Raw genomic sequence first — 72,089 nt, forward strand, 5'->3', positions numbered from 1 at the left:
AAGTGCCATGAGTTGCCTTACAATCTCTACTTGCCCATTGATTGAAGCTAAGTGCATAGGGGTATACCCCTCATGGTTTAGCTCCCTGGCGAATGAAGGCTTCAAATTTGCAATTTCTGCTACAAAAGAGGCATGACCACCTAGTACAGCCCAGTGCAATGGAGTATTTTGTAATTCCAATTTTTTTTTCTCATCAGGGTTAGATGGACATCTAGCGATTAATGCATACAAATCATCTATATCTCCATTTTGAGTCACTTCAATCAATTCCTGATCCATTATCTAGTGCAACATCAACAAAAAGGACAACGGAATCAATATATATATAAACAAAAGAAAATAGAACATTTGCTTGGCTCCCATGATCAGACACTAAGGCCCTTGAACTGCCTAGAAATGACCATTTTGGCTACACGCAAAGTTTGAAATCTCAGATAATCACGAAGCATTGTATGTCTAAGAAAGGTACTTTGAAGCATTGAAAGAAGAAGAATGGCAGATATTGCTCTATTGATTGTGGAAGACTACGAGAGTAGAATAACCAGAAGCATTAAAAAAGAAAGTGGGATTGGGAACAAGCAAGATGAAGATCTCAATTTCTTCTCTCTTCTTTCTCATCGGAGTCTGAGTGAGTCCTCTTGGATCAAGGAAGTCCAAGTGAAATTCTATTTTGCTGAAAGGACTCGTAGTCCTAAATCTGAAGTTAGTCTTGCTGCCATTGACGGTTTCTTCTTGGCTTTTCAGAATTTCATCGATGTTGATGATTTACCTTTCCTTAACTTGTTGTGCACATCTCCCTGCTGTGCACAACAATGCACTTTTCTTCCAAACGGAATGCAATCATTAAATGTTTAATTTTGAATAAAAAAAATCCTCAATACTTTTTAAATTTGTAAGTTTTCTTAGCCACTTGTTTGGCATATAAAGCAGAGAGATGTAGTGCAGAGAAGTGGATGTTTTTCCTATAATGACTTTAATGAAAATATGCTTATATGACCTGAGAAACAATGGTACGTAAAAATGTCATTTACTTTAAATTAGAAAAACATGTCCCTCCCCACCTATTTTTCTCCTAAGTTTCAGTTGACTTTTTTTTTTTAATTTCGTCTTTTAAGATCATCATCAGCACTTTAAATTAGAAAAACATTTCCCTCCCCACCTACTTTTCTCCTAAGTTTCAGTTGACTTTTTTTTAATTTCTTCTTTTAAGATCATCATCAGCTTGCATCGCATTTAAAAAGACATTATAAAACTATTTATATCTATTCATTTCTAAACATGTTTTTCATTCCATAATTTATTTTTAAATAAAAATTATCAAACTCTCTTTCATTTTTTGATAAAGAATGAATGATTGTTTTGATTTCTTTTAAACTAATATGCAAAAAGGAGAATGAAAACCGATAGAAGAAGGCCTTAAGATAGTTAAAATAGAGAAAAAGAAAATCAGCTATTATTCTAATATATTAGAACCTTAAAGATAGACTCATCATTTTATATGTTCAAACTGAAACTCTTTCATAAGCTATAAGGGAATTAAGAAGAGCTATGTAACAGTACTTACAGTATTTCAAGATTTCACCACTATGTGAGCGGACGATACCCAGTACTCCCAGCACTGTCTCTCTTCCCGCTTGTTCCCTGATTTATCTAATATAAATTTGTCCTCACACGTACCCGTAATACTGGGTTTTATAGATTAAAAATCTCTAGTATGAGTACACTTCCTCCCCTGTAGAAGAAAGGAAGAAATACTTACCTGCCAATGAAGGTAAAGAACAAGATTCCCTCAGCCATGGTGAAAACAATTCTTCGTTCTGTTAAACTTGTGAAGGAACTGATCAAAAAGTATATTCTGATCTTTTCCATTCTGAAGGAAAGGATTAAACTTTTTTTCCTTTTCTAGCTGCTAGCATGAGGGGGACAAAATTGGTTCACTCAGAGAAGGGGTTCTAGGAATCGACATATCCATACTAATTGATCAATTCACATCAATATTTAGGTGACATTAGGTTGATAATAATATACAGATAGATGATAAAATGGAGAAAGAAGTGTGCTTTTGATATCTAACATGGTTCACACACCAATTTGATGTACTACATCCCATATGGGTGAAGATGTAGAAGTTTCACTATGTATTGAAGAAGATTACAATTGATATCTCCAACACTCAATAAACAGTACATGTTTCAAAACCCTAAGCTAAAGCTTAAACTCGAAATTTCAAATCTCATAGTGACCTTATACAAGAGAACATAGGGGTATATAAATACTAATTCAAATAGTAAATTAATTGACGAGTAGGTCATGTTGTATGGTACTACTTCCATCACATATCTCAGAAAAACAGGTCATTGGATCATCACCAAAATATGTCAAAAAGATTCAATCTTCGAATCGGATATAAGAATTTGGTTTACACGTAGCAATACACACATCAGACCTCCAACTTGTGTTGGTCATCAAACCAGGTGCGCATTTCCATTCATAAGCTCCCCTTTGTTAGATCATTCAATCAAGGTTTATTTACTTGAGCCAAGAGTCCAAGAGTCCAAGAGTCCAAGAGTTCCTGGAGAATCAATAAGGAACTTAAATTATTAAAACATTGAAACTCTTCCCCACCAGTCTTCACATCAGCATGGAATACACATACACTTTAAAGATGTCGTTTGGCAATCTTCTTTGACGCACTTCTCTTTTCTTTAGTCTCACAAATGTGGTTCTACAATCTTCGTCTACAATTGATGCTTCAACACTGCATGCTTTAGGTCAAATGAGCTTGGTTTAAACTTTAAATCTTTCATTAAGATGCTTGGTTGATGATTCCTTCTTGTACTAGAGTTAATGTAACAAAAGTTCTTTTGATTGAGTTTTCAAGGGAGGAATCATGGGTGTTGGCACTGAAGAGGAATAATTAAGAGGATTGATCATTCAGATCTTGGAGGAACTAGATTCCTTATACAATTCAACACTGGATGATCATCAGGAGAGTTTTGTCTGCATTTTAATTGTTATGAATGACACAAATTTTTGTAACTGACTTCGAAGATGGACTTCCATCAACATATTTTGATTGGTGACCCAAATAACCTGATTTAGTGATTTACGATATGTAAATGGAAGAAGAAGACTTGGGTTGAGCTGTTTACGTGTTAAAATTCTATGAATATGTATCTTCTGCTCTCTTATGAAGTCATTGTGAGGTTTGAAAATTTTCCCTTGGGTTTTGGGTAAGAGTATTTGTAACACTATTTTGGCAATTAGTGGAAAGATCTCCATTGTAATCTTCTTCCGACATAGTGGATATTCTTCATTTCTGGTGGCTATAGTACACCATATTGATATGTGAACCACGGTAAATATTTGTGTTCCTTCATTATGTTTCTATTTTTGTATGTGATTTTGGTGTTTATTCTTACATCATCCTTCAAAATTAGGTCTGTGGTAGTTCCAAATATGAAGTTCGGATAATAAGATCTCAAAAAGTAATTGATCATGAGCTTTAAAATATGTTCCTAACATGTATTGGAGGCCAAGGCGAGAAAGCATAAAAATCTGCTCGATTCTATTCAATTGATAATGATACAAAGAAATTAAGCAGTAATGCATGCATGTATGAAACTCGATTAAGAGCCCTAAACCCTTCCACATCTGCCAAGTAACAAAAGCTGCCTGCAGATCCTTTTCATCCAATTTGCAGTCAAAGTCCAAAAGATGCGTATCAAAACAAATGGAAGCCATATCATGAGACCATTGAAGACTACTTCAAATTTACCTCTTGCTTCATTGAAAAAAAATCGGTGCTGACAATTTATAAGTAATCGCCAAAACATTTGAACTATTAGAAGAGGAGTAGATAGAGGACCACGAAAAAGAAATCCTGCTGTGAGATTAAAAACTAGGACAGAAGATACTATGAAGCCAGCATAATTTAAAGCCATAAATAAATAATACATAGTTAAAGGATAAGTTGCCCAAATCGCATTTCCTGCATAGTGTGATGATTTTGGATCACTGGGGCGTGACAATGAAGGCAACCACTACAGGTAGAACATTTCTTGCCAAGTGCAGTATTTGGATCAACGCTGAAACTCAAGTGTTTGAGCACTGGACTCGCACCAGAAACACAAACCCATTTTGAAAGAATCCTTGGTGATTCTCTCCAACTGTCATCATGGCCACCTTTGGCTCCAATCCCATGAAGCATCCTTTGTACTCATTTCCTGCTCTTCTCCCCGTGGAAACTCGACCAAGAAATCCAAGCTGTGTACCCATCTTTGTTCTTAATTTACAGTCACCTGCACTGCGTTTCTAACAAGAATTAAGGTTGCAGTGATATAGCAATAGCTCGATTGCCTGTTTTAATGGAAACTGACGGGAGTGTTAAAAAGCACACCCAGAAATCAAGAATTTAAACCGAACAAAAATGAAACACAGATTTAACGTTCTTATTAGGGCCCAAACCATTGAGAACATGCAGACAAATGTCATCATTTGAAATAGTCCTACCGGCAGCTATGAGGAGAGAGAGATGCGTGTGTGTGTGTGTGTGTGAGAGAGAGAGAGAGAGAGAGAATGCAAGAGACCAATATTTACGTGGTTCAGTTGAATTCAACTTATGTCTACCGAAGAGTTTCTGATATTTTCCACTATGTTGAGAGTTGTGTACATGGCTTCTTTATATAGAGATAGAGTCCTTGTTCATTAATGCTTTAGAACTCTTGTAGTTGTGATCTTCTAGATTCCCCGAGTTACATTTACATAAAATATTGATCAGGGTTTTGTAACAATTGTAACCTGTATCAAACTCTTCTTTGGGTTGGTTACAGTATTTGTGAGTACCAATTGTAGAAACCTTCTTGAGTGTAATGGCTGGTGTTTGATTCTCTCTCTCTCTCTAAATGGACATCTATTAACCATTCGACAGAACACCGTCACAAATTTTTTTTACCTATACGTGGTAAAGGGGTCGATCCGGTCCTACCATACCATATAAAGGAGGCTACTCCCTGGCCTACAGCCCCGCCATAAATCGAGAATAGTAATGGGCTTAGCTCTCTGCTTCTATTATATATCTTCAAAATTGGGTCATTTAGGTCGCCTATCAAAATTTGTTAGTGTAAGTCCATCTTCGAAGTTGGGTATAAGAATAAAATGAAGCATAATTAATTACAAGTGTCATAGGATACCTTGGAAAAAACCGATTATTTCTTGGTGCCTTTATGTACTATTTGTCTTCTATTATATTTGGAGAAGCATAAATGAAGTGTTATTGGCAGGTAAAAATTTGCAGAAAATTTCTATTGGTTAAAAGATCTCAAGGTTTCCCCACCCCACATTGAAAATCAATTTGATTGCTGTGACAGAACAGGAAAAATCCTTCCAATTGCCTCTCATTAATTGGGAATTGCTAAGGAAAGGAACTCTGGTCATTGCAGGATATACAAAGTAGAATGAGCTCAAGAATGGAAGTGTTTGACTTGCTACAGCGACCTCAAGCGGTAGGAATGGGATGTTTTGAGTCTCTCTTAAAAGCCGTTTTGAATGGTCTTTGTAGATGAACGGAAGTTTAGCAATATTTTAGGTTTTCAAATAGATGATGTTTGGACTAATTATCATGAATTGCTGTCCTTATTCCTAGACCTAATGGACTATCTAACTAGGAATACAATAGATATCAAGTATGGTAGTTGCCCTCAAAACTTATGTATTAATTTAACCAAACATTCTCTGTACTCAAGCATCCTGATTGAGGTCTCTCTTTTAATTCTAGTTTTCTTTGCATTAGAAAAGAAAAGAAAAAAGAAGTGTTATAGGATACAAAATGAACATCATTATTTTGGTGTTCTTTAAGAAGCAAGACAGTGTTACCTTCCTGGTCTTGGTAAATTTAAAGGGCATGCTGCCAGTGACTCTGAAGGCAGTTCACCAAAGCTTTGAAGGCTTCAACTTGATCATACTTCAAAGCGAGATGAAATGCAGTCTCCTTCTTAAGAGTCAGGTCTGTAATACAACTAGGGCAACTGGAGAGCAATTCTTTCACAACATCGATGTGTCCAGCCATAGTTGCACAATGAAGAGTTCTTTTTTTTTTCCTACCCTTGAGATTACAAATGTTATTGTCTATCTTCAACAGTTCCTTCACAGTGTCTAGATGCTGGCCCCATTTGCAGAAGCCAAGTGTAGAGGATTAAACCCATTTGGTTTAGCTTCATAGTTAATGAAGGCATCAGATTTGCAATTTCTATGGCGAAAGAGGTATGACCAGCTAATACAGACAAGTGTAATGGAGTATTAATGAAGCGAATACCATTAATTTCATCAAGAATAGATGGATATTTGTTAATTGATGCGTACAGAGGTTCTATATCTCCATTCTGAGCCACTTTCAATCAATTCCTGATCCATTAGATGACAATAAACACTCCCTTTTCTCCTTTCCTAGGTGTAGTTGAAAACCCAAGATGCTCAACCACCTATTTCTGCCCTAGATGGAACACACAAATTTTTTTATGCACATGAAAACTAGCAGATCGAACATCAACAATTAGAAATATGAAATTGATGCATAGAAGAGTGAAGCTTTCAAATTATAAACTACGAGCTAAGAGGAAGAGAAGTGTAGAAGGCTTACGCTACTTTCCATTTCCAGCACCGGGGGGGGGGCAAACTGAGAGAGGTCATGGTGATGGGTGTTATAGAGTTTAACTATAGCATGCATGAGGTCACTTTTACCAGGATCTATTTCCCTTTTTGGTGAAAGGATGAGCTCCTTTGGTTGCCAAGAAATATAAATATTTTGATAAAAATTGAAATTCATTTTTCGGGAAAAATAATTTAGATGTTTGATCGTTAGGGTATTAATCTTCCTAGATTAAATAATTTTCATATTTCAAATGAAAATGTAATTTTAATTTATTTATAATAAAAAAAAATCCCTAGAATCTCAATCCTGCATTCACCTTTGCCTTGCACTTTGAGTGCTTGCAATTAAGATTATTAAATGACAAGATCATCCATGTGTTCTTGGAGGATGAACAGATAGACATGAATGTACATGTTTTCAATGCAGTCATTGATATATATGTGAAGTGTCAGTCCATTGACAAGACTTGTAATCTTTGGATTTCACTTCTACTATAAAAGCTCTATACATTTGTGTTATTCCCAGATTGACACTGAGAGGGGGGGGTGAATCAGTGTCTTCAAAAATTCACCACAATGTGGCTGGGTCTACCAGACAATGTACCACCACTCTGCAATCAAGGCACTCCAATATGTGCAACAAAGAGAAATAAACAAAAACGCAATGCACCAGAGTTTACGTGGTTCAGCCAAATTGCCTACATCCACGGAATAATACCCAACCTAGGGTTTCGTATATTACTCAATACACTCTTAGATATTTTGACTGCTACAACAGTCCAGGAACACCAATCCCTGCTTTAGTCTAAAATGCAATTCAGACAAGGGCACCAACCCCAACCCCCTAGACAAGCTCCAACTTGCTAGGTCACATTATTTTGATGCTACAACAGGTCCAGGAACACCAATCCCTCATTATAGTCTAAAATGCAATTCAGACAAAGGCACCAACCCCAACCCCCTAGACAAGCTCCAACTTGCTAGGTCACAATGTAAACCAATAATTCAAGTTCCCCAAATTACATTCATGAGATAGATTCTTCATCACTAAACATAACCTCGAAAATAATAGACAATCACTTGTGAATACGGGTTACCTCAACTTGTGTAAGATGCATGGTAACAATACTTGTTTCTCTTTTTCTCCAACTCTTTTTTTTTCTCTTTTCAATCTTTTTCAGTTTTCTCTCTTTAAAAAAGCCATACAACCATGTTCCCTTCTTTTCTTCTGCTGCTTCTCTTTTCTTCTCTTTCACTTTCTTTCTTGTTCAAAGAAAACAAAAGACTTCTTATTCCCATGCTTCAGATCTCCATAGCCAACCAACGTCTTCTGGTTCGACCTCCACGCTATTCCCAAGCTCCTCAAAACGTCCTCTTTTCTGCTGGAGTTTGTTCTCCTTTTATAGATTAATTAAACTCAGAGTTTGAATCAAACTCAGAGTTCCTATCTGACTTAAACAATGAGTGTTTTGACGTACAAATCGGACTAACATAGAGATCTCCAATGAACAATCCCACCGTTGGATTTGAAGTTCAAGAAGTCTTGAAGCTCTCCTCCAAAAATCGGCTCAATCGGACACTGGATGACCATCCGATGAAGAGGTTGATCAAAACTGGACTCAGAGTTTGAATCAAACTCAGAGTTCCTATCTGACTTAAACAAGGAGTATTTTGACGTACAAATCGGACTAACTTAGAGATCTCCAATGAACAATCCCACCGTTGGATTTGAAGATCAAGAAGTCGTGAAGCTCTCCTCCAAAAATCGGTTCAATCGGACACTATATGACCATCCGATGAAAGGGTTGATCAACGCTGGACAGAGACCCTCAAAAACGGGATTCTTGAGTTTTCTTTATTTGAATTGGATTCTTTCTCTCAAATCTAATTTCCATATCAAAGCCCACTTAAGTTGCCAACAATGACAACACCTTCATTTTAGGCCAATGGAACAACAATCTCCCCCTTTGGGATTGTTGGCAACTCAACCTCCTTTTCTCTTTTCTCTCCCCCTTTGACAACAAGTACAAAGGGTGCTTTGTGCTCCCCCTACCATAGAGCTCCCCCTACATAGACTCTTCCATAGGAGTGCCCACCGCACCTTCCTATCCTATGGAGAAATGATGTTCTATGTATTTTCTCACTTACTCCCCCTTGGAGCCACAACCCCAAGCTTTACTCTTAATCTCAAAACTATGTTTGGACAGTGGTTTTGTGAAGATATCAGCCACTTGATTTTCTGTGAGAACAAACTCCAAACTCACTTCACCTTTTTGACATGGACCACATACATGATTTGAAGGCCTTTTAATCTTTGGAAGATCTCTCACAACTTCCCTTTTACTGAGCTTGGCAAGATTCTTGAGATTTATATGCCCCAATCTCCTATGCCATAACAAACTTTCATCCTCTTGACTCACCATGCACCTGTCTTCACTAGTGTTTGATAAGACATCTAAGTTTCCGGTTGTTCTGGTTCCTAAAGCCACTGCTTTGCCATTTTTTGGCTTCTTGATTTCACAACCTTCTTTAGTGAAAAGAACTTCATATCCACCATCACAGATTTGGCTCACACTAAGAAGATTGTGTTTGAGCCCACTCACATATAGAACATTATTGGATTTTAACTTTCCTTCATCCAGCTTAACTGAGCCTCTACCTTCAATCTTGGCCCCATCATTGTTGCCAAATCTCACTGAACCACCTTTCACTACATTAAGGCTTGAGAACCTATTCTTGTCACCTATCATATGTGTGGAACACCCACTATCAAGAATCCAAGGTGTCTCGCTACTATGAGCCTTGAAAGCTGTTTGAACTACCAAGGAATTTATCATTTTTCCTTTTTGTCCTTTCTCAACCCAAACTGCTTTATCTGATACATCAATAGGTTCCATCGGTTTTCTTTGAATTGTTTGTGCATGTCTTTGAGCTAGCTTTTGGGGAAGGTTTATCTCATTCTGTGAAGGAAGAGCAGTCCAACAATATTTTGCAATATGTCCCAACTTGAAACACCTGAAGCATTCTATTTTAACCTTATCCAATGGAGCAAATCTGTTTATGTTGTTGAATGCCACAACCTTGTTTTGTCTTCTACAGTTTGCCACTTTATGTCCAAAGTTGTTGCATCCATAACAATACCCATTAAAGCCTTGACCATTAAATGTTTTATGATAAGCTCCAGTATAGCTTTCTTTACTCATCTTTGGCTTGGTCTTCCCAATATATGGATTCTTTTGGTGCTCCTCATCAAGACTCATTGGATTTGTTGTATTTCTATTTCCATTGGTCTTATTTACATTTGAACATTCCCCCTTTGAGTATCCAAGACCAGTTTTAATATGAGGTGACCTCTGAACACTAAAGATCTCATCTAGTACCTTATCTCTTCCCCAAGTAGAAGTAAAATGAGTAGTCCCCGTCACTTGATTTTCAACTGTCTTGTCCTTTAAGTTCAATGTAACTGGAGTGGATGATGTGGTAGCTTCTAAATAACTCCTCTTTTGTTCTCCTTCAAGTTCCGATCTTAACCTTCCAACTTCTTTCTCAAGTTCTTCACACTCTATACACTTGAGAGAGAGGGCAAGATGATGAGTCATTTATAACATGCTCCAATTCACTAATTGTGACAATCAACTCCTTGATTTTTGTCTCAGAATTTTCAAGTTGATTCTTCATTTCTCTATTTTTCTTCCTTTCCTTTTTGAGATCAAGCAAGGCAGTAGTACAACTCACCAACATAATCAATTTCACCTTCAGTGTCTTCATTATCATCGAGACTTTTCTTTAGTTTGAGGTGATTCATCATCTTCAATAGCCATAAATAAAACCTCATCGGTTGAGTCATTGTTTTCATCTGATTCTTCTTCGGAGTAGCATTCATTTCTCTCTTCCTCTTCATCTTCCTCTTCATCTATGTTTCCTCTCTTAGGACATTTAGAGGCAAAGTGTCCTATTCCACCACAACCGAAGCACTTAAAAGGTGCTTTTCCCTTGTGTTTACCTGTTCCTTTCTTAAACTTTCTAGCTAAGTAAGCTATAAGTTCATCATCGAGTCTTCGATTCTTTTTCTTCTTTGACCCGTAGCTTCTTCATTGCTTTGAATGCTGCTTCCTTCTCTGTGAACTTTCCCTTTTCAGTTCTCATCTTATAGGTTTTAAGTGTTCCATGTACTTCATCAAGAGTGATTGTATCCAAGTCTTTGGCTTCTTCAATGGCTGAGACTTTGGAGTCATATTTGGGAAGCACAGATCGGAGAATTTTCTGACATATCACAGAATTTTCAATTTTTTCTCCAACTCCTCTGATGGAGTTTACAACCTCATTTACTTTGACCATGTAGCTGTCTATGTCTTCTTCTTCAGTCATCTTAAGACTTTCAAATTGTGCTTTGAAGATTTGCAGTTTGGCTTTCTTAACTTTGATGTCCCCTTCATAGATGCTTATCAACCTGTCCCAGACTTTTTTAGCTGTATCACAGTCCATTACTTTAGCCATGACTTCTTTATTCAGCCCAGACATGATAGCATTTAACGCCTTGAGATTGTGTGCATAAGCCATTTTTGCCTCATTGTCTATAAGCGGAGCTACTGGTTCCTCATAGCCATTAATCACAGACTGCCATACATCATACCCTAGAGATCCGATGTATATCTGCATTCTTCTTTTCCAAAAAACATATCATGTACCATCAAAAATAGGAACTTTCCCAAAGTCTTTGGAGCTGCCTTCACTTGTGGCCATTCTTACAAACTCTCTGATCAAATCCCGAAGTGGTTACATTTCTCTTCACGGGAACTTGGGCTCTGATACCAATTGTTATTCCCAGATTGACACTAAGAGGGGGGGGGTGAATCAGTGTCTTCAAAAATTCACCATAATGTGGCTGGGTCTACCAGACAATGTACCACCACTCTGCAATCAAGGCACTCCAATATGTGCAACAAAGAGAAATAAACAAAAACGCAATGCACCAGAGTTTACGTGGTTCAGCCAAATTGCCTACATCCACGGAATAATACCCAACCTAGGGTTTCGTATATTACTCAATACACTCTTAGATATTTTGACTGCTACAACAGTCCAGGAACACCAATCCCTGTTATAGTCTAAAATGCAATTCAGACAAGGGCACCAACCCCAACCCCCTAGACAAGCTCCAACTTGCTAGGTCACATTATTTTGATCACAGCACAACAGTCCAGGAACACCAATCCCTGTTATAGTCTAAAATGCAATTCAGACAAAGGCACCAACCCCAACCCCCTAGACAAGCTCCAACTTGCTAGGTCACAATGTAAACCAATAATTCAAGTTCCCCAAATTACATTCATGAGATAGATTCTTCATCACTAAACATAACCTCGAAAATAATAGACAATCACTTGTGAATACGAGTTACCTCAACTTGTGTAAGATGCATGGTAACAATACTTGTTTCTCTTTTTCTCCAACTCTTTTTTTTTCTCTTTTCAATCTTTTTCAGTTTTCTCTCTTTAAAAAAGCCATACAACCATGTTCCCTTCTTTTCTTCTGCTGCTTCTCTTTTCTTCTCTTTCACTTTCTTTCTTGTTCAGCAAAACAAAAGACTTCTTATTCCCATGCTTCAGATCTCCATAGCCAACCAACGTCTTCTGGTTCGACCTCCACGCTATTCCCAAGCTCCTCAAAACGTCCTCTTTTCTGCTGGAGTTTGTTCTCCTTTTATAGATTAATTAAACTCAGAGTTTGAATCAAACTCAGAGTTCCTATCTGACTTAAACAATGAGTGTTTTGACGTACAAATCGGACTAACATAGAGATCTCCAATGAACAATCCCACCGTTGGATTTGAAGTTCAAGAAGTCTTGAAGCTCTCCTCCAAAAATCGGCTCAATCGGACACTGGATGACCATCCGATGAAGAGGTTGATCAAAACTCGACTCAGAGTTTGAATCAAACTCAGAGTTCCTATCTGACTTAAACAAGGAGTATTTTGACGTACAAATCGGACTAACTTAGAGATCTCCAATGAACAATCCCACCGTTGGATTTGAAGATCAAGAAGTCGTGAAGCTTTCCTCCAAAAATCGGTTCAATCGGACACTATATGACCATCCGATGAAAGGGTTGATCAACGCTGGACAGAGACCCTCAAAAACGGGATTCTTGAGTTTTGTTTATTTGAATTGGATTCTTTCTCTCAAATCTAATTTCCATATCAAAGCCCACTTAAGTTGCCAACAATGACAACACCTTCATTTTAGGCCAATAAAAAATTAAAAAAACCACAAACAACCAAAAACTAACTATTTTTTTTGTTTCTAATTCACCAACCCCACCCCCCAACCAAAAAATAAATTTTTTTAATTTTAAAATAATTTTATTATTTTTTTTTATTTTTAAGAATCACCCACGCCACCCACCCCCCCCCCCCCCCCCCCTACAAAAACCAACACCCCCCCCCACCCAAAAAGGAAAAGATAAGTAGTGGTGTTCCCCCCACCTCTTTTTTTTTTTTCCCCTTCCCCCCACGGCCGCCGCCCCCCCCCCCCCCCCCCCCCCCCCCCCCCCCCCCCACCCCCGAACCCAAAACCGCCATACCAAGGCCAAACCAAAAAAGATGAGAGGGGCAAAACAAAACCCACCACCCCCACCAAATTTGTTTGAATATATATTCAAAAGGTGGATATAAACCTGACGAAGATAGAAATACGCCATGGATTTCACTGTTTGCTGATGGAGAGATTCTTTGGAAGATCAAAGCTCTGAACCTTTGATGAGGGCACAGATTATCGAAGGTTTTGGGCTAAAATTTGGTACTGCAGATGACATCGGAGCCCTTTATATATATATATATATATATATATATATATATATATATATATATATATATATATATATATAGTACATCAATACATGACATCTCTGTCTCCCTCGTACTCATATTCCTTTCGTCTGCGCGCTAATTTTCTTTTGTTTTCTTTTGTGTAGGAAATCTTGAATAACTGGTGATTGACTCAAAATCAAGCGACTCAGAAAGAGGCCCAAAATCAGAAACGAGAGTGACACATAAAGGCCACCCCACAACATGCAGGTAAGCACCATCCCCATCAGTGCTATTAAAAGTGAAAAACGATGAGGGAATGGTGCGAGTTGAAAAAGCAGGAGCGAAGATAAAACAAAACCAATCCCACTAGATATCATAACTATGTGGAACAAGATTGGAGAAGTAGTAGCCAGAATCGGATCTCCAGCATTGTGATTGTGATTTTGAGCAGCAACAACAGCAGCAACAGCAGCTGAAGCAGCAGCGTTAGTGTTCTTTGTGTTGTCATCTTGCCAAAAGCCACCGGGAGGGGTGATTACAGTTTGGTAAGTCGCTGTTACAACCAAAACCGCAACTACAAGTAGATCGCTTCGTGCCGGAATTGGATAGTCTGGGCCGTAAATCAAGTATCTACCCAACGCGGCCAAGAATGCTATCGTCGCATCAGTCCTTAGCATCTTTTGGGCTTCACGAAGGATGATCCTTTCTACTCTATCTCGATCTTCTTCCCTATCTGGAAAATGAGATGGTAAGAGATCCAGAGCTGTCAACCCTTCTTTGTTCTTCGCATTGACTTTGACAGCATTTCTGACTAAAATGTTCCCCTTCAGTAGCAATAGCTCAACCACCTGCAAAAATATCAGAGCTAGCTTGAGACTATATTAAAGAGATACATGCATGCATGCATGATGGAAAATTGAATAACATCTACGTTTACCTCACGATGTCCTCTTATAATTGCCAGGTGCAACACAGTGTTGCCTTCCTGATCTTCGCAGCTTAGAAGATATTTGAAGATGAAAAGGGAAAACGTACAAATCTTGTCTACCAGTGCCTCAAAGACGTCAATTCGATCATATTTTATGGCGAGATGAAATGCATTCTCCCCCTTAAAAGTTCGCACCTCGATATTCCTATGTTCAGAACTAAATAAGTACATCAAAACATCTTTATGACCATTAATTATCGCGCAATGGAAAGGGCTTCTTCCTTCTCTGCCTTTGATCATACAAAGAGTATTGTCAAGTGCCATGAGTTGCCTTACCATATGTAGATGCCCCTTGATTGAAGCCAAGTGCAAAGGGGTATACCCTTCATGGTTTAGCCTTTTGGTGAAGGAAGGCTTCAAATTTGCAATTTCTGATACAAAGGTGGCATGACCACCCAATACAGCCCAGTGTAATGGAGTATTTTGGAATTCCATAAATTTTTTCTCATCAAGAATAGATGGACATCTAACAAGTAATGCATACAGAGCATCTATATCTCCCTTTTGAGCCACTCCAATCAATTCCTGATCCATTATCTAATGCAACATCAACAAAAAGGCAAACAACGAAATCAATAGCTAAACTAGAGAAAATAGCTAGAAAATTTGCATGGCTCCCATGATCAGACACATAAGGCCCTTGACCTGCCTCGAAATGACCATTTTGGCTACATGTAAAGTTAGAAATCTCAGATAATCTCAAAGCATTGTATGTCTAAGAAAGAGAGCTACACAAGGTGCCGGCAACTAAGACTTTTTTCCCCCCTCTCTCTCTTCTGTTTTAAGATCATTACTAGCTAGTTTGCATTCGATTTAAAAAGACATGATAAAACTATTTATATCTATTTATTTATTAAAATTAATTTTCATTTCATAATTTACTTTGAATAAAAAATGACTAAACTACTTATTATTATTATTTTTATCCAAATTCTTGTCTTGAATTCTTTTAAATGCAAAAGATTAGAGAATGAAAACTGATACAAAATGGCCTTCAGATAGTGAAATAAAGAAAAAGAAAATCAGCTGATGTTCCAATATATTAGGACGTTAAAGATAGCCTCATTATTTTGATTGTTCAAACTGAAACTCTCTCATAAACTATAACGGAATTAAGAAGAGTTGTGTAAGACTTACACTATTTCAAGCTTTCTGGAAACTATGATTTACACGAGTCCTCCCAGCACTGTGTCTCTTCGAAATTCTTCCCTGATTTGTCTAATAAGATTATGTCCTCACAAGTAGCTGTAATACTGGGTTTTATAGGTTTTAATTCTCTAGTATGAGGACACTTCCTCCCAGGTAGAAGGAAGGAAGAAATACTTGTCTGCCAGTGAAGGTAAAGAACAAGATTCCCTCAGCCATGATGAAAACAATTCTTCCTTCTGTTATACATGTGAATGAGCTTTAAAAATTATATTCTCTTTTCTATTCTGAAGGAAAGGATCAAACTTGTCTTCCTTTTCTTTTACTGCTGATGGAAAGTACTCAGATTTCCCGCATGCTACTAGCATGAGGGAAAAAATTGGTTCACTCAGAGAAGGGGTTCTAGGAATCGACATATGTATACTTATTGACGAACATCAATATTTAGGTGATATTAGGTTACGATAGTATATGGATAGATAATAAAACGGAGAAAGAAGTGTGCTTACAATTAGAGTGGAACTAGGATTCAACATTAGAGGGGGGCGAAAAATGAAGTTCAGATCACCTCCCCGTTGGGGGAACACTAATGTTTTTTCACCGCACATATTGTATGAGTCCATGTAGGGCTCATTGGGTGTCTACCTCTGAATTATTTTATCATATTAATATGTAGACCCATATATATTGTTGGGCCTAGACATATTCAAAAAAAAGTAAATTATTAATAATGAAATTTTTTTCTTGACAAAATATAGTTAAATTAATGCAACAAGGAATATATATATAAAGACATATGATTGAGGAGTTACTTTCTAACTAGGAATGACATTTATATTCCTACAAAAAAAAAATTATATCAATTTTTTTATATTTAAAAATTATTCTCAATATGGGGGGGGGGGGATTAGTGATATTTCACATATGAGAAGAAAAAGAAAGAAAAATTAAAGGAACTGATCAAACTTTTTCAAAAAATGGGGAGGGGGCCATGGCTCCCTCTAGCCCCAACGTAGGTCCGCCTTTCCTTTCAATATCTAACATGGTTTACACATCAATTTGATGTACTATGTCCATATGGGTGAATAAGTAGAAGTTTCACTATGTACAAAAGAAGATTACAATCGAAACCTCCAATAGACAATGAATGGCACGTGTTACGCTTAGCTAAAACTCTTAAATCGAAATTTCAAAATCTCACAATGACTTTATACAAGAGAACATGGAGGTGTATAAATAATAACTTAAATAATAAATTGATCGACTGTAGATCATGTTGTATGGTACTACTTCCATCACATATCTGAGCAAATCATATACACATGAGACCTCCAACTTTTGTTGGTTCTCAAATCAGATGTTTATTTCTATCCATGAGCTCCCATTTGAAGGATCATTTAATCAAGGTTTGTTTACTTGAGCCTATATCCGTAGGGTCCAAGAGTTCCTGGAAAGTCAATAAAGAACTTAAATTATTAAAAGAGAATGAAAGCTGATGCAGATTGCCCTTAAGATAGTGAAACAAAGAAAAAGAAAATCAGTTGTTATTCCAATATATTAGGACCTTTAAAGATAGCCTCATTATTTTACATGTTCAAACAAAAACTCTCTCATAAGATATAAAGATTGAATTAAAAAGAGTTCTGTAAAGACTTACAGTATTTTAAGATTTCACCACTATGAGAGCTGATGATACCCAATACTCCCAGCACTTGTCTCTCTTCCCACTTCTTCCCTGATTTGTCTAATATAAATTGGTCCTCACAGGTACCTGTAATACTGGGTTTTATAGATTTTAGTTGTCTAGGATGAGGTCACAAGGAAGAAATGCTTACCTGCCAATGAAGGTAAAGAAACAAGATTTCCACTGCCATGGAGAAAAAAAGTTATTCTTTCGGCTCTACTTGTGAAGAAATGACCACAAATTCTATTCCTTCTCTTTTCTACTCTGAAGGAAAGAATCAAAGTTTTCATCTTTTTTCTACTGCTGATGTATGAAGCTGTAAAAGTTTTGCTGCGTATAGAAGAAGATTACAGTGTGAATTTCTCAACGCTCAATAAACGGTGTTACAGACTCTTAACAAAAACTCTAAACCGAAAATCTCAAATCTTATGGTGACTTTATACAAGAGAACATAAAGGCATATAAATAGTAATTCAAACGGGAGAATGGATCCAACAAATAATTCATGTTGTATGTTATTTTTTCCATCACATATTTCAGCAGAACAGGTCATCGGATCATCAACAAAATATGTTGAACAGATTCAATCTTTGAATTGGATACAAGAATTTGGTTCAGACATAACAATATACACACGAGACCTCCTACTTGTGTTGGTCATCAAACCAGGTGGGTATTTCCATCTATAAGCTCCAATTTGTAAGATCATTCAATCAAGGTTTATTTACTCGAGCCTAAACCCTTAGGGTCCAAGAGTTCCCGGAGAATCAATAAAGAACTTTAATTATTAAAACATTGAAACTATTCCCCACCAGTCTTCATATCAGCATTGAATACACTTTAAAGATGAACTTTGCCAATCTTCGATGAACTTTGCCAATCTTCTTTGACGCACTCCTCTTTTCTTTAGTCTCACTAAAGTGTTCTCCAATCTTGGTCCACAATTGATGCTTCAACACTCCATGCTTTAGGTCAAATGAGCTTGGATTAAACTTTGTATCTTTCATTGAGATGCTTGGTTGATGATTCCTTCCATTTTCTTGTACTGGAGTTAATGTTACAAAAGTTCCTTGATTGAGTTTTCAGGGGAGGAATCATGGGTGTTGGCAATGAAGAGGAACAAGAAGAGTGATCATTCAAATCCTAGGAGGAACTCGGTTGCTTATATAATTCAACATAGGACGATCATCAGAGTTTTATCTGTATTTTAACTGTTATGTATGATTGAATTATTGTACCCAAGTTTGAAAATAGACCTGCACCAACATAATTTGATGGACAAATTGAATAAACCGATTTGTGAGATTTGGATGGAGCTAAAGGGCAAGTCCACTTGTTTATGCAATTAAAATTCAATAAGTACCCTATTTTTATTCTTCTATAAAGTCATTGTGACATTTCGGATTTTCACCTTAGTGTTTTGGGTGGAAATTTTTGTAATGCGGCTCTGATTGAGAAATCTCAAGTGTAATATTTTTCCTATATAGTGAAAGTTCTTCTTTGTAGATGTAACACATCGTATTGGTATGTGAATCACTTTAAATCTCTATGTACCTTCAATTTGTTCCTCTTTTTGTTTGTGATTTCTAGGTGTTCTTCTGACATCACTCTTAAAAATTAGGTCGATGGTAGTTCTGCAATATGAAGTTCAGACAAAGATCGCAGAAAGTATTACACATGAGCTTTAAAATATGTTCCTGAAATGTATTCGAGGCTTGGTGAGAGTGTAAACTGAATTCCTTATCTAGATATTCTGGACCTTATTTAGTTAATAATATATGGTACAGCAGTAATGCATGAACGTGTGAAACTCGGTTAAAAGCCACAAAACCCTTCCACATCTGCCAAGTAACAAAAGCTGCCTGAAGATCCTCCTCATCCAATTCGCAGTCAAGCCCAAAAAATCAGTATCAAAAGAAATGGAAGCCATTTCATGAGACCATTGAAGACTACTTAAAATTTTTCACTTGCTTCAGTGAAAAATATTGGTGCTGACAATATATTAGTAATTAATTGCCATAAACATTTGAGCTATTAGAAAATGACCACGGAAAGAAATCTTGCTGTGAGATTAACAACGTGGACCGAAGAGACAATGAAGCCTGCATAATTTAAAACCTTGACTACTAAATAATACATAGTTAGAGAATAAGTAGCTCAAATCGTATTTCCTGCTTAGTGTGTTGGTTTTGGATCACTGGGGCCTTTTTGTTCATCTTGCCAAAACCCAGCTGGAGGGGTAATTCCAGTCTGGTTGGTGGATGTGACATCAAGGCAACCACTACAAGTAGAACATTTCTTGCCTGAACTGGAGTTCTTGGATCAACCTTGAAACTCAGGTGTTTGAGCATTGGCCTCACAGCAGAAACACAAACCCATTGAATTTTTGAATGCTTGGTGATTAACTCCAATGTAATCTTGGCCAACTTCGGCTCCAACCCTGTTCCACTCTTCCTGCTCTTCTCCCCGTGGAAACTTGACCAAGAGATCGATCTTAAGGCTGTGAACCCTTCTTTGTTATTTACATTCACTTGCATTGCATTTCTAACGAGAAGGTTGCAATGATGTAGCAGTAGCTTGATTGCCTGTTTCAGTAGAAACTAAGTGGATCGAGGTGTAAGTGTCATAGTGTTGAAACTCAACCACGCATGCATAATGAAGAAAAGGAAAACAAGAAGAAAGACAAGCAAGGTTTTACATGGTTCGGCTTAGTGTAGAGAACCCGTTATGAAAGCCTTCGTATCAAGTTACCAATGAGGGTGTTTGATTAGCTTTATATAATTCATATGAGTTTATATCAGAGTTAGAATCAAATACAACCATCTGTGTTTTATCCCTCATTGAATTAGGAAGTTAAGTTCAACTAATAACTCTCTTGAATGACAATCTCTCAAACACATGGGATACAAAATGAAGATTAGTATTTTGGTGCTATTTACCTACCTGATGATGTCCTCATAGAATAGCAAGATGCAAGCAGTGTTGCCTTCCTGGTTTTCGGTAACTTAAAAAAGGCCATGCTGCCAGTGACTACGAAGCCACTTCACCAATTCTTTGTAAGGCTTCAACTTGATCATACTTCCCCCCACCCCCCCCCCCCCCCCCCCCCTTAAATCCTCCCCCCCCCCCCCCCCCCCCCACCCCCCCCCCCACGGCCCCCCCCCCCCCCCCCCCCCCACCCCCCCTCTTTTTTTTTTTCTACCCAGTTTTTTTTTTTTAGAGAAAAAAATTTTTGGTCCCCCCAAATACCCGTGTAAGGGCGGCCGGGGGCCCTTCAATATTTCTATCCAAGATCGCATAGATCGACTAAAAACACCTTAGTATGATAATGACACAAGATGATGATGAGCATACCTTTCTATGGTTCTATTGGAGACGAAGCGCAGCGGAATATCTTCTTTATGTCTCCCACTAGGAACAAACTTGAGGTGGAAGTTGATTCTATGATCAACTTGATGTTGGATCTTCTCCTCTAGACTCCTCCCTATTCACTGGCTTGATGGTATATCCTTTCTGACTAAGCAGATGTGATTGTGATTATGATTAGGGTTTAGAGGAGGGACCTAGCATCCTTTATATAGGCAAATCCGTTAGATCGTCCATCAAGATCTAACGGTTCCTATTAGCCCACACTAGCCAGTCCATATAAGAGTTCTAGTAACCGTATATTACCCATATCAGACCAATAAGAAACCAAATCAAAGTGTAACACAATCAATGAAGCCCACCTTATGTGGAATATTCAATTAATATTCTAACATTCTCCCACTTGGGCTATATTGATTGTGACACAGTTGAGTAAAACAAAACATCTCCTTTGTTTTAAGAAAACATTTGAAAAAGATACATTGAAAACATTTTAACCTTTATGTGCACAACTTTATATTGGTCTGAGGATAATCCTAGAGCTCAATCCCTTCACATAGAGCCTTAAGTACCGAATCATGGCAGTGACTGCATCTTTTATGCAACACAGTACCATCCATGGTCACAAATACTCTTAACTTTACTGAAAATGGATGCAATATGGTAGTGTGGCAACTAATGACACTTTATAGAAATCCTCATGTGTCATTCTCGTTGTCAATCCAAATCTCTCACTTTATGGTTCCCACGAACCCGACTCAATGCCCGCTACCGAGAGAATATACTTTATGGTTCCCACGAACCTGTGACTCAATGCCACAAAAGCATGTACATTATGGTTCGAACCTGTGACTCAATGCCACAAAAAATGAGATTATATGTACATTATGGTTCCCACGAACCTGTGTCATCTTTATAACTCGAGTTTTAACTTTATGTGTTACATGACACACCTTAAGGCTAATACATGAATGCCTTAGCTTTTGCTTAAAGTTAACACATACTTTAAGACTTTCATAACATGCAACATGATAATAATGTGAAGATTAATATGTCACCAAAGAACTTTATTGAATTCAAATAAATTATCAGTGCATACAAGAGACAAGTACAGATAGAATACCTTATTACACAATAGAGCAAAATTCTCAAACTCCCACTAAACAACCGCATCTAAGGTTCCTCCTAAACCCATAGTTACCGCATGTCTATCAAAGACGTCTGGGCAGGGACCCTTAGTTAGGGGATCTATAACCATATTATCTGTACAAATATGCTCTACTGTGGTGTCACCTTCTTTAACATTTTCTTTAATAGTCAAATACTTAATTTCCATGTGTTTAGACTCTGTGATACCCTTATTGTTATTAACAAACAACACAACAGAATTGTTATCACAGTACAACTGGATAGATCTATCCACAATAAAAAAAATGTCAACTGTCTAATGAGGTTCCTTAACCAAACAACTTTTTTCTTTAGTGGTCAAAAACTCGACCATCATGTATTTAGACCCTATGATCACACATTTCTTGTTGTTAATAAACAACACAACTGAATTGTGATCATAGTACAACTGGATGGGTCTATCCAGAATGTTAAAATAGAACTGTCAATTATCTGATTAGATTCTTTAGTCAAACAATTTAAGTAACTGCCCCATAACATGTAGCAAACTCAACATATATGATGAAATAAGTAAATTTACCTTATTTCACACTTTTCACGATATTATCCCTCCTGCCATCAAGGAAAACAATTTAAAATGGACTTCTTATTATCCGGACAATTAGCAAGGTCAAATCTATATATATATATATACCTTAATGCTATAGGTCTGGAACAAGCTTGTAGATTATCTTATCATCAATTGTCCTCTTCAAGTATCTCAAGATAAGATACTTTCTTCAATTGTTCTCTCTCAGTATCCTTTATAGGACAACTGTAATAAGCTCAGTGTATCTCCCTTGAGAATCAAAACCATTCTCAAGTATGCAATCTAGCATACTGAACTTCTTTAAATATAAATTATATATGCCCTCTGAGAAAGATCAAATAAATAGCATGAACAATCCCTATGGATCTCAATGCCCAAGACAAAGATGCCTTACCAAGGTCTTTTATATCATAATTCTCAAATAACAATTGCTCGGTCTTTATGCAGTAGGCCAACGTCACTACTAGTGAGCAAAATATTATCAACATAAATAATGAGAAAGATAAAATTTCTCCCACTGACCTTGCCATATATATATATTGATCTACAAGTTTCTCAACAAAATCGAATGAAGTCACAATATTATAAATCTTTAAACACCATAGTTGGAAGCTTACTTAAAACCACAAATTAGACTTCTTGAGTCTACACCAAGATGATTAAAATCATCAACCGCAAAATCCTCAGGGTCATCAACCGCAAAATCCTCAGGCTAAATGACATGGACTTCTTTATTAAGGTTTTCAATTAGAAAGGCAATCTTCACATCTATTTGGTATAACTCTAAAAGAGTCCTTAGAAGAGATAGGTGAGAAAATTTCACTAGTCAACTTCCTCTTTATGAGTAAACTCTTTAACTCGCAAATCTGGTTTTAAACCTTACAATCTTTCTTCATGAATATTTATTAGTCTTATACACCCACTTAAAATAAATGGGTTTAAAGCCTTTGGACAACTTAACAAGCTTCCCAAACATCATATTGTCTCATCAACTATATCATATATCTCGTTGCACCCAATCATAAATCTAATTAAAGACAACTTTTTAGTAACTGGGTCAACCATAATGCCAATGTTATTTTCATGTTCATTATATCAAGTACTCTGGGAACAAGCTATATTTCTTGGCTATATCAAACTCCAGAAAACTATTTAAGAATTCACAATTTTGTTGTCTTAACAATGATGGTAAAACAAGATCTGAGTAAGAAACAAATTAACAATGAAAAACTTTTATGTTCCAACTTCTGCAATACTTGATTATTCAACCTTAGATTTGCAGAACAACTCAAACGCAAAAATGGTTTAAGTTAGATTTATGAATAATTTGCAATGGAAAAGGGAGTAAAAAAAGAACATATTTGGAAAGGAACATGATCAAGGATATAAGAGGTCAGTTATCGTGGCTTCACCTTATAAAAAATAATTCAGACAAAATAGTTTTCATACCATACTGTTCACTATGTTCACAAATGTGTGATTAAGCCTTTCGGTTACACAATTTTGCTCGGGACTATCAAACATAGTGAACAGACCAACTATATCCGAATCTTTCGAGTATTTGGCGAATGGGCCCTTAAGTCGTCCAAAGATCCTCATATCAGCCATAATACTCTCCTCCCCGGTCAGATCTAACAATTTCTTAACTTCAGTCTAAAAAATTCTTGAAGATCTTAGAGATTTAGATTATTCTTTAATTGAATACAAAAACCATATTAAGAGTGGTCATCAACAAATATGATGAAATAATAATATAATACGCTAGATGGCGAATGAATAAAGACCACTATCTAGACACCAGGACTGAATGGGACAAGAGAAAATCAAATCTTCAAACAAGAACCAAATAATCATAACTTTCATTTTTGCACTTAGTTAACCAGACTTTATACTCAATGCAACTTCTACTTACAACAATCATCTTTATTTATAAGGAAGTTTTCACAGGTCCCAAATTGTTAGTCTGACCGGACTCTTAGTCTTTACCCTGAACATTTTTATGAGTATTGATGCTCATAAGAACAAAGTTTCTTCTTGGAAAAATGTATTGATCTTTATAATTCCAAACTCAGTAGAGGATGCAAAGGGCATTGATGGATAATAGCAAGGGTAATAAAAGAAACATTATGAATCATGAGTTTTATCTTAAAAAATAATCATCCTGATGAAATAATCCCTAACTCCTCCAAAACCATCACACCTTATGATAAAAAACTCTTACAAAAATATATTTATTTCAACACTAGATGAGACTTGGTATCTTTATGCTACTGCATTCAACAATTTCAAAACAGTGCATTCAGTGGGTAAACAATTCATCAAGTGTTCCTTGATGGACTTCTTAATGGGGAGTAAAAGAACATAACTCCGTTTCACCTTTGCAAAAAATCAATTTTTGTCTTTTATACTCTTATGAGTCATATCCATCAGTTACTCAGTAACAAAGAATGTGTGGTTAACAACACATCATCTACAATTTCTTGAAGTTTGACTTTATAAGAATCTCAATAACAATCATATTGTTATAGACAGAAAATGTGACTAACAGAAGAGCACACATATATCATCATGAAAACACCTTTGGACAGAATTCATGACATACAATTGTGATACTCCCTCACTTTATTAGTACTTTAATATGTAACTTATTAGTACATCACTAGAAAGAGCACACATATATCATCATGAAAACACCTTTGGGCAGAATTCATGAAATACAGTTGTGATACTCAATCACTTTATTAACACTTTAATATGTAACTTATAAGTACATCACTAAAAAGAGCACACATATATTATCATGAAAACACTTTTTGGCAGAATTCATGACATATAGTTGTGATACTCCATCACTTTATTAGCACTTTAATATGTAACTTATAAGTACATCACTAAAAAGAGCACACATATATTATCATGAAAACACTTTTTGGCAGAATTCATGACATATAGTTGTGATACTCCATCACTTTATTAGCACTTTAATATGTAACTTATAAGTACATCGCTTTATTATCACAATATGGGTAACATATAACTTATAAGTGCATCACTTTAAAGAGTACACATATATCATCATGAAAACACCTTTTGGACAGAATTCATGACATACAGTTGTAATACTCCCTTATACGTCGGCGTCCATGAGAGTATTCCAACCTTCGAAAATTTTACCTCCTTTGGGTGTATAAACTTCTTAGATTAATCAACTCCCAACCAAATGCTGTACATGTCTCCCTCTTAATGCTATCACATAATTACCACCTTTGGGCGTATAAAAATGCATTAACATCAAGAGACATCCCATTATTATATATGGCTGACATTCCATAAACCCAACCATGAATGCCACTTTGGCAGTCACTCACAATCAAGCTCATGAAATTCTCATATTGGGATATACTTTATGTTACCCACAAATAATGCTAATACATTGTTTGGAAGAAATCCAGATTACCAAAAGGCAATCGAAGCATGTATAAAATACATCATACATTTATATAAAATTCCAAATTACCAAAAGGCAATCAAACCCTTTATAAGGCATGCATGATATATATTTTATAATTGTATAATATCATATAAAACATGCTCACAATACAAAGCCATTTGATAAAAAAATCCATATTAAAAAATTCACCCAAAGGTGAAGTTACATATACAACATAAATATGTCATATCATGTTTCATACACATAGAAGTGGAATTTGGTCATGAAAATAATTCCATTGTGTCCGGAAGGGTCCAAAACATAAATCCCCAAAAGAATGCTTTAAAGTTCCTTACGGTTTAGCCAAAAATAAAAATAATACTAAATAAATAGCATTCCAATTATCGGCTCAACCAAAACATGATATATAATATTTCACATATATAGGGGTAGAATTGAGTCTTGAAAATGGTTCCATTGCGTTCGAAATGATCCAAAATATAAAATCCCAGAAGAACGCTTTAAAGTTCCTTCCGGTTTAGCCAGAAATAAAAAAATACTAAATAAATAGCATTCCAATTATCGGCTCAACCAAAACATGATATATAATATTTCACATATATAGGGGTAGAATTGGGTCTTGAAAATGGTTCAATTGCGTTCGAAATAGTCCAAAATATAAAACCCCAACTGAACGCTTTAAAATTCCTTATGGTTTGGTCAGAAAGTAAAAAATACTAAAAAAGATAGTATTCTGGAATTTCTCCTTTTTTTTTTTTTTTTTTTTTTTTTTTTTAAACCGGTTCGGCCAGCAATTAAACGGTTTAAACAAAACAGAATCATATTCGATTGAACCGAATCGAACCGAAATCAAATTGAAATTGAACCGTTAACTTGACCCAGCGAGTTGACTCGCGATACCCTCGGGTCGACTCGCTGAGTAAAAAAAAAAACGAGTTGAATCAAAACCGGTCCAAACAGAAAAATGGTTCACCCGACCCAAACCAATTGGTCGAACCGTCGACTGGTCAACCGGGTCGACCCATTTGACCCGATAGGTTCAGATTCGAGTCACCCAGGCGGGTCATGGCCGGGTTGACCCGACCCATTCAAAATGCCACGTCAGCACTATTATTTAAAAAATCCAGAAAAACATTGCCGGATTCCGGCAGCGATTGCCGGCGCGTCCGTTGTCCAATGGTGACCCATAATATATCAATTTCTTCGTTTTTCCGAGATCTACGCCGTGGTAGTTTCAGATTTTCAAAATTCTTTCTAGAAAAAAAGTAATTGACAAGAAACCCTACGGTTACGATGAAAAATCAGGAGAAAAAAAAATCACAAGTTTCATAGGTTCCATTCTAGAACCCTAAGTTCATCATTCAACAATCCTATGGGTCTTTAATCGATTCTATACAGGCTCTGATACCACATGTAAGAATATTTCTATCCAAGATCGCATAGATCGACTAAAAACACCTTAGTATGATAATGACACAAGATGATGATGAGCATACCTTTCTATGGTTCTATTGGAGACGAAGCGCAGCGGAATATCTTCTTTATGTCTCCCACTAGGAACAAACTTGAGGTGGAAGTTGATTCTATGATCAACTTGATGTTGGATCTTCTCCTCTAGACTCCTCCCTATTCACTGGCTTGATGGTATATCCTTTCTGACTAAGCAGATGTGATTGTGATTATGATTAGGGTTTAGAGGAGGGACCTAGCATCCTTTATATAGGCAAATCCGTTAGATCGTCCATCAAGATCTAACGGTTCCTATTAGCCCACACTAGCCAGTCCATATAAGAGTTCTAGTAACCGTATATTACCCATATCAGACCAATAAGAAACCAAATCAAAGTGTAACACAATCAATGAAGCCCACCTTATGTGGAATATTCAATTAATATTCTAACAAACCGGACCAGAGCATTGGGCTAGCACCAAGGTCTAAAATCTGGGCCAAAGAGGATCAAGAGGCATTGAATGGACTCAGCACATCTTTGTCCCCAGCTGTCTTCAGCTTGAGCGTTGAAGGTCTCCATGAGGCATTAAATGATCCTTCTCCCCACCCATCCCCTCTCCTCCTCCCCCCCCCTTTTTTAGCCCCCCCCCCCCCTCCTTCCCCCCCCCCCATGGGGGGGGCCCCCCCCCCCCCCCCCCGCCCCCCCCCCCCCCCCCCCCCCCCGGCATGTGTCACAATCAAGGACAAGTCTGATGTTGACATTTCAACTCTCCAATATAGTTTCCAACTGGTCACACAACTTAGCTTGTTGAGCAAGCCATTTCAAGAGGCCATCTCCACCTTCCATCTCCTCAAATCAGCATCCAAGGGCCATGAAGCATGATATCCTTTTAGTTATGATTCACTTATATAATCCCTCACCAAGTATGAACGTGGGTAAGCTCTACACTTTCCAGCCTTCACTTTATAGCTCTAACCCTTCAAGAGCTTGATCTTCATCATCTCTTGGGGTCTTTCCTCCTCAATGGAGTTTATCATTTGCTAGCCTGAGCTAACTAGATCATCGGAGGTTGCTTCCCGTCTTCAGAAGCGGCCCACTTTCACCTTGTTCTGGTCTCAAGAGCTGGAACTGGATCTGGAGCGAACCTTGAAGCCAAGACAACATTTCACAATCTCTAGATGCCCATTTGCTGAATCCAAGTGTAGAGGACTAAATGCATTTGGTTGAGCTTCATAGTGAATAAAGGTGTCAGATTTGCGATTTCTATGGCAGAAGAGGTATGACCAGATAAAATACAGCCCTGTGTAATGGAGTATTAATAAATCAAATACAATTAATTTCATCAAGAATAGATGGAATTGATGCATACAGAACTTCTATATCTCCATTCTGAGCCACTTCAATAATTTCTAATCCATTAAACGACAACAAACACTCCTTTTTCTCCTTTCCTAGTGTAGTTGAAAACCCTAGATGCTCAACAATAATTTCTGCCCCAGACAGAACACACAAATTTTCTTATGCAGATGCAAACTAGCACAGCATCAACAATTAGAAATATGAAATTGATGTATAGAAGAGTGAAGCTTTCAAATTTTAAACTATGAGAGGAGGAAGAAAAGTATAGAAGACTTAACACTAACTTCAATTTCCAGCACCATGTGGGGGCAAACTGGTGAGGGAGGTTATGGTGATAGGTCTTAAAAGAATTTAATTTTATAGCATGCATGAGGTCACTTCCACCATGGAGAAGGGGGGAATTCTTCTTTTCTCTACCGGTCAATGAAAGAATCCAATTCTATTTCCCTACTTACACGTGAAAGGATGATCTAGCTCGTTTGGTTGCGAAGAAAATATAAATAGTTTGATAAAAAGTGAATTTCAAATTTCAAATTTCAAATGTAATTTTAATTTGTTTATAATAAACAAATATAAATAAAAAGTCCTGGGAATCTCAATCCAGCATTCACCTTCTCTTTGCGCTTCTCTAGCTTCCAATTAAGAACATCAAATGGCGAGACCATCCATGTGTTCTTGGAGGATGAACAAATAAACATGAATGTACATATTTTCAATGCAATCATTGATATTGTATACGAAGTCAATCCATTGAGAAGGATTGTAATGTCTTCAATGCATGATCTTGTGTGGTGGAGTACCATTAATATGGCACTAAAATAGATTGATTTTATAAATTTAAAAATCTTTTACATTAACTTTAAATTAGTTCTACGACTTGGATGTGCTTCTAACACAAGAGGGCCTTTCGTCTAGCCCCCTTGTCCCGAACAATTGAGTGAAGGATTTATCCATTAGGCCTCGCTCGCCGATCATACCTTCATCTTTGAAGCCCTCGGTCGTGGCTTCCTGTGTTGATCCGTATCTGGAAGTTGAAAACTCGAATTGCAATCCTAAAGAAAAAGAAAGGGTGAATCTAAGCTGGTTCTAGGTGCCAAAGAAAGCCCTTTGACTACCCCCGCGTAGGAATGGTTTTTTTCATTCTTGGGCTAAGTCAAAAAGATTCTCGTCAGTGTAAGCAACTCTCCCAACGCGATATGCTGAGTGATGACCCCTACTTTTTTTTTTTTTACAGCTTGGGCAACCACTCTTTTTCATTTACAATTTTATAACCCAACAAGTGCAGTGTAGAAGTTGAAAGTTGCTTATACATTTGCGGCTTTCTAGCATGATGGGTGCTTCTGGGAAAGTTGGTCCATTGTAGTGAAACTACGATTGATTCCGTTGATCAAACGAAAATCGCAACCTCCTTTGTAGCCACAGTAAGTCTAATAAAATTCTAGGTTGAAACTTCTATTCTTACCACATCTTTCTCTTTTCACTGTTCCCTCAAGGGCCTTAGGACCACTCCCACTTGTTGACAATAGGGACTAGGGAGGGGAAAAAAAAAATTTACAACCAACCAAACAAATTAGTTTCCAGTTACCACAACGGTCCACGCGTGGGTGCCACTTTAGAGTTGTCTAAAAAAATCGTGAATCCCAAATGGTGCCGGCGCAGACAAGCTCTTCTCATGGCAATTTCATTTCCGGTGTCAGCAAAACGACTTTTGATGAGCATCAACAAGAAGTTCTTCGTTTGACGTTATCCCTCTCTTGTTTGACGTCATTTCGTTCATGGGTCACGCTGGAATTCTTCTCCACCCACTTCCCTTTCAGGTTGGGATTCAATTCTCTGATTCTCGTGTTGTAACACTTGCTAATCTTCTTCCCCATGGAAAGCTTTTCGAAGCTTTTCGTCTCATGATTCATGGATGTCCCGTGGACTTATTATCTTTTTAACCTCATATAGTTTCAAATTTCAACTCCATTCACGAGTGTAAAGCAAAATTTATCCCTCTTCTCTTATCCTTGATTATTTTCTTTTTCTTCAGAAAGGTTTACTAAGATATCAAATTTCCACCTTTCCGGAAGAGTTTAAATTCGCAAGAGTTTCTAGCTGTTCTTGCGCCCGGAATCGCAGAGTTTACATTGCATTGCCACCCCGAAATTGTGGAAGATACAGAATTCCAACTTCAATGGCGACGCCAGACGAGGTGGCTAAAAGGGTTTGTGGGCCTTCCAGACATAAAGTTCCGCATGTGTTGACTGTCGCCGGTTCCGATTCGGGAGCTGGTGCTGGAATTCAAGCTGATCTTAAGTCCTGTGGAGCTCTTGGAGTGTACTGCTCCACTGTTATTACTGCCGTTACTGCACAGAACACGGTTGGGGTTCAGGTTGCATTTCAATCCTGCTTGCTTTTGGAAGAAGAGATTTAGTAAAGTGATATGATGATTTCTATAGGTCTATATGATTTATTGCCAATTTGATGGATTATGCTTTGTTAATTATGGTTAGGGAGTCCATTCTGTGCCAGAGAGCTTTGTTGATGAACAGTTAAGGTCGGTGCTCTCCGATATGGAAGTTGATGTGGTGAGTTCTAGCTTACTGAGTCGAATTCTAGAATCTTAAATTTCGCTTCACTATAGTATCCATCATAAAGAATGTATTATCTTCGAAATTAAATTATGCCCTCCAAAATCAAACATCGGAGTTTGACTAGCCCCCAACTGATTAACATCCCTGCTGGTCCAACCTTCGTTGTAAATCATAATATTGTGATTCTCTTTCCTGTATATTCCACTGCTTTTTCCACCCAAATCCCATTTTGGGTTAGTTTTCACCTGCTTTCTTGTTTTTCTTGAAATAGTCTCTGAGCAAAAATTGCTGAGGTAGGGCTGGGGAGGACATTCCCCCCCCCCTTGACTCTGCTTGTGCGGAAGCCTTTGGCACCGGGTTCACCTTTTTCTTTTATTAATAAATCCTAAAAGTAGTTTAATGAATTTTTTTGGCCTATCATCTTTACTTCTGCACATTCTTTTTTCTTTTTCATTTAACATAATATATAATGCCATCACTTCCAATAGACACTAAATAAAGTCAATGAAAAAAAGACACCTGAGTTTGGAGTCTACCAAGTTGGGCTTCTGCCTTCATCAATTGGCAGTGTGAAGTTGGTAATTGAAGCCATCTGGGATGTTTCTACTGTTTACATGAGTATGTGGGGTTAAAGCAGGGTAACACAAACAAGTTTTATCCAGTACTCTTAAAAACATGCAAAGTGGATCAAGAACTTTATGTTTTGTTATGTTCCGTTGGCTGAATAAAATGTTGCATTTCTTTTGATGATGTAATACTTCTATTTGGAAATGGTCAGGTGAAAACAGGTATGCTTCCTTCTAGTGGGGAGTGTTCTAACCCCTACCCCCCACTACACCACACCCCACCCCCCACCTACACACCCTTTTTTTAAAAATTAGTTTCTTCCCTTTTTTTTCTCTTCTTTTTTTTTTTTATTTTTAAAACAACATTTTTTAAAGCCTTCCTTCCGGCCTCCCCCCCCGCTTCTTTCCCCAACCGTGGTGTTGCTCCCCCGCCCCCCCCTCCTTGTTCCTTTTAGTTTTTAAGCTTTTTTTCTCTAAATTTTACCCCAACCAATTTTTTTTTTTTTTTTTTACTCTATTTTTTTTTTTGGTTTTTGTGTTCCCCCTTTTTTTTTTTTTTCGTTCTGGGTTTCCCCCCGGCTTGTCCCCCTTTTGCGCCCCTTGGCCCCTTTTTTTTTTTTTTTTGGTTGTTCCCAGGTCTCAATTCACATTAACATTAGGTGATTAACTCATATTAATTATCTATTGAATCAAATGAAATACGCAACCTATAAACCCTAACCTAGTCAAGCCAATCGATCGTGTGATTTAACAAGAAATTGGAAGCAAGAAGAAGAAGAGACACAGGTGTTTGATGACGGAGTTCGGCTCTTGAGCCTACGTCTCCGGGACTCGGGATAGAGTCCAATCTACTATAGCTTGAGAGATTACAGATAAACAGGGAAAAATAAGGGTACAGAGATGACCGTATATGGCAGTAGTTGATGCTCAAATCAACATCGAGTCTTCCTCTTCATTTGAGGAATGAAAGCCCTCTGGTATCGCCTCAAAGAACCAAACACAGAGTGAGATCATAACATCAAGAACAACTCCAAGCCATCACCGAATCACTCAAGAACACCACCGAGTGATTCCCTTCCTTTGCCAAGCACTTTGCCTCAAAGTACCACAAGAATCAACCATCAAACGAAGGTAGAAGATGAAGAGCAGGAAGAAGAATAGCCATCTCCAAATCTCCAGAATCGCCAGAGCTCAAACCCCAAATCACAACACGAAACCCTCGACACTGTTTGCATACGTGAATGAAATAAACCAGCCCAACTATGCCTTATACAAACACATGAACCGGACGGTTCAATAACAAACCAGGTAAATACATGAAATACCCAGATTACCCCAACAATCTCCCCCTTAATCTGTAACTCTACACAACAACCATAGTAGACTGGGCTTCAACCGTCATCGTCCAAGTGTACCTGCACAAACAAAAGAAAAAGACCACAGTACAAAGCAAACAAAAAAATATGCAAAGTACCTAGACATGCACTAAACATGCAACACTAAAGGACTCACAACAGGCACACCATGCAACAAATGCAACAGGTAGAGAAACCCTAATCATAACTCATAACTCATAACTCACTCATATAACTATGAAGAGCACACATGCACATACCAGGCAAATATCTCATAACTGAGACAAACAGAGAAAGAGTTATAAAAATTTGGGCAGCTTCTCCCCTAAAACTGCAACATATGCAAACCTAATAAACAAACACAAATATACCTGGACATCACCACACCATAGATAAATGAAAAACAAGTATACAATCTCCACAAAAGATAATAACCCACCACATAGACTTACTCATGCCAACACAAGCATAATAAATATATGAATTAAAACAAGTAAGACTTTAAACAAGAGACTTGTATAAACTTCAAGAAATCCATGGTGATATCCAAAACCAACCTAGATTAACAGAACCTCACAACATCAACAGATGAACAACATGGATCCTGACATAATTGACAATATCAATACAGCCCATGAATCTACAAATGCTTACAATATAAGCCAAGTCAAGTCTAAAACATATCACATGATACATAAGAGAACTTAACCAACTAGAGAAAAGAGATTTAAACAATTCAAATATATAAAACATAACAAGTAAGCATAAATCTCTCCCCCTTAACCAGTAGATCCCAAAACTTAGGAAATTCCTAACAAATCCATGTATTTTCATTTCAAATTCTGATTTTAAAACCTTCCCAAAGGAATACAAACATGCAATCAATATGTTAAACCACATAGATGCAGATATAAGACATAGAAAATGAAATGAGAAACTAGAAGCAACTGTCAACCTAAAATGCAAATACAATGCAAAAAACTCAACCATCAAGTCTTATATATCAATGCCAAGGGTATTCAAATGAAATCACAACAGAATTCATTAACAAGTCATATTTCCAAACTTAGTTGTTAAAATGCCTAAAGAAGTTGCAAATCTTTCTTTTTTCCACACTAAAGTAAAGAAAGACAACAAGTATCCAATTACCCATTAAAATAATGAAGAGAGTAACTCAGGATAGCAAACATTCTAATAGCCTTACATTTAACCAACAAGATGAAAATATTCTAAACAAACCCAAATAGGCAATAACACTCCTCAATCCATCACTAGCTTACTAACACTACTCAGACCAGACTCAATGACCACATAAAAATCTAACTGCAAACAAGACATAATCTAACCAATAAAATCTGGTGTCATCGTACTGCACACCAATAAATTTGACAATAACTACTCCCAAATCAAAATCATACAAGTCGACAAACCATATCCCCTGAATCTCATGTGAACCCCAACCTGTGAGGACACACCCTCTTGACAACACCTATGTCAAGACCAGCACCAATGCTGAACTGGAGAACAAACCTCTCCCCCTGGAGACCAACCTCTCCAAACACTTGACAACACTGTGTCAAAAACTAGCACTCATGCTACATATGGAGACTATACCTCTCCAAAAAAAAAAAAAAAAAGGGATATATCTAATGCTATACCAAGTGAAATAGGAATCCTCATGTGTAACCAACTGTAATAAACAGTCTCAACACCACCTATTACCACTCTAGCATTACAAAAAACAGTCAGACAAGTATACCAATGCCAATAAAAGCATCCATGAGAGTACAAAACAACAACAAATACATAACATGCCATCACTATCATAATTGGTCAAGAATTCTCACACAACAAGGTATATCTTAACCAATAGAAAAACAGGCATAAAACATGTTGTCTCAGATTTATGAAAAATAAACAACTTCCTTACACAAGCATATCACCTTAAAAATAAATAGACCACCTCCTTTTAACAAAGGAACAAAATAGGATAAACCAAAGTGTGCACCCAATGGAAACCCAAACAACCAGGTCTTAAAACAAGGTTTATGCTAACACAGAAAGCACCTAGGTCATCAAAGGACCTCAAACATGTTTATTTCACCAGAATTAGGCACATTATTATTAGTTGTCTCATTTTCTTGCAGTTTTCTCTTATATGCAAAACAATCTTTCTTAAAGTGTCCTACTTTCTTACAAAAGAAGCATCTCTTGAGGTTTGCATCAGACTTGTTGTTCCCATTATTATTCTTATTGTTATTCTCATGACTTTCAAATACTTTTCCCTTCCCTTTGGGTCTCCTTTGTTTGTAAGAGCCTTTACCCTTAACAAACAGATTCTCCCCACTGCCCTTAGTCATACCAGAAGCCAATAGTTCAGACTCCCTATTCTTTAAGGCATCAATCAGTTGTTCTAGGGAAATGTTTTGACAAGCATACTTGATTGAGTTCTTAACAACAAGATGATCATTATGAAGTGAATTCAATAGGATAATAGACAAGTCCTGATTTTCCAATTTAGTCTTCTCCCCGTATTAGCTAAGTCTTGAATCGACTTCTTAAATATATCTAGGTTCTTGTCAAGGCTGATTGTAGGGTCCATCTTAAACCCATACAACCTCTCCTTCAAATAAATTTTGTTACCTAGATTCTTTTTCTGATAGATCTGCTCAAGCTTATTCCAAACTTTAATAGGAGTGTTGTCATCCTCATCAAGACACCTGATAACCCCATCTGTGATGTTCCAGAGCATGCAACCAATTGCATTCTCCATCACTTCAGTCCTCAAGACTGGATCAATACTTTCAAAGAAAGCATCTGGGTCATCTATAGATCTTAGGAGTTTCTGTTGTGCCATTAAAGCCCTGACTTTCCTTTTCCAAATCCCAAAGTCCCCCGTCCCATCAAACTTCTCAATGTCTACCCCCGGAACCCCCCCATAGGAGTATCCAAACTTAGGTAACTAGAACTCAACCCTAGACCTACTGCTCCACTAGAGCCTGTGGTAACTATACTAACCACACTGGGAGGAGTGCCCTCCCCTGGTAGACCAATCCCTTACTTAACTCCACTTTGAAGCAGATAAATCACACACAATCAGTATATATTGGAATTAAATCACAATACTGATATAAACAATTCTGAAAAATATAATAAACAGAATTAATCAATCACAATTTTATTATCTACTCATATACATGTGTCAGCAGTATTTAATCAAACATTTATTAACTCAATAGGCCAATATAAACCAAATAAAGTGCCTAAGTTATCAATTGAGATCACTATTGCAGTCTTGTATAAAATTCTAGCAGAAATTATATAACCAGTGATCAATTAACAGTTAATAAAAACAGAATAAATCTCATACATAGATTATCACAATTACAAAGTCAAAACAAGTCATAAAAATTAGAACCGAATACCTACGGTAACATACAGAGAGCAAGTAGTATATATGACCAACATATGACAATAATCAACCTATATTCATATGAGATTAATTCAGCAAATTAATCTAATCAGAATCACCAATCCTCATATAGATTAACATTGGAAATGAACAAAAAATTATCAGCAGACTAGAATGGTAAGCAGCAGAAGCAATAAATCAATCTATATTAACCAAAAACATAGGCTATCAATCTAACAGGTTAACACTTGCTGAAATTATATAAAAACCAGAATATATAACCAAAGAGTAGAATCATCCGAATTATAATCGTGAAGCGAAAGCATACACAGATTATATAATCGAAAAAAAAATGATTCAATAATTTAACCTAAATTATCTATGAGATCATAAAACAATTAACATAATACTCATAGAGAAATTCTAAATTAGGTCTCCACCGAATCACCTAACCGAAACACCGGCTGTCTCAGGGTAACCTCTGCTCTGATGCCAATTTGATGTTCCCAGGTCTCAATTCACATTAACATTAGGTGATTAACTCATATTAATTATCTATTGAATCAAATGAAATACGCAACCTATAAACCCTAACCTAGTCAAGCCAACCGATCGTGTGATTTAACAAGAAATTGGAAGCAAGAAGAAGAAGAGACACAGGTGTTTGATGACGGAGTTCGGCTCTTAAGCCTACGTCTCCGGGACTCGGGATAGAGTCCAATCTACTATAGCTTGAGAGATTACAGATAAACAGGGAAAAATAAGGGTACAGAGATGACCGTATATGGCAGTAGTTGATGCTCAAATCAACATCGAGTCTTCCTCTTCATATGAGGAATGAAAGCCCTCTGGTATCGCCTCAAAGAACCAAACACAGAGTGAGATCAGAACATCAAGAACAACTCCAAGCCATCACCGAATCACTCAAGAACACCACCGAGTGATTCCCTTCCTTTGCCAAGCACTTTGCCTCAAAGTACCACAAGAATCAACCATCAAACGAAGGTAGAAGATGAAGAGCAGGAAGAAGAATAGCCATCTCCAAATCTCCAGAATCGCCAGAGCTCAAACCCCAAATCACAACACGAAACCCTCGACACTGTTTGCATACGTGAATGAAATAAACCAGCCCAACTATGCCTTATACAAACACATGAACCGAACGGTTCAATAACAAACCAGTTTTTTTTTGTGTTTTTTTTGTTTTTTTTTTTTTTTTATTTTTTTGGGTTTTTTTTGTTGTTTTCGCCCCCTCTCCTTTTTGAAGTATATATCTTGTATGCATTCTATTTATTAGCTATCAAAAGCATATGAAAAATTATTGAAACTCAGATTGTTGCTATATGAGAATGCATAAGCTCTGCACAAAAGGGAAAGGGTTCAGGAAAATTTCTTTTTTCTTTCAGTAATTCTTGCTAAAAGTATATCAGCGGATCTAAGATGAGATCTAGCTTCAAGGTATGGTGATACAATCTGAAAGTCTAGATTATGGATCTCAAATGCAAGCAAACATGATATTATCTTTTATTATATATAAGATAAAAGAACTTGCATTGTCAAGGGAGGATATCAGGTTGATGGAAAGGGAGGGAAGTATGTAGTACTCAAAAACATCGAATCTCTTGCAAATATTCATGTTCTTTAGTCAAATCATCTCTAATTGATGGGGGGGGGGACAAAGCTGGTGCCAAAGGTTACTACACAAGAAAACTCCCCCCTGGGGGGGGGGGGAAGCAATTTTCCTATGCATCCTTACCCCAGCAATTTTTTGCTGAGAGTCTGTTTTGATACCTTGACCACATGCTACAACTGTGGTTACTGACCGTATAGCCTTTGACCGTCCATCCTGTCTCATCTTGATTGGCTATACTTGTAGCCAGCCATGTTAGCTCCACATGAGAGCCTTTAAAAAAAGGCTAAAAGGGAACTCATCAGTCAGCTCGGCCCCTTTCCTATTCAGCTTTGCCACCTATTAAGAGAAGAGGCCCCGTTCTTAAAGCGGACCGCCTTTATTCATCTATACCAGCTGCCATGCACGAGCCTAGGAACTTTGTGCCCCTCTTGTCACTAGATAAGAAGTAGAACTCGCCATCACCGAGAGCCCTTTCCTCTACAGGGGACTTCTTGAAAATGAAAACAGGCGGCATCGCCGTACGCTCGACATTAGTGGCCCTAGTGTATATCTCGGAGTAATCCTATGGCCAATCTGTCACCCATACATTCTGGGCTTGGCCCTGTCCCATGTGGAGAATCCCCCCCTTATGGCATGGCTTAGTCGGTTATTCTCAGCAGTCGGAGAAGATTCAAACCACCACTTCTCTGAAAGCATGGTTGCCTCCCTCTCTCCTCCCTCCTCGGAGCTTGTCCATTCGTTGGGTAATCCCTTGCTCTCACATTCGAGTGTTTGCTCGTCATTTAGGACCCTTGTGCATAAGAGTGTGTGTGTGTGTGCTAATTCACTCGATAAAGTAAATAAACTAACAAAAGGTTTTTAGCTATTAAGTATTCTAATCTAAACCAAACATGTGACTAACTACGAATCCAGTAGACTAAATTCACCTCCACTTTGTAGGGTTAAAATGAGGTCCATTACATCAATAAACCAAAAATAGAAGTCCAAGGTCCGTGAAACCCAACCATGGGCCAAAGTAAAGTTTTCTGAGGTCCAATTAACCCAATTGGACAATCTTTTCTGCATCATATGGATTATGACTTCATGTGTATTTGTATGGTTAAAATTTTATTATTCTTTGAACAGGTAATCTTATATGTGTTGAAAGAAACGATTGTAGTAGTATGGCTTATTGATCCATGATCTCAAGCCCTTTATTTATAATAAATTGGAAAGTAGACTATTACAAGGAATAGAAGTTTACATGAATGCAAACTCTAATTTAACTCCTATACAAACTCTTATTAGACTCCTAATAGAATCCAACACTCCCCCTCAAGTTGAGGCATGGATATCACACATGTCCAACTTGACCAAAAAAGTATAAAACATCTGTCCAGGTAAACATCTGCAATTTGATCTTCAAACTTATAGATTACGTCTGCCTTATAGACTTCCATTTGATTTGTCCTCATCTTTACTGCAACTTTATGTCTCTAAAGAAAGAACGCCCAAGTAAAAAAGTAGAATCTTCAAATGTTGAGAAGACTAAATTTCTGCACAAATCTGAGGGAAAATATATTTTTGGGGTAACAATAGCTAGGGTAAAACAGCCAAAGTGAAAGTTTTGATTTGTAGCAATGTTAGATCTTTAAAGGGAAAGTTTGCCAAGGGACAATCTCCAAAGGTAGGGGAAAATTTGTCAAGATAAGTGACAATCTCCAAAGGTAATAGAGATCAAGTTCTGCAAAGGTCAAACGACAAGTCTTTTGCAAGGTTAGATCTCCGAAGGGAAGATGTCAAGTTAAGGGGCAAATCTCCAGGGTTAACAGAGATCAAGTTCTGCACAATCAAAAAGATAGCTCTATAGCAATGTTAGATCTCCAAAGTGGAAGATTGCGAAGGTAAGGGACAAACTTTCAAAGGTAACAAAGATCAAATTCTACATAAGGAAGTCTACATGAAAGGCTTTGAATTGTAGACATCTTCAATCTCCCCCTCACGTGTAGCGTTTACACGTGGGAAGATAATAACAAAGGAAATTCCAATGGGGAAACTTGGAAAGGAAGAAATTGTAATGGTAAGATAAAAGTATCAGGAAAACAAATCTAGAGAAAATGACAAAATTTGAAAGGGGGTTGGACCGAGCCTACGGTGCCACTAATGAAGGTCCGATATTACCGAATGGACCGGATTAGAAGATGTAGTCAAAGCGAAGTAGATCCTCCAATTGGCTCGAGCAAATAAAGTCCATTTACCACGTACCAATCTCCTTCCCAGATCCCGAAGTAGCTAGGTAGGAGTTGGTAGGGGTAGTAGAGGAAGCAAAGGGTCGAGGCCATGTACCGGCAGTAGAAGACGCATAATATGTCGCAGTAGCGAACTCCTCCTCGCGAAAAACCAACGTCTGCCAGAGGGTGTGGTGGAAACTGTATCAGAAAGATTAGCCTTTTGTTTTCCTTGTCTTTGTGCTCGTTTTTGCTCAAAATCGGTAGGCTTCCCATGCAGTTTCCAACAATTTTCCTTGGTATGATATGGTTTGTGACAAGTGCTCACACTTAACAATCTCCTTAGCCGGATCGGATTTAGTGCGAACAGATCGTAAAGCTGATTTCTCCATAATAGGAGTATGAAGCATGACTAATCGACGACTTTCCTCACACTGAACAAGAGCATAAGACTGTTCTAGTGTAGGAAAGGGAGAACGACTTAAGACTTGCACTCTGATCTGATTGTACTCCACGTTCAAACCTGCCAAGAAGTCATATACTCGAATCTTATCAATGTACTTCTTATATGTCGCCACATCATCTGGATTAGTGGGGTGATAATCCCCATAATGATCCAACTCTTGCCAAAGAGATCGCAACTCAAAGATAATAGTGGGCCACAATTAGTTCCTTTTGGGTAGTCTCATGAAGCTTCTTTCGTAGCTCATAAACCCGTGCATCATTCCCCAACTGTCCATATGTTTCAGTAGTAGCCTTCCAGATTTGGGCTGTAGTATCAAGTAATGGGTAACCCCGGGCAATATTTGGATGCATGGAATTCAAAAGGAATGACATAATAAGAGAGTCGTTTGATATCCATTTATCCTGTAAAACACCTGTGGTAGTGGGTTTGATAGTAGTGCCCGTAATGTATCCAACTAGTCCTCTTCCAGCAATAGTCAGGTAAGCAGATTGAGACCAGATCAAGTAATTTGTGCCGTCAAATCTTACCGAAAGAGAATGAAAAGTGGAAAAATATTCGGATCCAGTGGGAGCAGTAGTATCATCAATAGTTATCATGTTGACAAAATTATCTGTAGTTCTTCAGTCTTCACCCTTTCGAAGTAACATAAACGTCGCAGAATGCTATAGCCAAACAACTCAGACAATTTTTCTTCTCTTTTTTTTTTTTTTTGGAAAATTACAGATATGCCCCTATAAAATGGTAGGCGCAGGAGCAAGATGCGATGAGTAGCAGAGTGTTTTTGTCCCATTGTTTCGACTCCTCTTTTCTCGTCGATTGCACAGAAGCAACGGCAGAATCGGAATCAGCGAGCATTAGCAGCAGCGGTGGCAACAGAAGCAACCAGTGGCGGTAATAGGGAGCGAGATTCTTCTTCTCTTCTTTTTTTTCTTTGGTTGATGGCGGAAGCAAGGATTAAGCAGATCTCTGTTAGGTGCGATGGGATGTTGCAGATGAAGAAGAGATGTTGCAGATGAAGAAGAAGAAGCTTAGTTGCAGCGGTGATTGTTCTTCTCTTCTTTTTTATATTTTTTTTCTGGTCTTCGAAGTTTGCAACAGAAAAGATCGTGCACTGAAGAACAAGAAGAAAAAAAAAAAAAAAACTAATCGTAGTAATTGAAGAATGATGGTTTCGATGGGTTTGAAAGAGAGAAAAAAAAATTCTAATCGAATTTAGGCTCTGATGCCATGTTGAAAGAAACGATTGTAGTAGAATGGCTTATTGATCCATGATCTCAAGCCCTTTATTTATAATAAATTGGAAAGTAGACTATTACAAGGAATAGAAGTTTACATGAATGCAAACTCTAATTTAACTCCTATACAAACTCTTATTAGACTCCTAATAGAATCCAACAATATGTTTGTGAAATTATTTCTTAGCCAGAGGACCACACATTCTTCCTATTCTCGTTAACATATCCACAACATTTTTTCCTTGTGTGTTGCTATCACAAAATTTTGGATCCTTTGGTTTAATGTCCAGGATTTGTCAAGTATTGCAATGAGTGCCATTTGTAAATTATGATTAAGCATGCTAAATCAGTGTCGCTTGCTAAGAAAAATGAGAACAAAAGCAAAACTACTGGAACGTTGGGATGAAACTAATCAATTGCTTGATAAACTGTTGGACTTATTTTTATTCTGGAACTTCCCTACTTGAAATGAGAAGTGATCCTTACCAAACATATGAGATATGTTATTAAGCCTCTTTTCATTATTTTCTTGAGGGAGATTTCTGCAAATTCATGCTTATGAACGATTGAGCACATGTGAAGTCCAGACCATTGAAATGGTTTGAGATATCACACTTGTGCAGCTGGTTGCAACAAATATTTAAGTTTTAAACAATTTCTTACACTTATATTTTAGCTTACTGCCAAATATTCTTTCATATCTGAATCCTATGACTCTATTCTTGTAGCTGCTGTACTTGTATTGGTTTTGCATACATAATCCTCTCTACTGTTTGAATAAGTAAAAAAAAATTGTTTTTGGAATTTCTTGATTTTGGTACTCTACCATAGTACCATGTAGAAAAGGATTTTTTAAATTTTTTAATTTTATTTTGGGGGAGCTCTACCATGTAGAAAAGGATTAATTTTTTATTTTGGGGGAGGGGGATTGGAGCATGATGCTTGTTATACTTCATAGTTAATCAAATGTGGATCTTGATATTGCATTTTGAATGTTGTTTTATGGAGGGAAGGCAAGGAAACTTATTCCTCCCTCCAATATATTATTTTTATAGGGATATAGGGAAGACCAGAACCCCCGGTTTCTTTATCTTTGTACGAAATGCCTATAATTTTCTGGATCCTTTCACCCTCCCATTTCATATTACTTTATGGGGATCACAACATCTATTTTTCTTGGTCATCTTTGTAGGGAGGAGCTTTTTCCCATGGCTGATATAGTGACTCCAAATTTGAAGGAGGCATCTACTTTACTTGGTGGCTTACAGCTGGAAACAGTTGATGACATGCGTTCTGCTGCAAAACTCATTCAAAGATTAGGTCCACGGTGAGTTCTTCAGTAATGATTTCAAGTCTTAGTTCTCCTTTTGCATCATGCTTTTTGAATGGTTTAAATGAAGGTATAATTGTTTAATTTTTCCTATGGAAAGAACTTGTTAACTTGTCTGATAAATGTTTGGGGCCACACTTATATTTAATCTTCTCCACATGGGTTTCTGCTCCAGATTTTAGATTCTTTTGTTAAGCATTTTTTGTCTTCCAGTATTCAGTAAGTCTATGCAAATTGTCGCCCAGGAAAAAACTGATCTAAGGTAGAATGTAATTTTCAAATGAATCCGGGGTTTAGTAGGATCTCGAGTCCCCTAGTTGTCTAGGAAGTTATCAGTATGGAACTCTCAGTGCATGCATAATCGATTTGTATCTTTCTTGTTATCATTCCTGTTGTGCTTTCTATCGTCTGTGGGATCTGAAATATACCCACAGTCAAGCAGGGTGAAATTTGCAGCTGTTCACTGGAGAGAGAACAGAATTAATCTTGCTTTTCTTTGTCATCATGGATACAGCTTCTTGTAGGGCATGGATGCTGGGGCTGCAAGGTTGTTTGTTAATATCAGTTACTTGTTATTTATTTTGTTATGATTGTTTTTGCACAAGTGATTAGATGTTTCCTGTCAAATCTGAATTCTTGTGGATTTAAGTGAAGAACTCTAACAGTTTGACTTGTCATGTACATGTTTCTTCAGAAATTTTGTTTGCATGTTCAGCAATTATGAAATTTACGAGCCAATTGATCAACTCTACCACATTTCAAAGACCAAATAATGTAAGAGGAAATAAAATAGTGTTACAATAGGATTGGTTACCAGTTGCAGCAGAACATCAAAATAGAAACTAAAAAGATATAACTCATGAAATAGAAACCAAACCAGCAGCAATAATAGCTTCCAAGTTGGATCAAGTGGGATCAAGTGGAGAAGATTTTGAGGAGTATATGTGCTCCAAAAACTAGCAAATTCTGATGGCTGAGTGTGCAAATATTCAAGGCTGAAGTTGTGGCAAATTTGGGCAGGAAACAAGAGCCATGGGTGTGCATAGTCCTCCTGTGTTGATGTGCAACAGCAGCAGGTATAGGTGGTGATTATAAGATAATTCAGGCCTTAATCAGATGCTAGTGGTCTGACTTGTGGCAGTTCCAGGCTTGCAGCAGGGATTGAATAGGGGAGAGTAGATGATACGAGATATAAATAGAAAGGGGGATAGGATTCGCTCTCTCAGCATCTCATCTTCTCACCAGGACAGTAAACATGGAACAAAGAAATTTTCATTTATCATAAATTGTCCTGCTGACGCCTTGGGCCTATGACATTGTTACTAAAATATTAAATTGCTGCCCAGGTAACTCTAGCTTGGTTGTTGTTGGACCACTATCACAATGACGAATTGACTTAGTAAGATATGAACAAATATGCTGAAACTAAAAGGCAAGTAACTTAACAAAATAATGCCTGACTTTCCCAAGTCAACTGAAGATAGAAAACAGAACTGTAACTCCCAGATTCCCTGCACATAGATAAAATTGAATTTTCTAATAAAAGCAGGCTCTTTGCAATCTGGTCTCAGGCTCCACAGGATCTTCTAGTAGCATTTGCACCGAGGCAACATGGCTGTTACACTGTTCACTTGTACAGTACCACATGAATAGTACCACTGTGTTAGTAGCCTCATATGTGTTTTTAGTTCTTAAACTTCTAGGTTAACTATATACTCTATGGCTTCTCTATTTTTCTTAAAAGTTGTAGTACCAAACTGTTATTTGGTTGGTAACTTTATTCTTTTGGTTCATATTTGAATCTTTGTTTGGCAACAATCTGTACTCTTTAATGTCAGGTGCAAAACATATGAAGTTGTGTTGGTTAAATATGGTTATGGAAGGTTTGGAAGTATATCTTGCTAATGTTTTGAGATTGTTTCACCTACTGTAAAAAGACAATAGCTGGGGTTGTGGCAGTGTCTTTTTCTTCATTAGTTAAGCTAGATCTTTGTGTTCTCAAGGGAAGTTTTCTTTCTCATGGTAAACAGGATCTGCTTTTCGTAGAGAAATTATCCTTTTATAATTTTTTTGGTTTTTTTTTTTTTTTTGTGTGTGGGGGGGGGGGGGGGAGGCTTTGAGGTAGTGAGGGTTGGGTGTTACCATGAATTCTCTGTACTTAAGCTTTCACCCTATTGTGTGGTTCCTTCTTTTAGAATCTTGGACTAAAACTGATGCTTTTTTGGTTGTGCCTTACGCTTTATACTTATAGCTATTATATTGAAGTATCTTTGCTCTTATGTATATATCTACATATATAGTTTTTGTTGAACAGTTACACCAACAGACTTCTTACTCTACAGCACTGTACTTGTCAAGGGTGGCGACCTCCCAGATTCTTCAGATGCTGTTGACATATTCTTTGATGGTATGTTAGTGAAATTTTTATGCAGCAGTACTCTGCATGCTTTCAGGTTTTGGAAACAAGAGCTTTTGTAACCTCAACTAGATTTGTTGTTTTGCTCACACAGGAGATAATTTTCATGAGCTGTGTGCATCACGTGTTAGAACTCGTAATACTCATGGAACTGGTTGTACCTTAGCGTCATGTATAGCTGCTGAGGTAGCGAAGGGCTTTTCAATGCTAGAGGCTGTCAAGGTGCTTCTTTGTCTTCGTTCTGACTTCTTGTAATACATAAGTGCTTGCAAATTTGCAACTTTACTTTTCCTCTGTTGGCCTTGCCATTTCGTCTAGGATGAAGGATCAGTAGCATACTGTCTAGAAATGTCTGTGATGTAGCCTCAATATGATTGAGCACATAGTACAGGATCTTAAATCAGAACCTGCTCAAAATTGGACTTAATTAGAGTTTCAAAAAAAAAAAAAAGTAAAAGAAAAAAGAGGGGGGGGGGGGGGGGGGGGGGGGATTGAAATGCAGGTTTTTATTTGTTTTTGGATAGAGCTAAAACTTGGTTCATGTGTGAGAGCTGAGAGGAATTGAATGAACAGTGCGATCCAGAATTGCAACAAATCTGATGGTTGGATCTGGATTCCTAAAATTTAGGACCGTTGAGAAGAACTAGGGATGGTTGGTCAATGCGGCTTTTGTTGGAGTCAGGGGATGGGCTTTGGATTGAGTCTAGGGACTATATTGAAATTTCTGTCCACCAAAATATAGTGGATTCTAATGGATTGAGAAGGGAATAAGAGTTGCAGGTTTAAGGATTTTGAAAGAAATTTATCGCTTAATGAAGTTAGGGTGTAACAGATCTGATATTGCTGCAAACTATTTTGAAGGCTGCACTAATCGAGGTGATGATAGGGTTCAAAAATGGAGGAGATCTAATGGTAGGATAAGGTTGGGTAGGGTTAATGAGGGACATTATAGAAAAGAATGAAGGACAAAGAAGATAAGGGAAAGAAGGGGAAATCTGAGGAGAATTAGACTTGAAGAAGTGGAAAAAGGAGAAGAACACTCATAAGAAGAAGAAGAGAAGAGGGGAGAGAGGTGGAGGCTGCAAAGCACAATGCTAAAGCTTCAATTCATCCCTTTTTTTTTTCTTCTTCGAAAGTCTTCCTTTTCATTGCAATGTAAGGGCCTATTTATAGCTTGGCTAAAGCTTTACAAGAAATAGAAACTTAGTAGACTGAAAATAGAAAGTAACATCCTGGTAACTAGTGACAATAGAATCTTAAGGAAATAGAAGCTAATTAAAATTAGAAAATACCAAAATAGAAACTAAACTAATGTCCTAAATCTCCTTTGAATAAAATCTTCATGCAATCTGATTTTGGGCCCACAAATCCTCTATGAAATATTCCCAATATGCCAAATAATGGGCTGTGACACTGTTCACGTGAACAATGACCTGAACGGTATTTTGGTCTCCTTCATTGTTTTGTCTCATTGTAGCAGTTCAGGTTGATTTGTCAAAACTGTGGAGCAAGGGGACCTTCTAGTTGGACCAGCTGGCTCGTTTGAGGTGGCCTTAAATGCTGGTTCGAATTGGTTCCTAGCTGGTTGTCCTACGTCAAGGGTACCCTCGATAATACCTTGCTTGTATATTTCAGGAAATTTTGTAGAGAAGTTGCCGGTTTAATGGCAGTTTGATGGATTTCAATAGAGGATTAAAAGAATGAAAGAAAGGGCAAAGAAGGGGGATGGGATAATGATAGAACTGATTCCACAATCAGTCCAGGGGTTTCAATGTCACCAAACTCCAACCTGCAGCTTGGATATTGTCACATCCACCCAGCCGGTACCCCATTTGGAATACCTGGGATGTGATCCACAGTTCAAGGATTAATGATCTGAGGTCCATGCCTCCCACATACACGGTAACACAATCATGAACAGTAATAATCAATGGTAAAAACAGCTAATATCAAGTATCATGAATAAGACAAGATTAACTAAATCAGAGTGCGGAATATAGATAATAAATAAGGTATGATCAAAATCATAAAGGGTGAGAAGGTATGGTAGTCACCCTCTCAGAGCAGCGGAAAAGTATTAAATCAAGTTAGTTACATATCCAAGTATCACCGGAATAATTCAAAGACAAGTTAATTACAAAATCCAAGGTTCCACAATTACACCAGGGGAATGGGGCACTATGCTAGGGTTTCTTCTATACTAATGGTAGTCTCCTCAACAGTACGGATGAAGTAAACCCGGGCGCTGCCGCTCTGCACAATTGTGGGGCTAACCCTGGTGCGAATAATAATCCTCCTCGGCTCCAATATACGAATCCTCACCGACGCCACTACCCGGAGGGTAGTATGTGGAATCATAGTCCGCCTCATAGGAGGTGCCATAGTAATCTTCGGTACTTGGAATGTAATCTAAAACATTTGTACAAAAGGAATGAGTTCGAAGAACTCAGCAAGGAAGTTATTCCATAATTAGAAATCATACACATTCAGAACATATAATAATGCAATGTGATATGGAACATATGATGCGAGATATGAGCCTAACTCTATGAATGCTTTGGTCTCTAAGGTAGACATGCTTTAAGTCATAGCACCGTACTTCTCCGGGTCGTCGTCAGTCACTCTCCCATTTCCATATCTTGGGAATGCCCGGGGAAGATCGGTAAAGTCATCAAAAACCATGGTAAGGGGAATCGGTCACCGCTCTCTCACATCACCATTTGGTCAAGTACTGGCGCATGTCACAGTAAAGCCTAGCTCAATGCAAGTCATCTACTCAGTCGGTCAAGTCAGATTCAGATACATCCATTCCTCGCCCCCGGCGATCCTTTCCGGTATCCTTCACACTAGAGTCAGCGAAATCCCGGATTTCGGACTCATCAACCCTATTGGTCATCCACATATAGTAAACGGGAAGCTCTCACGTCCTCTCACGGATTGGTTACCGGTCTTGAGCGCCCGTGAGCCCAAGTCTATCCATATGCAACTCTACCAATAAATGGCCCCTTTCAGGTATCCATAGCATGGTTTATGTCCCCTACCGGATTGGCCACCGGCCTAGAGCGCCCATCCAACCATACACTACCACGGGTTGTTCGGTCTCAATGCCCTTCCGATTCGGGTCTGACACGACAAGGATGAACCTAGCCACACAACTAGACACTCCTATGTATGTCATCCAATAACTCGGGAAAGTGTCGATAGGCACCATCGGAGAACATCCCATACTATTCCGTCCGATGCCCAAGGACGGAAGTGTCGATAGGACACCCTCCAATCCCAAGTCATACGTAAGCAATCACACATCAGATCTCATCATTTCTCATGCATCCAATGCATATTCATAATAGTACTCAAATCATGATATTGAAACGAATCATTATAAACATAAGCAAATCAAAATGATAGAGTAACACAACAAATGTATAAAGATTTAAATGTTACTGTTCTAACACATATGTATCAGTATCATAATGATTGAAAGAAATTTAGGGATTTCATTCTTTGAACAAAGCATAGTTCAATATTTGATGACTTATATGTTTATGGATATAACCATCCTTACCTTAGATGAGTTGATGATGAATTGAGAATACTAAGAATAGTCCAATAGAAGTGTTAAGGCCCTAAACAAACATCAATAATAAGTTAGAAAAGAAGTCGGGAAGATCGGATGTCATTTGAGTCAAAACTGACCAAGGTTGCTGTCAGCAACAACTTTGGTCGATGGTTTTGGTCGATGGTATCGACCAAAATGATCGACCAAAATAATCCTCGGGCAGAATAGTGGATTTTGGGGATTTTGGTCCGAAATGAGTCTTCCGGTGTTCGGATCAATCTGAAACTTGGAGGCATACTTAACAACAGTAGTAGGACACTATAAATCAAGGAATTTACCCAATCCAATGGTCTAATTAAAAAGCCCCAATTTGAGCTATAAAGTTCAAGTGATAAACATCATGGCATGAGTTGGAATTGATTGCATTGATGAGGAATAGCATGCAATAGCTAGAGGAACTAATAGAAATTCGATTGGAATCATATGGCAATGTTAAACATGAACATAATACACTCTATAGCTCAGTTTGATATCAAATGGTATGATGTTAATAAGTAAATCATGGAATACATATGCTAGGCATGAGATATAAGCATTAGCATCAATGAATGGCTAAGGGAATCATGGATTGAGCATGAGTAGGCACTTGGAGTGGTGGTTGCAAGGTTGCAGCACCATTCCAAATGTCCCATCAACAAGATGACAATAGAAAAGAGTAGGAAATGGTAGGGTAGAGAGTGGAATGAAGAGTCATACCTTAGTGTAGAAGATGAAGGCAAGAATCAATGATAAACTAAGTGTCTTTGATGAGATACCCTTCACACTAACCAAGGAGCTGCTTTGGGAAGCTCTCCCCACGTTTCCAGGTGAGAAAAATGATTGCAAAAGGCTCAAGGCTCGAGGTCATATTAAATAGAAAATGAATATTCCATGGAATCATTAACTTGGCAGACTGGGACATTTTGGTCGATGGTCCTTGGTCGATGGTATCGACCAAAATGATCGACCAAAATGTTTTCAGCAGAAAACTCAGGTTTAGAACGGCAACTTCAAGTAGGGATTTGAAAGGCTATACAAGGTCAAATTGAGTGAGGTTTTCTTCCACTATTCAATCAAGAAGTCTAGTTTCGGGGAATACCTTCGGATTGTGCACAGGAGATCATTTGGTACATCAACCATATTAATCTTCTCCGATGCGCAGACTTTCCTTAAACACTGACAATGCATTTAAGCAAGGGGTGTCATTGTCAATGTCCATGGGCTCGGTCTCCGAATCATGATCATCAATTAGAATGGTCCATAAATCTCTTCTTCCACCGCTTCGGGTCCTCGGACCTGAATACAACAGTGGATCCGGGTCAGGGTCAAGGTTAGAATAGGGCTGGATATTACAGATATTATACACCGAGGAGTATGCAAGCTGGATATTACTCACCAAGCCTTAGCCCAAGTTTCTAAACTACAGTTGTAGCCACCCAAAACCCCTGTGTTAACTGCCTTCAGCTGGTAACATACTTTCCGAAGTAAACCCCTATTAATATGTTGAAGGGAGTGGAAAAGATAACTCTCGTGTAGTAGAAGAAGTCAGCAGCCCCAATTGCAGTTGGCAAATTTTGTTTGTCTCTGTTCTATGTTTACTCATCCATGGAGTATTGAATGGAGGCTTAATCAGAAAAATTTTAAAGTCCTTATCTAATTAGAATGGAAAACCTCCATTCAAATAAAATAGGAACTAATTGCTAAAATAAAGAGACTAAAATTCCAGCTAACAAACTAATAAGGAACCTAAACAAAAGTAAACTCTGGCTTTTGCATGGAAGCGTGGAGATTTTTTTTTCTGGGGGGGGACGGTGGAGTTTGTTAATTATAAGCAATTTACAGGAGAGAGGTCATGTGATTCACTTAAGCAATCGCATGGAAAATTGATCCAAATTAACCCAATTTAACCATGTTCAATTAATAAACAAAAAAGACATGGATGTGCTTCTAGGCTTTCAGCATAGTGGTGGCAACCTCTTATCTAGAGGTAGTAAGACCAAGGAGGTCTTGAGTTTGAACCTCTGTCCCTCCACACCTTCGCGCTCCCCCCCCCCCCTCCCAAAAAAAAAAAAAAATTTTTGGGCTTATGGCCCCCCAGTCCTTGTGTTTGGAAGAAGAAGAAGAAAAGTCTGAAACTAAACTTAGTAATTAACCTGATCTTGTCTATAGCCTATGTAACTGTAATCTAGGTGCATAAAAGCTCATTACACTTTAGACCTGTGGGAGAATAGGCCCATAACCTGTATAACCGACCCCTAGACCTATTCTAAGGGTAGGTTCAAATTGGGCCTGGATCTGCATTAGCCTGAATACTGAGTAACGCATAAGGATTAATCGTTTATGGATTTTATATGATGATTTGCTAGACTAGGCAGGATGTAATTGAAAACAAAAATATTTAGGGAGCTTAAGAGCTGCACCAGTAGGTGATCACTGACAAGAGGAGCAAAGATCACTAAGATGGCTCTTATAATCTGAGGAAATATTACTTGAATATCTACCACATCATCAGTGATGAAAAAAATTAGAGAGAGAGAGAGAGAGTTTGATTTGCATTCTGAATTTCCTGTAATCCTTACATGACTGTTGATGCTAGAAAGCATTTACTACCATGTCCATTCTGCTGGGAGTACATGTGCCAGAATAAGCTTGGTAGTTTCAGATTGGTGTTATATGAATTGAAAAAAAAATTGGTCAGTCAGATTTTAATTAATATAAGACAAAACCAACCTATTTGTGTTAGAATGGGTTTGTCAATGTGCAAAGCAGCACGCATATCCCTGGCTTGGAAACACAGCACTTTTATCATTTTGGGGTTTTCAAGAGCTACAACAGAACCATAACATGTTGAAAACAAAATAAAACAGAACAATAGATTATGAAAAATCGGCTATTGATATATGCTCAACAGTTATGTTTGCACACCGAAAACACTCCATTTTCACTGAATGAAAATTCCTTTGTTCTTCTCGTGCTTCCCTCTTCCACCCCTAGACCTGTAAATGAATCAGACTTAGCTCTGATAAACCACTATCCATATCCATTAAGAACTATCCGTTTCCAAATCCATTAAGAAATGCCCTATAGGACTCCGCTCTGATATCTGATGGAAATTAAAAGCAGCTTCTGAATTTGCATCCGGAGACTTGTTAGATATTGAGGAGTTGTCCAAACTGATAAGCTATTCGATTACAGAATAGAGCAATGGCACTGAATAGAGTCCTCAGCGGCAGAAGGAAGTAGGAAGGTAGGGGATATGAAGCTGTGAGCAGCCTCTTCAGTAGTTGCAGCACAGGAAAAATGGAGAGGCTCACTGTTCCTCTGGGGTCACCAGAAACCACACAATTAGGGAAAGAAATCAAAGGAGAAGGGGCAGTGCCGCAGCAAGGATGTTGCTAGAAGTCACCAATTTGATGTATGCTTCTAATGGAGGAGGGCACACCTAGCCACAGCAAGACGAGGCATGCACAAACTGCTTGCTGACAATGGTTGCTTCAAGCTTCTACGAGAAAATCAGAGAAGAAGGGGGCAGCTAGGGTTCTGTTGAGAGTTTGCCAAGCTTGAGGATTGACTTTGTTGTTTGACCCAGTCAGAAGAGTGTTGAGTAACCAAGGGACTTTAGGATACTAAATTACTAAGTGCCCGACTAGTGTTGACCAAGGTAAGATTGAAATAAACTATATATATTTTATATATAAAAGTAAAACCATAGTGTAAGAATCTACTCAGGTATTATTTGACTCAATTAGCTGATCCGACAAAGCAACTATTTGAGTCTGAATCTAATTACTTGTCGGACGGATACAAATATTTTCTGGTAAGCAAAATTCTGGATTCGGAGACTCCTGAACAAAACATGAATGCTATTTGGAGGCAGATTTTGGCTATCCATTTACAGGTCAAACCAAACCCCCCCCCCCCAACAAAAAAAATAAAATAAAAAAATAAAGAGGAACACTGATGACTGAACAGATTCTGATATGGAGTAGTATGGCTGAGGGAGTGGTAATTGACTACTTCAAATTTCAAAGACCAAATGGCATCAAGTCAGGATAGCAGCTGGGTCTGCAGAGGGAGAAGATTGGAGGAGGAGGAGAGCAGCAGAGAATTCCCAATATTCCAGGTTCTCAGATCCCAACCCACAAAGAAAGAAGCTTTGGGCTAGGTCTGCAATCTTCGATCTGATATTCAAACAGATCTCCTTTGCTTGTATTCTTTTCCTTTGGTTTGGGTAGGATTTTCTGAAATGGCTCAACGTACAGAGATTGAGAATGCGGAAAGGAAAGGAAAGCATTATTTGAACATGAATTTGGAGTTTTGAGGTTTAACGTATTTATATATATTTTATGTTTTTACATTTTTCCCCTTTTAAGAAACTTGTGCTTAAAATGAAGGTGTTTGTAGTTTGTGCTTTTCTCCACATACTTAGGAATCGGACAGAATATGGCATTTTAAATGGTGAAAAATGAAGAAGACCTTTAAATTGCATTTTGCTAACAAAGGTAATGACTAATGAGAGCATTAGTGATACAGGACAACTAGCTAGGACCAGCATTGGACACCAATTCAAACCAGCCAACTAGACAGGATAGAAGGTCCGCTTGCTCCACAATTTTGACCAGTCAACCGGAACTGCCACAATAGGACAAAACATGAAGAAAGCAGGCCAAAAGACTGTTCGTGTGAGCAGTGTCACAACCCTTTATTTGGTATATTGTGAATGCTTCAATGAATATTTGTGGGGCCCAAGATCAAGTTTTATGAAGATTTTATTTTTGGGAGATTTAGGACATTAGTTTAGTTTCAATTTTAGTTATTCATGCATGTGGCTGAAATATAAAGCCTAGTAGTTTCTAATTTTAATTAGTTTCTATATTTATAACATTTAATTGTCACCATTTAGTAGGATATTGGTTTCTATTTTTAGTCCACTAAGTTTCTATTTTTTGTAAAGCTTTAGCCAAGCAATAAATAGACCCTTACATTGCAATAAACAGAAGACTTATGGAACAGATAAAAATATGGATTGAAGCTTGAGCTTTGGGCGATTGTAGCCCCCTCCCCCCCCCCTTCTCTCTCTATGTCCTCTTCTCTTCTTCTTATGAGTGTTCTTCTCCTTCTTCAAGTCTATTTCTTCTCAGATTTTCCCTTCTTTCCCCTATCGTCTTTAACATTCTTTCTTCTCTATCCTGTCCCCCCCATGAATTAGTAAACAACTGTCATGCCCTTAGACAGAACAGAATGGTAGATCTAATTTCATGTGATAGACTCAAAATGTGATCAGGGTTAGTTAAGTATCACTGAGTAACTTGTGACTCGACAGAAATGGAGGATGGATACACCTCAGTTGACACTAATTGCGTTTATCCAGATCCTTCTAGATCTTTCCTGATTGCTCAGGACCATCTGGATTGTTCTTATCCGATATTTCTCGGGATTGAGGAATATGAACAATCTGATACCATGCTTAATGTAGTGGCTCCAATAGGAGAATTGTTGAAGGAGAAATTTTTAGGTGGTACAAAAAATTGAAAGTGAAGCCATTTGGTCGATGCATTAGGGGGAATATGATGTGCAAATTGGAGGATATATGAGGCCTGGACTGAAAATTACTTGTAAAGATGGTAAGAATAAATGTTCCTTTTTCTTTCTAATGGGTAAGAATAAATATTTTATATCTTTGATTGACAATGAACGTGGCTCTAAACTGAGTTGAATGGTGAAATAGGATCCCCCATATGCAACCCCATTTACTTAGGAGAATGCTTAGTTCAGTTAGTTTGACTGCTATTGGGAAGAAATATCTGATGTATGTCAGGATTTCTATGAAAAAGCCAGAATGGATTTCTGGTCAACTAAGCATAAGTATGGAGGAGCTGCTTTTTCTGTTTTTTTGTACCTCAAACCATGAGAAGAAAAGACAATGCCTTCTAAGATGGCTATGTAAGGCAATCACTTCTGGTTTGGAAGATTGGTTCTTCTGGAAAGCACTTCTTTTGATTTGTAGAGGGGAACCTGATAGAATACCATCTCATGGATGAATGTCAGTTGCCTCTTTTAGCCTTCAGTAAGGAGCTTCAATTGTTGATAAAAACCTGCATATTCAGTTTGTTGTTTGTCGCTCCAGGTGTAATAATATATCTACTTAGATATTTTTTTAGGGACTTTATTTATTATTATGTTCACATTCATATAGCTGTTTGCTCATGTGAATAAAGTTTGCAATTCAATTATTTTGTCAAATAGACAAGGTAGGCATCTTGAAGTTTGCTTATTTTGCAGATTGCTAAACGTCTTGTTGAGACCGCCCTTGATTACAGCAAAGAGCTTTTCATTGGAAATGGACCTCAAGGTCCATTTGATCATCTATTCAAGCTAGCTAGTGATGGCTATTCCTATAAGAGGCGGGGTTTCAATCCAAATGATCTCTTCTTATATGCTGTCACGGATTCTGGGATGAACAATAAATGGGGAAGATCAATTTCTGATGCTGTTAAAGCTGCCATTGAAGGTGGTGCTACCATCATCCAGCTGAGGTTAGTAATTGTAAGTGCAATCAAGGCAGGCTAGAGATGGAAAAGAACCCATTCAGAAGAGTTGACCAATCAGTCCTTAAATCTGTTTCACCTGGAATCTGTTTGGCCTGAGCCCTACCTGGAAGTAATTCAGCCTGTACATTTACACTTCAATCTTAGACTTAAAACTCCAGCTTAAATTCAGGACTGAAAAGATTAACTTCAAGGAAATTTAATTGCAATTCGCATTATCACTTGAAACATGAACTTGCTAGATAGAATCCCTCTTTACCACAAAAACTACTTGAAGAAGGGAGAAAGCAGGAAAAAAAAAGGTGATAGAAAACACCTTTTGACATGCCTGCTATTCATGCCATGCATTAACACTTCACAGAATTTTCCATGTACTATAGATATTTGGAAGGTTAACGGTCACACTATGGGGATATTGTAGGAACATGACTAAAGTTCCATTTCTTGACTTTCAGATTGGATTTTCAGCCAAAAAATTAAGATATATTGTTATTATGACCAAGAGTATGAGGAACTGATAAATGAAAAAAGGGGTAATTTTTGTGGATAGCAGGAAACTGTCAAGTAGAAATTATCATAAATTGAAGGTTTCATATTTGAAGTAACCTGCTAGTAGTTGGAACTCTTCATGTGAATTACATAACTTGTGTTTGAATTCAACTGTAATCAATGTAGCAGAGTAATATTTGCTGCACTTTTTTCAATGATTAAAGGACATTTGAGGTTCTGTAGCAATTTACTAGTTTTAGTCAATAAATTTCACTTTATAACAGGAAATGCTACAGACATTCTACTTGGTGCTCATGTTCTTGACCACTTCCCTGTATAAGAAAATCCCACTATCTACTTCTTCTCTGAATATAGTACGGAACAATAGGGTTTAGGGATCTTCTTTTCTGTCTTTGGTAAAGTGTTGGGGATGTTAATTTTTAGTGTGCAGATTGAACACATAGTTCCATAAAAGCTTCTGACTGCAGTTGTTAAAACTATGGGGGCATAATAACCTAATGCATAATGCATATTTCAGTGGTTGTTGATTTTCTTATGAACTAAATTGTAAACCTTATTAATGAACTCTACCCGATTCAGGCAATATAATTTTATGACAACAATATAATACTCTTTACCCCAGTATTACAATATAGAAATTGCACCACACAACAACATATTATAAGTTTTTTTTTCTTATTTTTTTCCTCTCTCTCTCTCTCTCTCTCTCTCTCTCCTGGGGTTGGGATTGGAGAGTCAACTGGTTCCTCTTTAAGTTCAACTTACTTGATTGGTGGCTTACTACTTAAATTTTTTTAGAGAGAAGGAGGCAGAAACACAGGACTTCATTGAAGCAGCCAAGAAGTGTAAAGAAATATCCCATTCCTATGGAGTACCTCTGCTGATCAATGATCGAGTGGATGTTGCCCTTGCCATTGATGCTGATGGCGTGCATGTTGGACAGTCAGATATGCCGGCACGTGTTGCTCGAAGACTTCTAGGCCCTGAAAAGATCATCGGTGTCTCATGCAAGACCCCAGAGCAAGCCCAACAAGCATGGTCTGATGGAGCTGATTATATTGGCTGTGGAGGTGTCTTTCCAACATCCACTAAAGCAAATAATCTTACTATTGGTTTGAATGGATTAAAAGATGTGTGTTTATCTTCCAAATTACCAGTTGTTGCCATTGGAGGTATTGGCCTTGGAAATGCACATGCTGTTATGGAGGTTGATGGTGTCTCTAATCTCAAAGGTGTTGCAGTTGTTTCAGCTTTATTTGATCGCGAGTGTATTGCCAGTGAGACCAGAAAGCTACATTCATTGCTAATGGATGCTATATCAAGGTGAAAGTAAATCAGCAAATTGGGCTGATAATAACTTCTTAATTAGGGGGAAAATAAGTAAGCTGATGATATTGCATTGAAGAGCCTTGTCACTGTAGTTAAAGAGAGCTTTTACAGCAGCAGAACAATCCAATGACTTTGGAAAAAAATTTGATTGTAAATTTTAGTCTTGTAAAATTTTTTGTTGGTTGTTGGTGGTTGGTGGTTGGGGGGGGGGGGGGGGGGTTAAATGCTGTCTAAATTTGTTAGTTCAGACTTGTTTCTTATTTTTAGATTTGCCCATTTTTCCAATTGATTGGAGAAAGAAACATCTGGTAAGATATTCATGTACAAGATGACAATAAGCAACTGTTCTCAGTGCTTCATAGATTGATTTTTTAGCCTTTAAATCACTATCATGTGTGGTTTCAGATGAGACGGAAATTTTGTAATTTGGTGAATTGATGAATCTTAGGTACTTATTCCCTATCACACTATCACAAAAGGTAGTTTAGTTGGTGAGAAACCAACACTCACAATCAAGAGGGCATGTTTACCAAAAAAAAAAAAAAAAAAATCAAGAGGGCATCCTTTAGCAACGCCTTACAGCTTACCTATACAAATAACAAACTAATAAAAATTACAACCTACCCAAAATGTTGTGTTTGATAATAATATTCATTATATTCTAATAAGTTTAGCATGCATTATGAAACCCAATACCTTTGTTATTTCTTTTATCAATGCATTTCTAATTGATGGCAAAAGACAAGTCATTATGATCTGGTTCTAGCCTTTTAGGTTGGGCAGATAGGGGGTGTAAATGGATCGGATAACGACAATGCAATCTTATTATATCAGACGGATTTAGATAATATTCTATATCAGTTTTCGGACAAACTTGGATAATATCTGAAATTTTTTTTTGATTACCTGTTGAGGGTTAGAGTTTAAATTTGAGAATTTTAACAAAATTTCTTCCATAGAATGGAAATCTTATTTTAGTGCTGTGTTAGACGTAGTGGTGCTTGTAATGCCCACTGTCAGATGTACACCACGTAGATTCTATTCAATTCCACATGCTCAAAACATGGTTTGGTTCATCTCAAAACATGATTTAATACATTTTAAAGAAAAACTGATTTTATATCACTTAAGTTGGTTAAAAGATGAGCAGATGGATTTAATGAAATCCATGTGACATACATGATGCATTCCATCCCGAAAATATAGCTTGAATCAATTAGTCCAAAAAAATATAACTACAGCCTCAATAAAGCATTGATTTCACTCTTCAAAGACTTTAGTTTTACATTCCTTTCATTATTGATTTTGCTTTGTATACATTTTAATGAAAAATCTAGAAAAATATTCACATCAAACAAGGATACAATTTCAACAAGGTGATTTAATCTAGGTTGTTTGGGCCAAAAATAAAAAATAAAAAAAAAATCAAATCTAGGTTGCATAATTATTGGTTGGAAAGAGATATTACCATATTCAAATAATCAGACATGTTCAGAGACGAATTCGGATTATCCATTTACAGACTTGCTTGTAGGTGAGTGACATGTCAAAATCTCTTCAATGGTGTCACGATTCAGCTATGTTTATCAGACAAAGCGTAGACTATAGAGACAGGTTCCATTATTAGAGGATGGCGACCACGATAATGACCTGTTGGTCACAACCCACAAATCAAAAGACCTTTTGTAGTGTTTATGAATTTTTCTTTCCTTGCTTTGCTATAAGATACAATTTTTTCTTCCCAATCTTGTATAAAGTTATCCATGAATCTATGAGTTGTGATGCAATGTTCTGCAATATAGAATGATCTTCTACAACACCCAGTTGAAGATCACCCATCAAAGGTTATTGGGTTCTCTCATTGATCTCATTAATTCACTGCAGCCGTTTAATAAAACGCAAATTTCTATTACGCAGCCGTTATTTTGAGATATGTGTGATTCTGAGCTGGCAAAGATAGAGAGAACTACAACTTTTGCTTTTAAAATTCCAAATTCCATATTGATTCAGATTTCTTATACTTGTTCTTCGTTTGCCCGAAAAGCTCAATTGCTGATCAAGGGCTAAGGCTATTATTATCATCATTCGGGAGAAGAGAAGAGAAGATTGAGAATTGTAATGGCAACGTATGGAGGAACGACTCAGAAATGCAAGGCTTGTGAGAAGACAGTTTATGTGATGGACCAGCACTCGGTTGACAATAAGGTTTATCACAAGGCTTGTTTCCGATGCCATCACTGCAAGGGTACCCTCACGGTTTGTAATCTTATTCATTCTGTTCTCAATTAGATTTGGGTTTCTTGATTTTCTTCATCTATGACTTTTTGATTGATGGTGGTTTTCTGGTAATCTCTTCTTTGATGATGTTTATGATATCTAGTTCTTTTGGTGTCTTGAATCTGTTCTGGCCTTGTTTGGTGCTTGATTTAAATCTAGATCAGTCCTTTATATTTCTTTTTGACATCTCTCTTTCCTTTTTATCTGTTCGTTCTTGATGGAAAATTGGGTTTCTTTCTGTGATTATCAAGATGCCGTTGATCCTTCTTTGTATTCCTAAAAGAGTTGTTTCTAGAGGAGTCAATATATTGTTTACATTATGAAATCAATGCTGGTGGTGACTTGGTCTTTTAATCCTCTGTGATCGCATGATTTTGTTAAGGATTCTCGATGTTGCTTTGGATTCTCAGATCAAGCTGAGCAAATTGCTCTGTAACCACTTTTTATTTTTATATTTATTTTATTGGGCTCACCCTAGAGGTTACCCTGATGTCAATACCTCAAGCTATGTTTGGAAGCCAAGAAATGAGAATAAACATATTTAGACAGAAATAATGAATGTTTCATGTGTCGATCTCACTCCTCAATTTCTTTTTTTAAATCTTTTTTCTTATCTTTCCTTGGCTTCCAAACCGTCAAGGAATTTTCATGGCATGGATTCATAAGATGAGTAACAACACAAAATTGTTGATCATCAGGGTATTGCTCTGTCATACAGGCTCTTTAAAACTACTATCTCACTCATGTTTTAAAAACCATGTGTGCTAAGCAATAGCCTTACAAAGCACTTTGTGCTAATTGATTTTCGAGCCAACTTAGTTTTTCACTGTTCTTGGTATTGGACTTTTTATTATTTTTGGACCTCATGAAGGAGACGAAATAAATCCAAATCTCAGTGTTAAAAAGATTCCCCTCCCCCCTCCCCCTTCCCCCCTTCTTCTATTTCTTAAGGCAATTGATCCATTGGTGTTTGAATATGTGTTGTATTCTGAAAGTGAAGCCTTAATTGTTGAAACTGAAACTTGGGAGTTACGAAAATTCACAATGAAGCCTATCCCAGCAGTCAATAATTTTCAGCTATTCAATTGACAAACATGGTGACATCATGGAATGTCTTGACCATACACCGTGAAGATATTTTCTTTTCTTGGGAAGGTTGTGAAAGTAGCAATTCATTACTGCATTGGAGGATCTTTCAAACTGCACTATTGCATAGTATAACTAGAACTCAACATGTGCTTCCATTGCTACAGGTTTAATACTGTAAATTTTATTCTGTAAATGGTTACCTATCTAGCATAAACTCTGTAATGCACAGAGTTCACAATTGGCCACTCTATGGTGTCGATAAATTACATGTACTTTTCCCTTACCACTTGCACAGTATAACATATATAACTTGGCAAAGAACTAATAACCAGTCAACCAAAAGCAAGGAGCATGGAGGAAGAGAAGAGAAGAGAAGGTAGAGAAAGAGGAGTCTGAACCAGTGATAGATTCAGAGTGAAATAAGTTGGTATATTTTATTTGTAACGAGTCTTAGAAAAGTATGATGAAATAGGAAGCTAAATAAGTAATGCACTGGAAAGGAATCCATCCTATTCAGAACTACTAAACAAATTTAATCACGATAGGACATCTCATGATGTGTACACCCCCTATTGCGAGAAGCACAGTGTCAATTTGTTGAACACAGTGCTTTGACTGAAAATTGCTTGGGTTTAAATTTGAGCAGGTGAGGAACTGTATTGGGTGCTAATATAATGGAATGGTGAAAAGCAGTTATGAACCCGAAATACTTAAAGAGTGCTTAGTTTTATAAAGTTCTTATAACAAACTAGAAAATAATGCCTTAGATAAGATTGTTCACCGCTATGTGGAACTGGTAGAATACATCAGAACATGTAAGTATGGCAGTAAGATCAAAATTTGTAAAAAACCCGAAGTTGATACATGCAGACAGTAATATTGCAGCTTGCTGATTAGTACTTGGTACTACATCTTGCTTCTTGTTTCTTATCACAAAGGTATGCACACGTACTTATTTTCATGGTCAATTTCAAAACCTGGAAATATTCCCATCGGTACTTCTTTCCTACCCAAGTTTTCATGGAAGTAATCATATAATTATCCAGAGTTCCTTTTACAGTTTTTTTTCTTATTGATCTTATTAGTTGATGCTTGATTATCATGATGACTTCAGAGCTTAACTTCCCTGCTTTGGGCGAACGGCGGTGGTTGAACTTATTTCATTTATTTTTCCCAAGTTTTCCTAACTTGCTGTGCTTTTGGCAGCTTAGTAACTACTCCTCCTTTGAAGGTGTTCTGTATTGCCAGCCTCACTTTGACCAACTCTTCAAGTTGACTGGAAGCTTAGAAAAAAGTTTTGAGGGTAAACTCTTCATTAATATTTTGCTTTCTATTGTACCTACTTCTCCCAAAATATAATTTCATTTAGTCTTGACCCCTGTTTTATTTACATATTTATTTGTTTTCATTCTTATAGGTGCTCCAAAAGAAGCAAGAGTTTCTGATAAGTGCTCCACTTCATGAAGTTTGTTTAGCAATTTTGTACTGGAAAACCATATCTGAAATATTAAATTGATACTAAATTTTTTATTTTATTTAAATTACACAGGGCCAAGCCAACAGCAAAGTCTCAAGTATGTTTGCTGGAACTCAAGACAAGTGTGTGGCTTGCAAGAAAACTGTTTACCCACTTGAGAAGGTACAGTTCTTTTTCCCTCTATTGCAATGTACTTCACATACTGCAAATTATTTCCTTTTTAATTTACCAGGACTATTTCTGTCTAAGTTGCATAGAATTTTTGCATTCAGGTTCTTTCTTCCTATTTATTTGCATTTCAGGTTGATCTAACCATCAATGTCTTCCGTATTTCCCCAGCTATAAAATTTTCTAATTGTTTCCTTGAGGCTATGTTTTTGGATGTTAAGAAAAGAAAAGAATTGACAAAATATTCCGAAGACATTGAATCTGTGGAGAAAGACACACAATGCAATCATGCATCATATCCGTTCTTTCCTTTTCTTGGCATCCAAACATGGCCTAACGGGTCTGAGATTGATATATCTGTGATTAAGTTAACACGAGGAGAGAAGAGGAGTGGGGAAGAATATTGAATATGCTAAAAGGAAACTGTAACTGTTACTATTTTACATATGAAGCAGGCTGGCTTTTATTTTGAGTGTGCGGCTGTGTGTTAGAGATGGTGCAACTAAATCCTTCTTTCCTTCCAAGTTTCTGACTGTTGGTTTGACCAACATTATTGTATGGCAAAGAGTTTCTGGGGGAATCAAAAGGTGCACATCATGTCCCTAGGGAGATTTAGTGGTGTTGTGATGAGGTCCAAGCTGCCATCAGGGCTCGGAAAGCTAATTTTGGGCACAAAGATATGTTCTGTAATTTTATTTGGCCTTGGTATTTGAACTGGGAAAAACACAAAACATACGGAGGCAGTGTCAGGTTGTTTTAAGCTAAGGGGAACACTGTCATGTCTATTATTTTTTAGATACTCATTTAAACATGGGAATAATTTGCAGTTAAGGTTGTCTAGCAACAAAGCTAGCATTTGTATTTCCTTCTATTTTCTGGGCCACTGCTAGGATACTTCTTCTGAATTCATCATAATATAGAATGTCCAAATATATGTCAGAAGTCTCATTACTTAATCCAGGAACTCCTTCAAGCCTGCTAGCTGAACGCCCGAAGTGTCTTTACACAGATGGGTATCCTCTATTTCATTTGCCTTTCTTTTGTAAAGAAAATTTTCCTTGCATGCTACCCCTTGCTTACCATACAACAAAGACCACCACCCTTTTGTATGAATTTCAATGGGAAGTATGCTCTGCTGTCCTGGATGCTGGTCTTGTGCTGCAACAACACCCCCCCCCCCCAAAAAAAAAAAAGCTGGTAGTTTCCCCTGTTAGAATATATTGCAAGGGGCAAAAGGGGAATAAGATATGACTCTCAGAAATAGCACCTGGTGTTTTGGATGGGTTTTTTGACTCCTACAGTAGGTTAGATTGTTCCCTACCTATGCATAATTTTGATCATGGAGGCTTTCACTAATAAAATGAAGCCTTCCTTGGTTCCCAGCTCTCTCTTCTCTGTTTTTCCTTTCTAAACATACACCCCTCTACTTTTCCTTAACAATTAAGAAGGCAGGGTACAGTAACCTCTGTAGTAATTGAAGTACTCATTTATTTTGTATTAAAAAAAAGAATATATTCATTTTAGAAGTAGAAATTCCTTTTTGGGGAGAGGATTTAGGCAATTTACATGACAAAGATATGTTTGTGTGATAAACTTAACTGCATCATGTGTCTTTTACATCTTGAAGATCAGTTAATTAACCCTCAGGATTTGAAAAAAGTTACCTCTTTTATATTCTAAAGTTCAGTTTAAACATACTCTGATGTTAAATTTACTTGCGAATTTTATGGTTAGTGTAATGGCCACATAAGTATTATGTTCATGTAGTATGGATCATTGCAACTTATACAACATGCTGTATCATCTAAAAATAGAATCTTGAATGGACGTTTGTGTTTCAGTTATGCATTTACTGAAGGAGCGTTTGATAATCGAATGATGTATGCTCACCATGAGCTGTGATAATTCTGCCAAAATTGCAATGGACTCTACCTCTTAATAGCCCTAAATTATACACTTTTATTTTTCTTTTCCTGTTCACTTATCAAACCAAGTTAGCCTACTGCATAGGACATATTTTCTGACTCCTTTGTATTTCTCTTTTGCCCTCTAGGTAGGAGTAGATGGTGACTCATACCATAAATCCTGTTTCAAGTGTTCCCATGGGGGCTGTGTGATCAACGCATCTAGCTACGTTGCCCACGATCACATGCTTTATTGCACACATCATCATGCTCAGCTCTTCAGAGAGAAGGGGAATTTCAGCCAACTTGTGAAGCATGAAGATACTAATGTTGTCAATGAGGTTCCAGTTCCTGAGGAATGAAATTTGTGTCTTGATCTGACACAGGGGTTTTCCATGTCTTTCCCATCATAACCTTTGTTTGTGAAGTTGTAGGATATATCTACAAGGTTCTCCATAAGCATGAGTGGAGAGTATTGAAGTATATAGCAGAGGTATTGGCCTACTTCAATTTTTTTTTGAAGGTCAGCAATCAAGGAGTTTCAGTCATTAGCTAATTGTTTTTGAGTGTGAGGTTTGAATAATAATTACAGAAGAGGAATTTTGTCTTTTTTACTTTCCTTTCCATACTCCAAGCCAAAATATTTGGAGATTGAATTTTTGAAGTGGATGCTCTCTTCTTAGCTTCTATGTTGCAAGTGAAGTTTGGTGTCTTTTCTTTTGTAAACAGATAAAAGGGTTGGATATCATTTCAGTTCCAGCAAGCTTGAGCTATTGTGTCACCACCAGAATAAATGAACCTGACAAAAAAACTATTGGATTTCCACATCAGAGTCCAAAACCTGGTCGGTTATTGTGTTCGTTTTGGTCCAAATAAAGTCCAAGAAGCTATTTGCAAGAATCTATTATGAACAAGGCTTGAAGTATCCTTCGATATGATACTAGTTGACTGAGACAACTAGTATCCTTCGATATGTATCCATACTGAATATAACTGAGACAACCCGTATCGATATGTCTCTTTATTAGATTACACTAAAATACATTGCCAATACAATAAATACTTGATAGAAGATGATATATCTCTTAAAAATCACTTGACCCATACAATAATCAATACCAATACTTTAACCTTTGATTATGAACCATCTCCTTATTTTCCTTAAAAAGAAAATCTTGATTTTATTATCCAAGGCTTGCTCAGTTGGTGATGATCAAAACCTTGGAAATTGCTTGGGTGTTGCGTAATTAATGTGCAGCACCTGCAACATAGAACAAAATTCCCTCGAAACTTGCGAAATTTTTACTGAAATTTTCCATTTTGAGAACCTCGAAACGAAAAATTAGGGGACGAAAAAAATCCCAAGTTTCGATCGAAATAGTCAAAATGTTGTCGAAACTTGTTGAAACCAACCTGGTTTAATCCAGCTAGACCAGCTGGTTAATGAGAAAAAAAATTCCCAAGTTTCGTGGGAAACAAGGGAAATTTCGTGGAAACCTGTGACTTTTTCTTGCAAGTTTCGTAGCTTTTCCATATTTTCAATTTTTTTTGTTTCTTTTATGTTTCCCCAAATACCCCTCCATCAAGACTTCCCTATTGAAATTGTATATTCCCTCAAACTAGTTATTTTAGGCATGTTGATGACCAGACTTATAAAGTTATAGCTGTCTATTACCTTGACAACTATAGGCATAAAATGTCATGGGGATGTCCATGTTTGCTGGCTGGAGGAGAGGATGTTACATGCATAGCACTACTCGTCTCACAGGATGGATCCACCGAGGCAGTCCTCTTGGCAATGAGCTGTATTTTCCTTTTACTGTCAGTTACTTTGTTTTTGATGTTTTGAAGTTAGAAATTATACATTGAATGCTATGTACATTAAATGACATATTTACATTGATTTTTTTTTTTTAGCAAAATACAGCCAATGTGTTCTTTATACTCTAATGCAAAGTCCCACCCTAAAATACTCCTTAAAACCTGTAGAAACTTCATGTCAAAACTTGCACAAAAAAGTCTTAAGTTTCCTCAAAATTTCTTAGTTTCCCATCTAGGTTTCCCATTTTCTTTTTTTGGCCAAATTTATTTATTTATTTATATTTTTTTTATGAGGTTCATCTGGGCCAGCTTGCGCGCACCACGATTACATCCTCAAATTAATGCCGCCGAATGGGTGCGAACCAAAGACGTCCCCGTGGGAGGTAGAGCCTTTAACCGCTTTACTAACCCATCATTGGCTAGGTTTCCCATTTTCACTTAGTCGAAACTTGAGTTTCCCTCAAATTTTTTTTTTTGGAGTTGGCGAGTTGGTATTATGGAGGGGGGGATATTACTAATATATGTGCCGCCGGATGGTGCGCGAACCCAAAACCTCCCCATGAGAGGTTGGGTTGTTAATCGCTTGACTATCCTACTAAAAAGTCCCTCAAATTTTTTTCCATACTTGCAGCAAACGGTTGAGATCTCAGACTTCTATTTCCGAAAAGTGTATTTTCGCAACACTAAAGTCGAGCCCCAAAACCTTTGAGTGAAGAGATCATAGTTTGAACACTTTTTATGTTATGTACAATAGTCTCCACCTCCACCCTAAAATAAAATAAAAATAAATAAAATTAAAAAAAAATGAAAAGAAGAAGAAGAAAAAGAAAAAGAAGCAAGAATTCCAGAAAAAAGAAGAAAAAGAAGGAAAAATTCTAGATTTTGGAGCTATTGATATATGGATAAGAAGCCATCCTGAAAGGCGTGTTCCAGACAATTCAGACCCCATGATTTCCTATTTATCAGGTCAACTCATACAAACCAACCCTTCGTAACCAGAAATGTTCCTTGATTATCAGTTCTTCCATTGTTCAGTTACACAAGGCATTGTCCAAGCTCATTGAAAATGTTCAGGAGAAATAATGCTGAGATGTCTTAGGAAATGCGAGACTAAACTGTTCATTCAGAAACTGAAGCTTCTTCGTTGGTACAAATCTCTCTCTCTCTCTGATGGAACTTCCTGTCCTCCTCTCGCATCTTTCGTACAAATCATATAAACTTGAAACTTCAGCCGTTCTTGATTTTCCTATAAAATTTTATCAAGATTCTGTCTGTATTATATTCTCAATCTGCTTCTATTTTGTCTGTTAATGTTATCCATTGACAGATTCAAATATGTCGAAAGATGATTGAGCTTCCAAAGTTGGTCCAAGTTTTCCTTGAAGCATATAAGATGGAAATGATTGATATTTCAGTGTTGCATATAACATTTTACCAAATGGGTCTGCTTCAAATCAAAATGTGGTATTGATAGGGTTTGTATTGGAGATACCGTAATTACTGCACCAAATTACAATAAAAATAAAGGATAATTCACAAATATGGATGGTTTTGAAGAATCAAAGAATGACATGAATGTCATGAAGTTCTTTCCACAGTCTTCTGTAGTTACTTTCCAACATGGATTTTCTGCTTCTTCACACCTAATCTTGTTACTAGTTTTATCCGGTTATTGGATTTGTAGAAGATGCATGAGGCCTACACTTGAAGATTCGCAACAAACATCGAAGGGTACTGCATGCTCTTTGTTCTACTGGTCAGCCCTTATATCTTCTTTGGGTCTATCTGTATATGATCTTCTCTTGTGTGTGTTAAACTATCTTTCGGGGTATAGAAATGGTTGGTCAGATCTAAAGATTGTTGCTCAGTTGGATTTCACATTCAGGACACTCACTTGGTCTATGGTGTCTGCTTACTTGCACATCTATAATTCCTATCATTCAAATCTGCCTAAGTTTCCTACAATTTTAAGGATTTGGTGGGCCTTTTACTTCTTGATGTCATGTTCCTATTTTATCATACATCTTGATTTGAATTGGAAACACTCATCTTTGCTAGCACTGTTGAATCTTGAAGATATCCCTCAGCTTGCCAATTATGATCGTGCTAGTGCAGTATTCCCTCATTTTAAAAACAAACTTGGAGTTGATAGTGAAGGTGACCAAGTATGCACACTTAGGCTTGTGAAGGCATTGATTATCTCAACATGGAAAGAAATTCTGTTGACAGATATATTGTCCATCATATGCATATTGGCTTCTTATGTTGGACCATATCTTATTGATGCCTTTGTCCAATACCTTAATTGTCCACAACAACTAAAATATAAAGGCTATTTGTTAGTATCTGTTGTTTCTTTTATCAAAGCTCATAAAGTGCCTCTCAGAGCCTCTCAGAGATATGATTATGAATTTATTTTGGAAAATGCTATAAGTAGATGACACAATTTTGACAAAATATGTCTACATGCAATAAATTTTTAGCTAAAAGAACTTAGAGTAAGAAGTTTCAAAAACTGTTCCAAGGTTAAGCCCATTTGATTCAGTTGACCAAGATCAAGAGGGAACAAATCATGCCAAGTTGCTAGACCACTTTTCAACCCAACAATCTTGCCACTTAAAGGAGTCCATTTCACTAGGGGTGTGTTCCAAGTTAAACCCTTCTAATCATCTTCATACAATTGTTTTATCCAATGGGCACTAACTTGGTCTGATATTTGCCTAGCTATAAAGTCCCTACTTCCTATAAGCATGAATAAAGGCATCGTAACTTGTTATTCTTTGAGTGTCCACCCACCAGGCGATCAAGTGTATTTATTTGAATAATGTTACTTTTTTATTTTTAGAACTGATGATTTTATATACTAATATAAATATAGGGGTGAAAAATATTATGTATGCCACCAAAGAGAGTTGAACTCTCGTGACCTCGTCACTAAAAAATGCTGGTTATTGTCAACTGAGCCAATCTTTTAGTGGTAATGTTGATTTTTTTTTAGCAAGCTAGATGGTAGGATTAATCTAACCCTTGAATCTTATTGTATATGGGTAGTCAAGATATCATAGGAACTTCTATGGTTTAATTTTATTTTGACCATAGATTATTTGCTTGTTTAAAATTTTATGAATGAAAATTAAGTTGAGAATCTTAGAATATACAATTAGTTCCCTCCCCCTTCCCTTGAACCTAAAAGAGTACAACCTATAAAATCTTGAAGAGTTTCCTTTACTTAGACTACTAATGTCTTATATTATATATATATATATATATATATATATATATATATATATATATATATATATATATATATATATATATATATATATATATATATATATATATATATATATATATATATATATATATATATATATATATATATATATATATATATATATATAATATATATTTATTTATTTATTTATTTATTTATGTAATTTGAACATTGTCTTCTAGAAATATTATATATCTACAGCATGAGAACTATCACGGTTGACTGGAGTTAGTCATGCTCCTATTATACAACATTTTGCAGAATCTAGTTTAGGTTTAACTACAATTAGATGCTTCAATTAAGAACAGAGGTTCGTGGACAAAAATCTCAACCTAGTAGATGGTTATTCTCGTCCCAAGTTTCACTTCTCTAGTTCAGTGGAATGGTTATGTTTCCGCATGGATATGTTGGCATCAACCACATAAGCCATTTCTTTAATTTTCTTGATCTTAGTACCAAAAGGAGTACTTAGTCTAGGTAAAAATTAACATTGGGTCTTATAAGATCATCCTATAAGGAAATTATGATTAGTCATTGACATGTAAGGATGATGATAAATTTATATTATTTTTTTCTCTCTTGAAGGTGCTATGGGTTTAGCAATTACATACGGGCTTAGTTTCAGTATGCATGCGCTCATATGGGATCTCAGTATAATTGAGAATAAAATCATATCTATGGGAGAATATTACAACATTCTTGTATCCCCAGTGAACCCCCATTGAAGGTAGAAGAAAATAGGCCGAATTGTAAATGGCCATCACAAGGTAAAGTTGATATTATAGATTTGGAGGTAATCTCAATCAACATCTAAGATCTTTTATGTCCTTATTTTCTCATTTTATTTGCACCCTTTGTAACATGATGTTAATTCCTTCTACTCTTATAGCATGCTATGAGGCATTTTACTTTTTAGTACATATGCAGGTTCGGTATGCTCCACACCTTCCTCTTATCTTGCGAAACCTCACATGTACTTTTCCAGGAGGACTGAAGATTGACATTGTTGGCCAAACAGGAAGTGGTAAATCAACTTTAATACAAACTCTTTTCCGTATGCTTGAACCTGTAGCCGGCCAAATTTTGATAGACGATATCAATATCTGTAAGATTGGCCTTCATGATTTGCAGTCAAGATTGAGTATCATCCCGCAAGATCCAACAATGTTCGGAGAGACTATAAGAAGCAATCTTAATACACTTGAAGAATACACTGACAAACAAATCTGGGAGATAGGTCTTACTCTATTTTATGAACAATCTTTAATTATTGATAGAAAGAGGGGTAAATCTCTTGCTTATAATCTCCACAAAAAGAAATGCCATAATTACTGGTTGAGACATATATCTCTATAACCTCCTTTGGATTGTCTTATCTTGTGTTTTTTAATCGATTTTTGAAGTCCTTTTATCTAAAATAATGAAAATATTTCATTGCATAATTTTAGGATATAATATGTTAATAATGAATCCTCTTACTAAGGACCTAGGACATTGTTTCACCTTTTACTTGAAGTAAGGATACTGAGATGGTTAATTTCATTTACCCTTAGGAAAATATTTGGAGACAATATTACATCTTTAAGATTAATTTTCTTGCTTAAGACCCCATGATTTGTTCACTTCATCTTTAGCATGACTCATCTTTAATCCATCTCAAATAATTAGGTAAATTGATTATTTTTTGTGGACATTTTGCATTTTTAGGCTTTAGATAGATGCCAACTTGGTGATGAAGTTAGAAAGAAGGAAGACAAGCTTGATTCTATAGGTAACGTGTCTTCTCATATTCATTTTACACCAGAGTTTTTCAACATCAAATCATGCAAAATACCTAATCCTTTCAATTATTATTGTTTCTTACTTTCTTAGTACACGAGCTTATATTCTAGATCCTTAGCTCCTTTTCTAACAAAAGTGAAGGAGAAAAAAGTTAATGAAAATTACATCCTAAGTAGTTAACTTATTTCAATTCACATTATGGTTGTCACAGTAATTGAGAACATAAAAAATTGAAGCATGGGTCAAAGACAACTAGTTTGTCTATTATGGGTATTACCGAAGAAGAACAAAGTATTAGCATTTGATGAAGCAACTACATCAGTGGATACTATAACTGACAGTCTAATTCAGCAAACACTTAAAGCAACACTTTTCAGGATCTACTGTCATCATAATCGCACATAAAATAACATCAATTCTTGATATTGACTTGGCCCTCTTCCTTGATAATGGTTAGTAGTTAGCAATTAGTGAGCCCCAACCCAATCAGTTCATTTC

General features: G+C 37.1%; 4 protein-coding genes across 6 annotated transcripts in view; 2 read left to right on the plus strand and 2 right to left on the minus strand.

Annotated features, from left to right (window-relative positions):
- LOC149016505 (ankyrin repeat-containing protein BDA1-like) overlaps positions 1–279 on the minus strand; it is a 1,748-nt gene extending 1,469 nt beyond the window's left edge. The window contains exon 1 of the mRNA XM_089156774.1: positions 1–279. This exon is cut by the window's left edge and continues 306 nt beyond it. Coding sequence (XP_089012900.1) covers positions 1–279 — 279 coding nt within the window.
- A 13,288-nt stretch (positions 280–13,567) lies between these two features.
- On the minus strand, positions 13,568–15,650 carry LOC149016506 (ankyrin repeat-containing protein BDA1-like). Of its 2 annotated transcripts, XM_089156841.1 has the most exons (3): positions 15,582–15,650; positions 14,394–14,969; positions 13,568–14,304 (listed from the first exon to the last, which is right to left on the minus strand). In XM_089156841.1, the coding sequence occupies exons 2-3, from the start codon at positions 14,877–14,879 to the stop codon at positions 13,570–13,572; spliced, it is 1,221 nt and encodes a 406-aa protein (XP_089012967.1). In that variant the 5' UTR covers positions 14,880–14,969; positions 15,582–15,650; the 3' UTR covers positions 13,568–13,569. The 2 variants fall into 2 exon arrangements, with proteins under 2 accessions (XP_089012967.1, XP_089012966.1); XM_089156840.1 differs by lacking the exon at positions 15,582–15,650 and having other exon boundaries at positions 14,394–15,143.
- A 14,584-nt stretch (positions 15,651–30,234) lies between these two features.
- LOC149016507 (thiamine biosynthetic bifunctional enzyme TH1, chloroplastic-like) lies at positions 30,235–57,952 on the plus strand. Its single transcript, XM_089156776.1, has 9 exons — positions 30,235–30,435; positions 30,651–30,992; positions 31,114–31,188; positions 31,973–32,006; positions 43,182–43,395; positions 45,741–45,805; positions 45,909–46,036; positions 55,695–55,948; positions 57,269–57,952. Exons 1-9 carry the CDS (start codon positions 30,394–30,396, stop codon positions 57,795–57,797), a joined length of 1,683 nt encoding a protein of 560 aa, XP_089012902.1. The 5' UTR covers positions 30,235–30,393; the 3' UTR covers positions 57,798–57,952.
- Positions 57,953–59,297: 1,345 nt separating this feature from the next.
- LOC149016508 (LIM domain-containing protein WLIM1-like) lies at positions 59,298–65,381 on the plus strand. Of its 2 annotated transcripts, none has more exons than XM_089154637.1 (6): positions 59,298–59,333; positions 59,844–60,055; positions 62,372–62,468; positions 62,583–62,609; positions 62,713–62,804; positions 64,864–65,381. In XM_089154637.1, exons 2-6 carry the CDS (start codon positions 59,918–59,920, stop codon positions 65,074–65,076), a joined length of 567 nt encoding a protein of 188 aa, XP_089010763.1. In that variant the 5' UTR covers positions 59,298–59,333; positions 59,844–59,917; the 3' UTR covers positions 65,077–65,381. The 2 variants fall into 2 exon arrangements, with proteins under 2 accessions (XP_089010763.1, XP_089010762.1); XM_089154636.1 differs by lacking the exon at positions 59,298–59,333 and adding an exon at positions 59,373–59,643.
- The last annotated feature ends 6,708 nt before the right edge of the window (positions 65,382–72,089 follow it).

Source organism: Hakea prostrata, chromosome 5 (assembly GCF_041222555.1).
Source record: "Hakea prostrata isolate BN-2017 chromosome 5, UWA_Hpros_2, whole genome shotgun sequence".
Classification (NCBI taxonomy): domain Eukaryota; kingdom Viridiplantae; phylum Streptophyta; class Magnoliopsida; order Proteales; family Proteaceae; genus Hakea; species Hakea prostrata.

Excerpts from the sequence above, each read along its gene's own strand:
- LOC149016508 (XM_089154637.1), top strand. The coding sequence starts at position 59,918 with ATGGCAACGTATGGAGGAACGACTCAGAAATGCAAGGCTTGTGAGAAG. Across the intron at positions 60,056-62,371 it reads ACTGCAAGGGTACCCTCACG|CTTAGTAACTACTCCTCCTT; the intron begins GTTTGTAATCTT and ends TGCTTTTGGCAG. Across the intron at positions 62,610-62,712 it reads AAAAGAAGCAAGAGTTTCTG|AGGGCCAAGCCAACAGCAAA; the intron begins ATAAGTGCTCCA and ends TTTAAATTACAC.
- LOC149016507 (XM_089156776.1), top strand. The coding sequence starts at position 30,394 with ATGGGTCACGCTGGAATTCTTCTCCACCCACTTCCCTTTCAG. Across the intron at positions 30,436-30,650 it reads TCCACCCACTTCCCTTTCAG|AAAGGTTTACTAAGATATCA; the intron begins GTTGGGATTCAA and ends CTTTTTCTTCAG. Across the intron at positions 30,993-31,113 it reads AGAACACGGTTGGGGTTCAG|GGAGTCCATTCTGTGCCAGA; the intron begins GTTGCATTTCAA and ends AATTATGGTTAG.
- LOC149016506 (XM_089156840.1), bottom strand. The coding sequence starts at position 14,978 with ATGGATCAGGAATTGATTGGAGTGGCTCAAAAGGGAGATATAGATGCT. Across the intron at positions 14,305-14,393 it reads TTATAAGAGGACATCGTGAG|GTGGTTGAGCTATTGCTACT; the intron begins GTAAACGTAGAT and ends ATATTTTTGCAG.